The following is a 65012-nucleotide window of genomic DNA, read 5'->3' as shown; positions in this document are numbered from 1 at the left end:
ATCTATCTATCTATCTATCTATCTATCTATCTATCTATCTATCTATCTATCATCTATCTAGCTATCTCATATCTATCTATCTATCTATCTATCTATCTATCTATCTATCTATCTATCTATCTATCTATCTATCTATCTATCTATCTATCTATCTATCTATCTATCTATCTCTCTCATATCTATCTATCTATCTATCTATCTATCTATCTATCTATCTATCTATCTATCTATCTATCTATCTATCTATCTATCTATCTATCTATCTATCTATCTATCTATCTATCTATCATCTATCTAGCTATCTCATATCTATCTAAAAGCTATCTATCATCTCTCTCTAATAACTACATGTTTTATAAAGAGATCAGATGTGAAACTTATTACTCTGAAGAGCCCTTTATCTGCTTCATCATACATGTTATAATGTGACCAAAATAGTATTTTGATTCCGTCTCATTAGAAGACGCAATAGTAGTTTATTTTGATCCATCATAATTTAGTTATAAATCTATCTATCATCTATCTATCTATCTATCTATCTATCTATCTATCTATCTATCTATCTATCTATCTATCTATCTATCTATCTATCTATCTATCTATCTATCTAATCTATCATCTCATTATCTATCTATCTATCTATCTATCTATCTATCTATCTATCTATCTATCTATCTATCTATCTATCTATCTATCTATCTATCTATCTATCTATCTATCTATCTATCTATCTATCTATCTATCTAATCTATCATCTCATTATCTATCTATCTATCTATCTATCTATCTATCTATCTATCTATCTATCTATCTATCTATCTATCTATCTATCTATCTATCTATCTATCTATCTATCTATCTATCTAATCTATCATCTCATTATCTATCTATCTATCTATCTATCTATCTATCTATCTATCTATCTATCTATCTATCTATCTATCCATCCACCCTTTTGATAAAAAAACAAAAACAACCTGTCTCTACCAAACCAGCAGCAGTATGCCTGGGCTTTTCTTGGAATTCACTGGTGTGGGCCTTTGAAGTTCTTTTGTTTACCAATTGTTCCAGCAAAATTGTTGCTGAGAGTCTGGTAGAGGTTTCCTAAAAGTATCCTGAAATAAAACTTGTAAACGACCAGCACTGAATCAGACTATTGGACTTCTGCTGATCTTACCAAAGACATTTCACCTTCTAGGATCATTAAATCTTGAAATTCTCACTTTGGGAAGTTTCAATATTTATTATCAATAAATGCACTTTGTGAAAAGCAAATAAATGTAAATATGTACATACAACAATCCTGAGTGTTAACAAACTCAATAGCTTTACATGCTTGCTGTTACATTGAACTGCTTCCCATGCTTGCTATCATAGTGACCTGCAGCCACCACTAGGGGAGCTCACTGCATATAGATTTATACAACTCCAATAGCGTTTAATGCAGGACTGTATAAATCCATATGGAGTGAGCTCCCCCTAGTGGGAGGCAGAATTTGTTTTTATTTATCAAGTTAGAAAAGCTTATTAAAAATAATCAGAACAGATTTTTGGACCTAAAATCAATAATGAACAAGGCATTGGCCTTGGATTTCTCTGTATGCCCCTGTAAGTTTTATTTTACCACACTTTGCCCTGTTAATGCTAAATTGGCAGAAAATTAATTTAATACACATCAGCAGATGTATAAAGAAACTGTTATGGTGTTGTTATCATTATTATTATTTTTATCATGTTTTCCAATAATTTCACATATTGCTAGTAATAATAATAATAATAATAATAATAATAATACTTCAAAATGACATTAACCCTAGTACTACTGTGTTGCTCATGACACATAATAAAATAATCAACATTTACTGTGAACATTTCATTGAACAAATGTATGAACTCATGCATGCCCACCATAAGAATCCGTTCATCTATATACCATATGCGTTATACATATAGACATCAGAAAAATGTGACTTGTGTCAGCTAAAGCATTAGAATAGAGACTGTGTCATTTTCGTGTCCTCATGGTTCAGTGCAGTCTGGACGGACAGCATGCAAAGGTCATACCAGGGATCAACAATCTTGTGGGGTTGTCATGCAGAAGATCCATAGTAACCAATCTATCTCAGGTTACTCTGGTCTGAAGCTCAAGGCAGATTTGCCACTGAACATAGAGTAAGCTTTGTAGGACCTTAACCTTCTTGAAGCCAAAAATACACCCATAGCAATGTGTTTCAGGCACATATGTCCCCATAACACTATGGGGGAGGTTTATCAAAACTGGTGCAAAATAAGTAGAGTAGTTGCCCATAGCAACAAATCAGATTCTAGCTCTCAGATTCTAAAAATGAAAGAAGCAATCTGATTGGCAACTGCTCCACTTTTCATTTGCACTAGTTTTATTAAATCTCCTTGAAGGGGTATTCCAGCCTCTAGCATTTTTCACCTATGTGCTGGATAGGTAAAAAATGCTAGATTGGTGGGGGTTCGACTGCCCTCACCAATTGCAAGAACAAGGGACCTCGGTCTCCGCAGCCAAAAAAGGGTGACTTCGCTGAGTTTCAATGGAGTGAGAATCGGGCATGCGCCATGCCACCCCATTCAAAGTCTATGAGGCTGATGGAAACAGCAGACCACAGCGGTCAGTTGTTTCTGTCTGACTCATAGACTTTGAGTGGAACAGTATGGCGCATGCCCAGCCTCTGCTCCATTCAAACTCCTCCTAGCCGCCGTCCTGTGGCTGGGGGAAGCGGAGGAACAGGGTCACCCATTCTTGTGATTGGTGGGGGTCCCAGTGGTCTAACCCCAGCATTTTTCACCTATCCATTGGATAGGGGAAAAATGCTGGAGGCTGGAATACCCTTTAAGTGCTTCCTACAAATACCCCTGTACTAGGGCAATAAACCACTAGCATGTGGTTATACAGTACTACTCGGGTTTAACATCCTAAACATTCTCCTCTCAAAATTGTCCGTTTGAGCATTTAGTGTAAAAAGAAGTTATAATACAGCGTGTCACAGAGAAGTGTCCTGATGTACTGGCCTCGGCTTCATCCGAGAACTGAGCATGTGCAGGAGGCCATTGGACTCATTCAGACCAAATGCTAAAACTGACAGTTTTGAGAGGGGCATGTTTAGGACGCTATTCCCCAGCAGTAGAACAACAAACATCATGGTGGTTTAGTGCCCTAAAATCTGGTGGGTGACAGGTTCTGTTTAATTGCTTGCCATTGGTGGCTCCATAGTCACTGACTAAATGGAGGCCGAGCGATAGTCTTGCAGCAGCAGGAGTCGTCACAAGCAGCATATAATAGACGAGAAACGACTTGTGTCTAATGTGCGTATGACATCCACACGTCAGGTCAGGTTAAGTGAGGGCCATCTCCCGCCATGTTATATTACAAAGCCATGCGCTGCCTGAGTTGAGAGATTAAGCTCAACAATGACATCTTCACAGGGGTTGTCATCCAGCTTTCACCGATTACTGAATAGCAAATCTTTGTCATTCAGTGATACACAATTGGGAATGTATAGGTGAATTACCAAGCGTAATTAATTTGGGTGACAGTGAACGAAAGGACTGTAATGGTGGCCATATTGTTTTTTTCCCCCAACTTTCTCAATTTTTAACAACCTGACAGAACAGATTACAAAAAAACTCATATTTACTTGTAATTATTTTAAATTTAGGGGGAAATTCTCTACTGCAGTCAGCACCCTATGAGGGAGATTTATCAAAACTGGTGCAAAAGGAAAAATGAAGTAGTTACCCATAGCAACCAATCAGAATGTTTCTTTTAGTTTCAAAAGGACCTCTAAAAAATGAGAGCTGGAATCTGATTGGCTGCTATGTGCAACTGTTCCACTTCCCACTTTTCCTTTGCACTAGTTTTGATAAATCTCCCTCTATAGTGCGAAATTTTGATGTAAATCAGTTAATAATCAGATCCATTGGAAACATGGACTGATGTGAGAGATGACGGTGTCTGTGCAGCGCTGCGGAATATGTAGGCAATATATAAGCAACCGGTTAATCATTAAACGAAAAACATCCTGTCATTTACATGTGTTAATTACAGATCATACATTGTTATATCTGTTAAATATCTGCCCTGTTCTAAAGACCCTCTGTTTATCACACTGGGGGGTGGCCATGCAGGTAACCATGCTGGGTCATTCCTGTTGTGTGACTTGTGAGTGACACTTGTAAATGAATTACGCCTTGAGGAGAAGTGATAGAGGGAGGTGTGGAGGATAGGAGTAGTCTGGGAGGATGGGAGAAGTGAGAGAGGCTGCTGGTGGACAGCGTGCGAGGACACATGAAGGGCAGGACATCCCAAATGTGAGAGGAAAGAAAAAGAGAGTGTGACACAAGGAGGAGAAAGGGAGGAGTGGAGGAGGGCCGGCACTTTTCTTATTGGATCTGCCGGATTCTTTCTTGGCTAACACTTACTGCTCTCTTGTTCTCCAATATGAAACTGTTCAGATCCAGCAAGAAGCTCCAGCTACCCTGCAGACCTTTGTACTGCGCCACCGCACAGTGAGCACCATTTACTTCCACAAGGAGCTGTGACTGAATACTCCTATTGTTGGGATTCTTCAAAAACTTTTAGAAACTTTTCCTATTATTTTTTTTTCTAAGCAAAAAAGGATTAGGAAACAATGTCACCAAAGGGTGGCGTTTGGCCCTTGTTACTGCTGTGGGTCGCACCTGGGCTTCTCTCCAGAGAACCCCAACCAAGTGAATATGACTATGTAGGCTTCCAACCAGAAATGGTTCGGCACTACCAAAGTGGAAGGTTTTATTCCCGAACGCCACAGTGTGTGGACATTCCCCAGGATTTAGCACTGTGCCATGGAGTGGGATACAACAAGATGGTACTGCCCAACCTACTCGACCATGAGACCATGGTGGAGGTGAAGTACCAAGCCAGCAGTTGGGTGCCTCTGCTGAGCAAGAACTGCCATCCGGGTACACAGGTGTTCCTGTGCTCCCTTTTCGCCCCAGTGTGCCTGGAACAGCCTCTCTACCCATGCCGCTGGTTATGTGAAGAGGTCCGAGATGCTTGTGAGCCAGTAATGCAGTACTTTGGCTTTCCCTGGCCAGATATGCTTCGTTGTGATCAGTACCCACGGGAGGACGTTTGCATTGCCTCACCAAATGCCACCCAAGCCCCACGTCCACGGAGTAAGTATCGAAAAACATGTCCAGGTCGTTGCCTTTACTTTCATACTTGTCATTCATTATACTCCCCTGTAAAATGTTAATGACCTACAAATGTAGCAGAGCTGAATGTGTCATTTTACACTTGTACCTTTATCACGTAGATTTACTGGCAGTTCTGTGTCAAACCGCAGATAACATATCTTGATCTCATAATGAGTCAAGCCACAAAACAGAAATTACATGATATCACAGAGTGCCAAATGACAAATTCTATCCTACTACATCTGTATATGTCTCATTCTTTTACACCACATATATAGGAGATTGTACTCTATTCTTGCATGGTTGCTCTGGTTATTTCTTCAGTAAACTTTACTTTAGTTCTGCTTCATGAACTAGAGATAAGACTTAGAACTGATAAAACTCTCCACTAAATAATGCACCACACAAAGTTGCACTAGAATGCATAGTTGCCAACGGTCCCTAATATCCAAGGACAGTTCCAGTTTTTAATGATTTGTACTTGCGTTTTATTGTCTTTGAAATGCCCATGACTTCTTAGCAACTGCACTAGTTTTTATACAACTTTTAACATGTCATAGTGATATGTCAGACGTTTTGATCAGTGGGGGTCCGTGCACTGGGTTCCCCACCGATCGCTAAAATGAAGCAGCAGAAGTGCTCGGGTGATGTGCCGCTGCGTTTCTGATCGCCAAACCAGAGGTTTGTGCTCACCTGAGTGCTTCTAATGCTTCGTTTTAGTATTTAGTGGGGGTCTCAGTGCTCCAACCCCCACTGATCAAAGCTACTGACATGTCACTATGAAATGTCAAACGTTTTATAAAAGTTTAGTTAAACTTTAAGTCTAAAGTTGGCCATACACATTAGATAAAAGTTGTCCAAACCCAATGATTTCGGCTCTGGGGGGAAAAAATTATCCTTTGTTCCCGCAAATGATATGAGGGATCTGGCCATGGCTTACTCCCTCTCTCCCCATATACGAGCACGTTTATAGTAGAGTCGGAAGAAATAGCTGTTTGGCTGGGAGATATCTCAAGTGTATAGCTAGCGTACAGCAGGCCATTCACATGCATGCTGACCCTAACCCTATGTGTATGGGCAGCCTAACATTATGTGCACAATATTTCAATATGAGGAATATAGGGCTACATGTTGACAGGTGATGGACAGTTCCTCTACATTTTATATGATGCTCTATATAACTAGTCTATAGCACCAGCTCTGTATACACTTGTTATAAATGATAAAATACATCTGATGTAAAACTGTCATTCATTTATTTATTTGCTTATGTAGCGCAAGCTATACATGGCTGTACACATTAGGGGAAATTTCCCAAACTAGTCGGGCCAAACAAATTGAGTTCATAGGGAGCACCAAATTTATGTCTTAGATGCTTTTATTCTTACCTTAACAGTTTTAAAAGTGTCAAGAAAAGAAGTGTCACCAAGTCGTAAAAAGCACCAAATTTATTAACCCCTTCCTGTCATTTGTCGTACATGTACTTCATAGTCGGGTAGGCTATGTATAGAGCGAGCTCAGGAACTGTGCCTACTCTGTACACAGAAGCATATTACAGCTGACACCTCGCTCTAATACCCCGCTATAACTCCGATCCCAACCACTTAACCACTTAGATACCACAGTTAATAGCGACTGCGGCGTCTTAGCCGTTAGACAAAGGGGCCCCCCTCTGTCATTCCACCAGCCGCGTCGTGATTGCGGGGTGTTGACTCTTTTCTTATGGTACCAGCCTAATGAAAATGGCTTAATAGGGTATTAAACAGGTATTCCCAACATTTATGGCTCTCTCTATTCTATTCTATGGGAGATATGGAAACAGCCGAGCAGTGTTTGCTCGGCTGTTTCTGGAACTCTTATAGAGTAGAACGGATAGAGCCGCGCGCATGCTCTCCTCTCCACTAGTCCCCGTCTGGAATCTGTGGTCATCTGGCTCCTCAACAGGCGAAAAAACAGGCGAAAAAAGCAGGGACCTGCATCTATTAGACATTTATGGCATATCCTGTAGATATGCCATATATCTCTTAGTTAGTAATACCCCTTTAATACGAGGATGCAAAATACGTAATACATAAGTATTGCAGTGTATTGTACTAGCAATCGAACGATCACATGTTTAAGTCCCCTAGTGGGGCTAAATAAAAAGTGTAAAAAAAAGTTTAAAGTTATAACGTTTTTAAGAATATATAGAGTAGATATATATATATATTGGGTTAAATAAATACACCTTTTGCTTTATTCACTAGCTGGAGTGCTGCCTCAATTCTCTTTGTCTTGTATCCAGTGGCTCTTAGCCGGAGCCTGGAAGGATTATTTTTGCACCCAACCACTGTTGCTGTGCCACTTTCATTGTTTATTATATATATATATATATGTATGTATGTATATAAACATTAAAAGTAAAAAAAAAAACCTCCTCCAATTTTGTTGTTGTTGTATAATGTAAACAATTCTAAAAATTAACATCATTGTAATCACCACATTTGTTTTTGTTCACATTGCTTGCCAAAAGATTTGGAGTAAAGATTAATCAAAAAGTTGCATTTACCCAAAAATGGTACCAATAAAAACTACAGCTTTTCTTGCAAAAGAAATGCTACCACACAGCTCCATCGACTGAAAAATATAACCTTATGGGTCTCAGAATATGGTGATACAAAGCTATTTTTTTTCTTTTACAAATAGTTTTTTTTACAAGTAGTAAAACATAGAAAAATATATGAAATTTGGTTTTGCCATATTCGTATTAACCTGCAGAATAAAGTTAACATGCCATTTTTACTGCTCAGTAAACCCTGTAAAGTCAAAACCCAAAAAACAATGGAGGAATTACTTTTTTTTTTCACTCCGCCCCACAAAATAATTTTTAAAAGTTTCTTAGTACACTATATAGTACAATAAATGGTGCCATTACAAAATAAATCTCATCCTGTAAAAAGAAAGCCCTTGAACGGCTATGTCGATGGAAAAAAAAAAAGTTATGGAAGGCCGGGAGGAAAAAACTAAAATGAAAAAATAAAAAACTGTCTGCGGCCGGAAAGGGTTAAAGATGTGCACTGTGTGCCAATTCAATTACAACGCAGAAAGTCCTAGGTGTGACTTTATTTCCCGGCTATTGCTTTCTATAGGAAAAACAAAGACCAAAAAAAGGCACAAGACAGATGCAGTTATATATAGAAATTTAGAATATATAGAATATTTCATAATACTGTTGCTTTCAATAAAAATGTCCCAGCAATAACAACAGGTACCACATGTTCTCAACAGTGTCCCTATTGCCCTTAGCTCCCTTAGTATAAACAGGGTGTAAGGAGCCTTAAAGAGGCTCTGTCACCAGATTTTGCAACCCCTATCTCCTATTGCAGCAGATCGGCGCTGCAATGTAGATTACAGTAACGTTTTTTGTTTTTTTTAAACGAGCATTTTTGGCCAAGTTATGACCATTTTTATATTTATGTAAATGAGGCTTTCTAAAGTACAACTGGCCGTGTATTATGTGCGTACATCGGGGCGTTTTTACTTCTTTTACTAGCTGGGCGTTGTGAATAGAAGTATCATCCACTTCTCTTCAGAACGCCCAGCTTCTGGCAGTGCACAGACACACAGCGTGTTCTCGAGAAATCACGCTGTGACGTCAATCACTTCCTGCCCCAGGTCCTGCATCGTGTCGGACGAGCGACTACACATGGGCACCAGAGGCTACAGATGATTCTGCAACAGCATCAGCGTTTGCAGGTAAGTCGATGTAGCTACTTACCTGCAAACGCTGATGCTGCTGCAGAATCAACTGGTGCCGATGTGTCCTCGCTCGTCCGACACGATGCAGGACCTGGGGCAGGAAGTGAGTGATGTCACAGCGTGATCTCTCGAGAACACGCTGTGTGTCTGTGCACTGCCAGAAGCTGGGCGTTCTGAAGAGAAGTGGATGATACTTCTATTCACAACGCCCAGCTAGTAAAAGAAGTAAAAACGCCCCGATGTACATACACAATACACGCCCAGTTGTACATAACTTTAAACACACCCAGTTGTACTTTAGAAAGCCTCATTTACATAAATATAAAAATGGTCATAACTTGGCCAAAAATGCTCATTTTAAAAAAAACAAAAAACGTTACTGTTATCTACATTGCAGCGCCTATCTCTGCAATAGGAGATAGGGGTTGCAAAATCTGGTGACAGAGCCTCTTTAAAGCGGTTGTCCACTACTGGACAACTTATGACCTATCCACCGGATAGGCCATCAGTATATTATCAGGGCGGGTCCGACACCCGGACCCCGCACCGATAAGCCGCTCTGTCTGCCTCTGGGCACAGGATGATGTTGCCCATTATGCGGTGTACGGAGCCAGAATCAGTTGGCTCCGTACATAGCATAGCAGCCACACTGCAGAGCTGCAGCTCTGCCCCTATTCACTTGAATAGGAGCAGAGCTACAGTACTGCAGCTCAGCCACTATTCCGTGGCCAGAGCCAACTGCTTCCGGCATGTACGTCCGGTGCCCGGAGGCAGCCGGAGCGGCTTAACAGTGCGGGATTCGGGTGTCGGACCCTCACAGATCATGTACTGATGACCTATCCAGTGGATAGGTCATCAGTTGTCCAATAGTGGAAAACCCCTTTAAGGGTGTAAAGACCCTTAAAGGCATTGTGTTGCCAGAAAAACATGTTTTTTTTTTTTAAATTAAACATTTAGTGTGTGGGTGATTAAACATTGTTCAAATTTTTTTTATTTTTTTCACGAGTCAGGAAATATTATAAATTAATTCTAAATTTATAATATTTCCCATTGCTGGTCACTAGATGGAGCTATTCCCAAAATTGCAGCATTGCAACATTGGGTTAAAAGCCCTCGCTCTAGTGAGCTCTCAGCATCCCCACCTCCTTTATCCTGGCTAGTGCCGGGATAAACGAGGGGTTTGAACGGTGTAACCTCCTACACTGTGTGTCGCCATTTTTTGAGCTAACACACAGTGTAGTAGGTTTACATACAGTAGTAAACACACACAAACACGAACATACATTGAAATCTCTTACCTGCTCCTGCCGCCGCGGCTCCCTCCGGCCCGTCCGCTCCGTTTGCTGCCGCTGGTCCAAGTGCACAAATCCGGAAGCCGCGACCGGAAGTAGTAATATTACTGTCCGGCCGCGACTTCCGGTCCACAGGAAAATGGCGCCGGACGGCGCCAATTTCGAATTGGACTGTGTGGGAGCGGCGCATGCGCAGTTCCCACACAGACGCCGTACACGGAAGTCAATGGGACGGGAGCCGTTCGCAGTCCCTATGGGACTGTGGCTGCCGTATCCCATGTCTGTATGTGTCGTTAATCGACACTGACAGAAATGGAACAAAAAATGGCAGCCCCCATAGGGAAGAAAAAGTGTAAAAATAAGAAAAAGTAAAACACAAACACACAAATGAATATAAACGTTTTTAATAAAGCACTAACATCTTTAACATATAAAAAAATAATTTGTGATGACACTGTTCCTTTAAAGGGGTTTTCCCACGAGGGACATTTATGACATATCCACAGGATATGTCATAAATGTCAGATAGATGCGGGTCCCACCTCAGGGACCCGCACCTATCTATGGAATGAGGTTCCCTAAACCACGTTCTAGCTTTTTGTGCTTACGCTAACTCCAGGCCACTTCCTGATTACATGGTCGGGACATGGTCAGGAGTTACGGAAACAGCATAACTCGTTGAGCTACCCTGTCTCCGTAACTCCAATATTAGTGAATGGCAGTTACAAAAGCAACGTAGGAAGCATGCGAGACCCGCATCTATCTGAGCCCCATCTATCTGACCCGCATCTATCTGAACCACATCTATCTGACCCGCATCTATCTGACCCGCATCTATCTGAACCACATCTATCTGACATTTATGACATATCCTGTGGATATGTCATAAATGTCTGTAATGGGAAAACCCCTTTAAAGGGGTTATATGGGGACCGAAAAGTATTAGCAGTGTACTCACTGCAGTATGTGAGTATACTCACTAATATACATTCAGGTCCCTGCTGTACTACTGCTACAACGATTACATAGAGTACAGTGGGACCGGTCACATGACGAAGAGTCGTGTCATCATGACGGAAGACTGTGCCACTAGACTTCCGGTTCCCCGCTAGCGCTATAAAAATCTATTAAAATCTCATAATGAGCGCGACGGGGGACCGGAATATAGATTAGCAGTGTACCCACATACTGCAGTGAGTACAAGGCTAATACTTTCGGTCAACACATAACCCCTTTAAGGGCCTTTAGAGACAAAGCACTGTACAGCAGTTCTTAGTATGTTATAAAGTCTCCACAATAACCAGGCACTAGATACAAAATGATAACATATATGATAAGATGGTGGAGCTATGAGATGTACAGTCCTATATTTATATAGTAGTCACACTCTTCACTCATTGTCAGGGTACTGCACCGTCTAAGGGCAAAGCCACACGTGGCGGAATTGCGCTTGAATTCCGCTGCGGACACTCCGCAGCGTTAATCCGCAGCGGAGCCGTTTCTCCATTGACTTCCACTTCTATTTAGTAGGGTTCATTTAGACGAAGCGGAAAATTCCGCTGCGGAGCATAGGCTGCGGAGCGGAATTTGGTGTCCGCAGCATGCACTGGCTGTTGCGGAGTTGTGGCGGACTGGCTGCGGACTCATGGCGGAATTTCTCCATTGACTTCAATGGAGATTCTAATTTCCGCAATGAAGTCCGCAGCTGTCATGCACATGTTATGTGTGCTGCGGATGCGTCTTGCTTTTTTGACATGACATTTCTTCATTCTGGCTGGACCTATGTATTTCTAGGTCTACAGCCAGACTGAGGAAGTCAATGGGGCTCCCGTAATTACGGGAGCGTTGCTAGGAGACGTCAGTAAATAGTCACTGTCCAGGGTGCTGAAAGAGTTAAGCGATCGGCAGTAACTGTTTCTGCACCCTGGACAGTGACTACCGATCCCAATATACAGCAACCTGTAAAAAAAATAGAAGTTCATACTTACCGAGAACTCCCTGCTTCTGTCTCCAGTCCGGATTCCCAGGATGACGTTTCAGTCTAAGTGACGGCTGCAGCCAATCACAGGCTGCAGCGGTCACATGGACTGCCGCGTCATCCAGGGAGGTAGGGCTGGATGCCGAAAGAGGGACGCGTCACCAAGACAACGGCCGGGTAAGTATGAAATTAGTTTACTTTCACTAGGGAAAGTGCTGGCCCTTCTCTCTATCCTGCACTGATAGAGAGAAGGGAAGCACTTTTACCGCAGTCCGCAGCAGCTAGTCCGCATCAATTTACTGCACATTTTGGGCAGATCCGCCGCAGAATCTGCAACGCAGATTCTGTGCGGCATTGATGCGGACAGTTGCGGAGGAAATCTGCCACGTGTGGGCATGCCCTAAGAGTTGTCACCCACATGGTATTCACCAATATGCTGTATAATAAAATTGCTTTAATTACAATCCTGTTAATAGAATTAACTCTTTTCAAAAAAGTGCACCAAATGTGAAAAAAAATTCCTGCACTTCAGACCTGTCAGCAGACACAGACTGTTTTATGACCCTCAGTCTGCACTCATATAGGCTGTCAAGACAGCAACTAAAACATTAGGGGAATACTATTCCTGTAATATATATGGTTAGGACCTCCTAAGATGAACATACACTTTAATGATTCCCTAATTTTCTAATATGACAAAACTTAGGCTTCCGTCGTTTTGACGGAATGAGTAGCGCAGTAGACTATGGTGGTGCTTCCGTCAAAACGACAGAACCCTTGCACAACGCAGACAAACCGAAACCATTTGCATCAGATCCGTCACCATTGAAACCTATGATTTCCGTTTGTTTCAGTCAGGGTTCCGTTCTGACGGAAAGCTCAGACAGAACGCCTGAACGGAGCCCTGACGCAGATGTGACCGAAGCCGAACAGGTGACATTTACCCTCCCCCTTACGAGGTATAGGTTTTACTAACAATCAGAATTTTTTACACGTAGTCTGTGAAAAGAGAATGTGCCATGAATATTACTTGCAGTGGCATATACATGAGGGATCCCTCTGTGCTTGAGATTTTTCTTCTTCGCTTTCATCTCATTGGGGGTGATTTACAAACAAAGTGCAAATGTGCACAGTAACCAATCAGACATTTATTTCATTGTCATACCTGCATTAGTGAACGCCAATTTTTTCAACTGTTCTTTGTCATTTATTTCCCTATGTCCCATTGAAAATGTCTTTCTTTAAGTTTAAGGTACTTGTGATTCTCTTTGCTGTCCATAGACACAGCGGGGTGGGGGGGGGGGGGGGTCATATATAAAAAGCAATTCTTCAACATTAAAGGACATGTCTACTTTTGCAACCTATTTTTCTTGTATTGTTTCAATGCATCTAAAATGAAAAATCAAGCATCTCTAAAAATAGTCTTCAGAAAAAATAAATATTCTGTGTATACAACTACTATGTAGACCTATGTGTGTCCATAGTTTCAGACTACAAACAGTCACTGGTTCAAGTCCCCTAGGGGGACAATGGAATGTGTAAAAAAAAAAGTTAAATCAAGTTGTTTAGTAGTGTAAAAAAAAAAAAAACCTTTTCCCATTTGTCTTCTGAAGTAATATATTAAAATAAATATACAAAATTGGTATTGCTGCATCCGTAAAAGTCAAAACTATTACAATATAGCATTATTTGGTCTGCAGGTGAACGTCGTAAAAAGAAAAAAATGTGAAACGCCAGAATCGCTGTTTTTTGGTCACTTCATATCCCACAAAAAGAATAAAAAGTGATCAAAAAGTCTCATGTAGCCCAAGATGGTACCAATAGGAACTAAAGCTCGCCTCTCAAAAAATAAGCCCTCATAAATCGCTAAATCGATGGAAAAATAAAAAAGTTATGGGTCTCCGGATGTGGCGACAAAATACATATTTTATTTTTAACAATTAGTTTCTTCCTGGTAAAAGTAGTAAACATAAAAAAATATATAAATTTGGTATCGCCGTAATCGTATTGACTGGTAGAATAAAATTAACATTAGCCGTAAAAATGAAACCCCTATAAAAGAGTGAATAATCGCTGCTTTTTTCCTATGCCCACCACATAGAATTTTTTTTACAGTTTCCCAATACATTATATGGTCCAATAAATTGTGCTGTGAAAAGCTACAACTTGTCCCGTAATAACAAGCCCTCATATGGCTATATCGACGAAAAAATAAAAAAGTTATGGCTTTTGGAATGTGGGGATGAAAAAATAAAAACGAAAATCCAAACATGTCTGTGTCATGAAAGGGTTAATTCAGACGGTACTGTATTTAAAAATGGGTTTTCTAAACCAGGCAAGATCTTTAACAATAGGAATAATTTTTATTATGGAAATATCATTTCCATCTTCACAAAATATTGTAACACTCATTTGAACATCATTACATTTGTATCCATCTTAGATGTTTCTTCTTATTATTTTTGAATTTCATGTATCAGTCCTCCCACCTCACTTCTAAATGTGACAACTACAATCATTTTCTTTTCATTTGTAAAAAAAACCTCACAAAATGCTAAATATTTTTGGGTTTCTAAAAAACATGTGCACATGGTGTATGTGTACATTTTTATGGATGATTTGATGTGCAGGCTGTGGTAAGTATAGCATTTCCTTAATGTTAGGCAACATAATAAAAATGGGCTGCATATACTGTACAAGGCTGGTTATATAGAAAATGAAGCCTTAGGCCTAATTCACATCTCTTTTTTGAGGCTCAGTTAGAGGCCTCCGTTGCAGATTTCGCTGAAAATACTAGAAACAATAGCGTAGCATGTTTCCGGTAAGTCCACGGGCCCCCGACAGAACCCATTAAAGTTAATGGGTTCCGTTGGGAGTCGGTTGTCTCCGTTCAACGGAGCCTGCGCTTCCGACATTTTCGTTGTTTTGCTCCTCTGACGGAGCAGAACAATGCAATGACGAACACATATGTGAACAGGGCCTTAGGCAACAAAAGAAGTAGGGCCCCCTGTTGCAGGTTTTTTTGTAATTTCAGCCCACATAATAACGCCATATGGTGCCCAAATAATAGTCCTTTAAAGAGCCAACATAACACTGCCATATAATTCCTGCGTAATACTACAATACAATACCCAAATAATACCAACACCATACACCACTAAATAATATTCGGTGGTTTCAGTTTGGTCATGGAGTTTCCATATTTAATTTCCCCCCTAGGAAATGGGGAACCTGGGCAACTGCCACCCCCTAAAACTGGTGTATACCAGCAACTTACAACAACGACCACTTTTGATCCATGAGACACATAAGCCCTATTGTAAAAAGGTTTGCCCTTATCTGGGTAGCATGAAAACACAGATACAGAGGGAGAAACTCATATATCCAACAGCTGGGTGTGGAATATTTGCTAATGAAGGAGGGGCCTACTAAAGCCTATAAGGCCCAGAAGTATGCAGCACTTAGAAGAAGGCCAAGGGTCTGTCTGCGGAGCTCCCCCCTCTCCCTGGGCAAACACATCTTATCTCTATAAGCCGAGCAGGATAAACATTTACATTTAAATGGGCAGGGGAGGGAAGTGTTAGTGCAGAGGTGAGAAGAAGTCTTTACCACATCACAGGTTATATCCTTACTGGCTATACTAACTACTGAGTGGGGTCATTAAGGAGGGGGTTATCTTATCACTACCCTACCCATTTTAGATGACCTTTTCTACTTTGAAACACCACATTTTATAAAGATAAAAGCCAAGCGGCCATCCTGTCTGGTTTCTTTCCCTAGCACTCCTCGAGTGACCCTTGGCCATTTAATATTCTGGGAAATATGTCTTGTGTCTGATTTTCAGTAGTTCTACTAATTCATTTGGTCTGATGTAACATTTGTCAATTGCAACGCACTCATCCTAGTGTAACGTCCGCCCAAGCGTATCATCCAATGTAGGTAAAGGTGGAATCAGACATCATGGTAACTCAGCCAATTTATGATGATAATATAATGGTGCCAAAAAGTAATAATACGCCTTCAGTTGTGAAACAAAAATATCTTTGGAACATATTGGGGGAAATTTATATAGCTGGGGAATATAAAGGACGCTAAGGAAGAATGCCAGGTCCAAATATTATTTTCGTAACATAAAAGTATTACCCCTTATTACAATGTATACACCTTTTCACAGCGGATCGGAATAAGCCCAATAGGGTTGTTTCGTGCCGGAAGGAGCGGGTGTTTGGCTCTCTGATGACAACTGAGATCCTGCTGTAATAGCCGGGATCTGCCGTTTACCTCCTTAGATGCAAGTTCAATAGCGACCGTGGCACCTGAGTGGTATACAGAGAGAGGGGGCATCCAGGCTTGCCATGACTACATGCCTATCAGGTGTGCCAGAGGCGCTGCCTAACAGACTGTCAGTTTTAGGGCTCATTTACACAAGCGTGAATCTTGTCCGTGTGTTGTATGTTAAAACAACGCACAGCACACGGGCCCATTGATTTCAATGGGGCTATTCACACAGGCGTTAGTTTTCATGCAGCGAGTGTCTGTTGCGTGAAACTCACTGCATGTCCTATATTGTTGTGTTTTAATGCACCTAGCTGCCCATTCAAGTCAATGGGTGAGTGAAAACCACAGACAGCACTTGGATGCACATCCGTGTGATGTCCGTGTTTTACGCATCAATTACATTGAAAAAAAAAGTGCTTGCGTGAGCGTGAAAAAGACAGGCCACTCGCAAAGCACACTGATGCAAAACGCAACGCACACCGACAGATGTTACACACAGTTTTTACGCACGTAAATCTGTCATGCTTGTGTGCATGTAGCCGAATGGTATGTTCACATGCTTAACAAAAAACGTCTGAAAATACGTAGCTGTTTTCAAGGGAAAACAACTTATGATTTTCAGACTTTTTTAAGCAACTTGCATTTTTCGCAAACAATACATACAATAAGTTATTCAAAGCATACGGAGAATGGCGTAAAAAAAAACCTCAAATAACAAACAATGGAATTGTATATGTTTTAAAAAAATGTGTTAATGAAAGTTAATCAATAAGGCCCAATGTACCCCAAAATGGTACTAATAAAATCTGGTTCCACAAAAACAAGCCCATGTACGGCTACATAAATGGAAAGATAAAAAAGTTACAGCTCTTGGAATGTGGTAAAGCAAAATCAAATAATTTTTGTTTAACTCCTTCACAACTGCCATATGGCTATATACGTTCCAACTGCCAATGCCCCGTGCAGTTGACACCTATATAGACGTTTGCAGCGTGCATCGGGGTTTAATGAGTGCAGAGCTGCTTCAGCGTGAGCAGCTCTGCACTAATCTATGTGTCAGCTCTGTCTACAAGTGCCGACACCTCTTTGTCTTAGTTTCATAAAACAAACGCCTACAAGGGCAGCGCTGCTCACACTAAAGCAGCCTGCACTTCTCTCTCTCCCTGCTCTCTCCCCGTCTTCTCCCTCCGTCCACGGCTTCTGCCCAGAGATAGCGGAACCAGTGTGCTCGTTATCTGGGCAGATAAGGAGCTGATGAACACAACTACTGTCGCATGGTGGTCATAGAAAAGTTTGTTTTAACTCAGCCTTCTTCACTCTCCAAGAGAGAAAAGAATACTAATTGTTACAGAGCTGCAACAGTATATATAAAACAAATGTTTTTTTTTTAATTTTTAGTGATTTGTCTGCTCATAATAAAAATTAAAAACATGGAATTAATTAAACTAATCTAGAAAATTAAAGCCTCATAAGTCTTGTACAAAACAAAGTAAAAATAGTTGTGATATTCATAGCGGTTGCAAAGATATTATCATTTAACCCCTCCGCGCACCCAGACGTGCTATTACGTCCGGGTGTGGGGGATAATGTTTGGAGCGCGCTCATGCGCTGAGTGTGCACCATATGCTGCGGCTGTCGGCTGTATTTTACAGCGGACACCCGGGACTAACATCCGGGAGCAGCGATCGCGCTGTTCCTGGCTGTTTAACCCCTCAAATGCTGTGGTTAATCGCGACCACAGCATCTGAGGTGTTGAAAAGCTCAATGATGAGAAAAAGTGAAAAAAAATATCTTCGTCATTAAGGGTTGAATAGGGAATGGTTGCCCATAGCAAGCAATCAGGTTCCATTTTTTATTTTCCAACTTGACTTGCATTCGGCAGGCTCTGTTATATACGGAGCTTGGGCTGCTATGGTCCATTAAGGTCTCTACTGTACATCTGTATTCCTCTGTTTCGATACGGAGACATACAGAGTCTTTTCTGTCAGATTCCATAGCATTCTAGGGGTGAATATCTTCGTACACACAGAGTTCGACTGAGCCTGTACAGTAACTTAGGGAGGAGATGCAGCTCTGTACTAAGGAGCCATATGACCTCCATGCACTGATGTACAGGCAGTGATCCAATTGGTTGAGATGAGCAACTTTTTGTCTGCCCCTGTTTTAATGCAAGGCCCTTTATTTTCAATCAATCAATCTTGCTTGATGAATACCAATAAATAATAAAAGGAAGACACACGCTTTAGATTCTGGAGTCTTCACCTTATATTTAGCTGGATTCTCTCCCTCAATAGATATTCTTCTCCCGACACTGCTAATAGACTCCTGCTTTGAGTGTTTAAACCCAACAATGTGAGAAGAGAAGTCAATGTCGGTGTTGACACAAGGAAGGGCTTCCGGAATTAAGCCATTCTTCAATGTCAAATTTGAGACTAGAAGTGGTTCACAAGGCGGCAACACTGATTTCAAAAGTAAGGATGTAAATCCTAATATATCTGAATAGGCAATTACAATGGAAGTAGCCATGTTATGTTTCATCAGAGGAACTTACGGATATTTTTATTATTGTTCTTAAAGGATATACCAATGTTATCCATGGAAAAGTGTTTACATCATTACATAAATAATTACCTCGCATCAGGGTCAGACGAGCCCACCTAGCGATACTCCGACGGGCCCTGGCTATGACACAATAATTGGCGTTCCAGCGACTGTATGCATATAGCAAAAATATAACCCCTGGTAGTCTACTTAAATACCCTCAAATAAATTAACCACCGACACTTAAAGAGGCTCTGTCACCAGATTTTCAAACCCCTATCTCCTATTGCAGCAGATCGGCGCTGCAATGTAGATTACAGTAACGTTTTTGTTTTTTTTTTAAAACGAGCATTTTTGGCCAAGTTATGCCCATTTTTATATTTATGCAAATGAGTCTTTCTTATGTACAACTGGGCGTGTTTAAAGTTATGTCCAACTGGGCGTGTATTGTGTGTGTACATCTGGGCGTTTTTACTTGTTTTACTAGCTGGGCGTTGTGAATAGAAGTGTATGATGCTGATGAATCAGCATCATCCACTTCTCTTCATTACCACCCAGCTTCTGGCAGTGCACAGACACACAGCGTGTCCTCGCAAGATCACGCTGTGACGTCACTCACTTCCTCCCACAGGAACTTCATCGCGTCGGATGAGCGAGGACACGCTGTGTGTCTGTGAACTGCCAGAAGCTGGGTGGTAACGAAGAGAAGTGGATGATGCTGATTCGTCAGCATCATACACTTCCATTCACAACGCCCAGCTAGTAAAAGAAGTAAAAACGCCCCGATGTAACGAACAAAATACACGCCCAGTTGGACATAACTTTAAACACGCCCAGTTGTACATAAGAAAGGCTAATTTGCATAAATATAAAAATGCTCATAACTTGGCCAAAAATGCTTGTTTTTGAAAAAAAAAACACGTTACTGTTATCTACATTGCAGCGCCGATCTGCTGCAATAGGAGATAGGTGTTGCAAAATCTGGTGAAAGAGCCTCTTTAAACTTCTTTGAATGTGGGGTTGACCCGGGGGTCGCCCACAGATTTATTAATAGATATTTAAAATAACATTTGACAAAATATAAACTCTAAATGACCTTAACAAAGGTCAAAGAACAACCTGTATGCCTGCCTATACCAAGGACATGTAGGTAAATCCCCTTCTACTACCGCCAGCTGTGACAGAAAACAACAATAATACAAAATACACAAGCAAGCAAGACACCACCGTGTCATAGGAAAAGCAATATAGTATGTTTTTTTTATTTTTTAAGACTTTCCTTTGACATGGTTTATTCGTTTTGTTTTTTTTTGGAAATTTTTTATTTTTTTTAAAAACAGCAAAGAAACCAGCAAACAAAATGATACACAAGTAAACAAAAATTACTACCGCGAAACCCCAACACCAGGATGACACAAGGGAGGGAGGGAGGGAAATTCAGCCAAAAGAGACCGACCACCGAGGTAAGTGACCTTATATACCCTACCCCATTAACCTTAACACACCCCCTTCCCTACACTAACGCCCCTACCTAAAACCGAACTCACTCAAAAGGGGACAAGGGGGGGGGGGGGAGACTACCCACAACTTTGACCCCTTACCCGCAACAGTCCCTGGCTCAGCAGTTAGACACCTGTGAGCCTCCATGACTGTATGCATATAGCAAAAATATATCCCCTGGTAGTCTACTTAAATACCCTCAAATAAATTAACCATCGACACTTAAACTCTTTGAATGTGGGGTTGACCCGGGGGTCGGCCACAGCTTTATTAAACTCAATAGATATTTAAAATAACATTTGACAAAATATAAACTCTAAATGACCTTAACAAAAGGTCAACGAACAACCCGTATGCTTGCCTATACCAAGGACATGTAGGTAAATCCCCTTCTACTACCGCCATAAGGTGACCATGTACTCCTTACCTACACGGCTCACCGACCCCCAATAAAAACAGTGCCTGCTCAACCCCATCCTGCAACCCCGACAAGAAAATGTTCAACCCAATATCCGTCAAGTGTACACCGTCCGGCAACAACAACCCTCTGTTGTCACCTTCCAACTCCCGATGACGAACCACCACACCACCTCTAGCTTGGACGAAGTGAGACACCCTCGTATTTAAGAGGCGCCTCCCCCGTTCAATGGCATTCACATCCCGAGCCCCATGCCACACCAACCGAGGAACAATCTCTGACCACACTAGCACTAAACGGGGGAAAAAAGAAGCAAACCTCTCCAAATCCGAATGGATCAGCGAAATCAACTCACCCAACCTAACCGAACACAGATCATTCCCACCCAAATGTACAGCCAAAACCGTTGGCACCATCCTATGCCGGCTGATGTCGACCACTTCGGGCAGAGCCTGCAACCAGCGCAGGCCCTGGAGGCCTCTCCAGTAGACTTCGGCATTTCCAAAGCCCAGCCACCATCCACCAGGGCGGATAGCAACCCGACGCTCCGCCCAGAACACATATGAGTGCCCGACAATCCACACCGAGGGTCTTGGACCTAAAACGAAAACTGAATTAATGCAAAAGAAGATCAGGGCGAACATAACCAGCAAAACATATATATAAAAGAGTATCCGGCACACCAATATAGAAAAAAATGTATTTTTTGTTTCTAATGCCAGCCGCTATCAGCACCACTAGCGCTCGTCAATTCAGTTGCCCAGCACGGCTCAGTGCCTGATGAAGGTCACCTAGACCGAAACGTCGCACTCTGCCACTGGCATTAGAAACAAAATAAAAAATACCTTTTTTTCTATATTGGTGTGCCGGATACTCTTTTATATTTATGTTTGGGTTGGGCCCCTATCCGTGCAAAACCTCACCCTTCCACGTATCTGGTGCTATCTGAACCTTTACACATAACCAGCAAAACAATCCGACTTCCACCTACCGATTCGCCTCACTGCCGCATCAGATAACCCAAATTCACTGGCCATAGTGCTCACCACCAATATGGGAAGAATGAGTCCCGTACTCCCCCGGAGGCTTACCCACCTGAACAAGAGCCTTACGAAAAATAGAGGAAAACTGGAACCTAGTAAGCGGCCTACAATCCAAATGTGAAAAAAATTGAACCCCCAACCTACGCACCCCCAGGAAAGCCAACACCGCCGCAACCGGACAGGCCGCGCCCTGGACTGGCCGAAGCAAAACACAACAACCCCGCCCAAACACATCCGTCTTAGAGCGACGTATACGCAACCGAACCCCTACCGAAGAAACCACTACATCCTCGAAAAGAAGATCCCCCGGACGAGCAGCCCCCATCGGAACTAGCTCAAAAATACGCAGAGCCCCGAAAAAACACAGCGAAAAAGCCACTGAAAATAAAACAGATTCATAAGGGGAAGAACAAATCAGCAAAACCCCAGCCAGACGCCGCTGAGCTACCACCCCTGAAACGCAGGGGTGAACCTAGCCCCTTTGCTGCCTGAGGCGAACTATAGAAAGGCGCCCCCCCAATCTATTCAAATAACCACTGCCGGACGCTCTGACTTTCTGCTGAGTTCAGCGGCCCAGCGCGGATGGCATGATGCCGTGACGTAATCGCGCTAGGCCGCTGACGTCAATAGCGTGCTCTTGGACTGTTGTAGACCACAGGCCTAAACCAGGCTGTGGTCTACGAGAGAAAACGGTGGGGCAGGGAGTCAACGGCCCAGGGCTGGCTGGCACGTTTTAGCCTGGAGGCAAGCACACAGCACTTTCCCAAGAGTAGCGGCCCATATTGGGGGCATTGTGCAATTGCTGAGTTTGTCCTCCCTAACACCACCGCTATAGAACTGCTACATGTCAATGGAAAAATCTTCCACCGGAGGAAAAAATGTTTCCCAATGGTGGAGTAAAAGAAAGCTTCACCTGAGCCTGGGACCTGGTACTCTGCCATGTGGAAAAAATGTTCCCTCTGGCGAAAGACTTTTCAGTTGACAGGTAGCAGAGTCTGAAGGGGAATTATTATTTTTTTTACCTCTAGGTTCTAGTGCATTGCAGGGGAGAAGGAAAGTGTATATTTTTTTATTTTTCATACTTTTCCCGGTTGGTTCCAATGGACCGTTTGGACTACGCCGTAGATTTATTTGACTACTTTGATGATCTATGTTTTTTTTAAATAAAATGGTGAAAGTGAGTTGTGTGAGGGAGTTTTTATTTAAATTAAAAAATGTTTCTTATGTCCATGTGTTTTTTTAATACATTATTACCGCCAGTGTAATGGCCGCTATCTGATTGACAGCATCCATTACGAAGGCTGGGGCTTACTTTTAACCAGTAAAAAGGCTAGCACCAACCTCCCATTATGACCCCAGTACCCAACACCACCAGGGGTACCGGGAAGAGCCGGGTACAATCCAATACCTGAACATATGAAGCGACGGCCGGGCACCGTCATCCCTTCAGATGGTCGGGTCTTGGATCGTACCTGGCTCCTCCTGGTACCCCTGGCGGCGTTGGGTACTGGGGTCATAATGGGAGGTTGGTGCTAGCCTTTTTACTGGTTAATAGTAAGCCCCAGCCTTAGTAATGGATGCTGTCAGACAGCGGCTATTACGAAGATGGTAATAAAGTATAAAAAAAAAGACATATTTTTTTAATTGAAATAAAAACTCCCTCACATAATCCTCTGACCATTTTATTTAAAAAAATGTAGATCATCAAAGTAATCCAACGAATCCACGACATTGTCCAAATGGTCCAGCGGAACCTGCAAAACAAAACAACCAGTATGAAAAAAAAAATACTTCTACTCACCCACTGCAGTCTTCTGTCTCCTCCCCTGCGCTGCAATAGAAACTAGAGGTCAATGAACTGTACTTCCTATTGTGGCGCCCGGGACCTAGAGATCCGGCAGAAATATTAATCGTTATTAATTATTCTGACACATTTGACACATCTGACACGTTTTTTAAACTTTAATGTACTGGCATATATCTATATGCCAGTACATTAGCCTGTGTACGGATAGTACACAGGCAGTTGTTAGGACATACCTAAGTATGCCCTAACAACAGGAAATATGGTAGGACAGCCCTGGGGTGCTTCAATGGACCCTGGGCTGTCTGCCCATATATGGTATGTCCCTCAATCGCGTCACAGGAATTCCCTGTGACGCATCCAAGGGATATCCCCCCTTCTCATTTTTCCCTGAATGCTGCAGTCCTCTGTGATCGCAGCATTCACGGGAATAACAGCGGAGATGAGAGGCTTCACTGATCTCCGCCAGCGGGGCTGCGGCTGTGTAATACAGCCATTGCCCGGCTCCTGACAGGAAGTGCGCGCGCGGTCAGCATGAGGTGATGCGGCCGGCGCTGCACTAATAAGCGGCGGCGCAGGCACTGAACACAGAACATGGGTGTGTTTTGCAGCGCGCCCGCCATGTTCTGTCTTCCGTGCCGCTGCTCATTAGTGCAGTGCCGGCCGCATCGCATCATCCTGACCCCGCGCACTTGTTATCAGGACTCAGGAGCGCGGCAATGACTATCACACGGCCGCAGCTCCGCTATCATACATTCATGTGTTACAATACTGAGCTGTGCAGCCGCACAGCTCAGTATCGAAATACATGAAATAACAGTATCGAACCGTTTGGGGATGCAGAGTATCGAAGCAGTAACAAAGTTTCGATGCATCGTGCATCCCTAGCCCTGAGTGCACCATATATCACCTCTCTATGTGTCATGCAGAAACACATATACAGATGCTAATAAAGATGGCTGCCCCCATCTTTATTAGTACAAATATATAAATAAATACAGTTATATTAGGGAACATTAAAGAGGCTCTGTCACCAGATTCTCAAACCCCTATCTCCTATTGCATGTGATCGGCGCTGCAATGTGGATAACAGTAACGTTTTTTTTAAAACGTTAATTTTTGGCCAAGTTATGAGCTATTTTATATTTATGCAAATGAGCTTTGAAATGGACAACTGGGCGTTTTTTTTTCGTTATGTCCAACTGGGCGTGTTGTGTTTTGTAACTGGGCGTGTTTATGTGTATGACGCTGACCAATCAGTGACCAGTCAGCGTCATACACTCCTCAACATCTGTACGCTCCTCTCCTGAAATATTCTGTGCTGCTGTGAACTCTGCTCTTACCATTACGTATCTCTCAGTCTGTTACCTCTCCTCCACTCCTGTCCTCAATAACACCTTCACATGATTGGCAAGTCACCACCCCACACAAGATCCGAACACTCATCTCCTGAAATACTCTGTGCTGCCTTAAACTCTGTGGACAGGTCAGGATCCTGTTTTTTTTTTAAAATGCTGCTGGGGAACCCGCTAGATCCACTATATAAGGCTGCGCCTCCATCCTCTTCTGCCCCAGTCACTTATTCCCAAGCACTGTAAACTTTCAGATTGGTTGCGCTGTGAATATTTGGAGAACGTGATTGGTTTATTGCAGGGTAATGAACATACAGACAAGCAGTAGAAGACTGACTAAGGGCTGAGCATTTCATTGAATTCAGTCTTCTACTGCTTGTCTGTATGTTCATTACCCTGCACATAAACCAATCACGTTCTCCGAATATTCACAGCGCAACCAATCTGAAAGTTTACAGTGCTTGGGAATAAGTGACTGGGGCAGAAGAGAATGAGGGCGCAGCCTTATATAGTGGATCGAGCGGGTTCCCCAGCAGCATTTAAAAGAAACAGGATCCTGACCTGTTCACAGAGTTTAAGGCAGCACAGAGTATTTCAGGAGAGGAGCGTGCGGATCTTGTGCGGGGTGGTGACTTGCCAATCATGTGAAGGTGTTATTGAGGACAGGAGTGGAGGAGAGGTAACAAACGGAGTGGAGGAGAGGTAACAAACTGAGAGCTACGTAATGGTAAGAGCAGAGTTCACAGCAGCACAGAATATTTCAGGAGAGGAGCGTGCAGATGTTGAGGAGTGTATGACGCTGACTGGTCACTGATTGGTCAGCGTCATACACATAAACACGCCCAGTTAAAAACACAATACACGCCCAGTTGTCCATTTCAAAGCTCATTTGCTTATATATAAAATAGCTCATAACTTGGCCAAAAATGAACGTTTTAAAAACAAAAAAAAAACATTGCTGTTCTCTACATTGCAGCGCCGATCACATGCAATAGGAGATAGGGGTGTGAGAATCTGGTGACAGAGCCTCTTTAAAATAGTTAGAAAAAATAGGCTCATAACGTGTATGTTTTTTGCAGGCAGAAAATTCTGCCTCAAAATTCCGTTTGGAATTTTGAGGCAGATTTTGATCTTCCTGCACGCCGTTTGCCGCGCTTTTCGCTCGTGCCCATTGAACGCAACGGGCAAAAACGCCGCGAAATACACTTTCTCTGCCCCCATTGTCAATGGGAGGAAAGAGACGTAAACGCCCAAAGATAGGGCATGCCGCTGCTTTTTCCCGCGAGATGTTTTTTCCGCTCGCGGGTAAAAAACGCCTCTGCCTCCCATTGAAATCAATGGGAGGCATTTTCGACCATTTTTTGGCACGCTTTCCGACGCGGTTTCCGCGTCAAGAAACTCTTTGTGAACTGACCCTTAAAGTGTAATTAAACTTTTAAAAAAACATTTGACATGTCATAGTAAAATTTCAGAAGTTTTGATCATTGGGGGTCTGAGCACTTAGCACTCCCGATTGCTAAAACGAAACAGCAAAAGTGCTCAGGTGAGCGTTGTGCCGCTTCGTTTCTTATTGCCGTGTGTGTGTGTGTGTGTGTGTGTGTGTGTATGTATATATATATATATATTGCGCACACACACACATATACGTACATACGTTAACACACACACTATGGCCTCATGCACACGACCGCACTGGTTAGTTGTGCATTGGTGTATCATTAGAATTCACAACAATTCACCATTACTGGCAAATCCGGACCGTAAAATTACTTGTCTTGAGTTTTTGCGGTCCGGATTTGCAGCCCCCATATGGATCAGTGTAAACCACGGTCGTGTGCATAGGGCCATAGAAATGAATGGATCCGCAATTTATCCGCAAATATGCGGATAAATTACAGCTGAGAAAAACCGGTCATGTGCATTAGGCCATACTGTACGTCCGTACATACATACAGTCTGATACATACACAAATATATATACACACACACACACACACACACATACACATACAGTACGTACATTACATACTCGTGTGTGTATATATATGTATATATATATATATATATATATATATATACACACACACACACACACACATAACACATACAGTACACACACACATTAAATACATACAGTACACACTACACATACCTTTTGTAGACTTCAGAGAACATCAGGAAGAGGTGGAGAGTCCATGGCAGGATTTCCCCTGAGCGTCCTCATGCCGTGATGAGTGTAGTGCAGACACACTGCCCTGCCCCTGCTCTCTCTCGTCCAGACACTCAGCAGGATCATATTACAACAGGAGAGTGGAGAGCAGCGGGGGAAGTCAGGGGGGGGGGGGGTTATTAAGGTGGCACAGGAGCGATATTCAATTAAGGAGGCAGCACATCTTGCAGCTGCTAATAAGTGCTGTAAACGTCGGCCAGCAGCTCTGTAATGCCGCCCCCTCTAAGACCCTGCAGTGTGCCGCCTGAAGCCAACTTGCCTCATGGTAAGTGCGGCCCTGCTGAAACGCCACGCTCGCGCAAAGCAGTCAAATATTCAAGTGTTACAGTTGTGCGCAGCACCGGATCCTCTCCAACAAGTCTATCCCCCGCAGCGCTCAACCATTCCTTCCATGCATTACCGTAAGTAGCCCAGGTGGAGGGCGCAAGGGACGACCTCACCAACGGAACTAACTCTGATCCAGCGGCCTCCACAAGAACTCCAGGCAGCTGGCCCCCTCTAGATCCGCCTGCAGGCAAAGGGAGCGAAAAACCTGCCAATGAAAACGAGATAAAGCATCAGCAACAACATTATGAACACCTGGAATATGGCGAGGAGGAAAACGTATGTTACATTGCAAGCAACGCAACACCAAATGACGGAGCAAAGCCAAAACCGGACCCGAGTAAGAAGTAAGTTGGTTAACAGCAAAAACAACACTCATATTATCAGACCAAAACACCACAGACCTATTGGAAAGCCGCGCCCCCCACAACTCAACAGCGACAACTATAGGAAAGCGTTCCAACAACGTCAAATTCGCACACCAACCCTTGTCCCGCAAGGAATCAGGCCAAGATTCAGCACACCACGCCGAACCGAGCAATGCACCAAATCCCACTGCACCAGTCGCATCCGTAAAAAACTCCAGATCAACGCTGGAAATCGGAGGCGCCCTCCAACACGTACGCCCATTATAATCCTCTAAGAAGGTGCGCCAGACGCGCAAATCTGCCTTAACAGAACTAGGCACCGAAACGCCCACTGTAGCTAAGGAGAACATCCTGGAAAACACCCGTCCCATGGGCATAATACGACACGCAAAGACCAACAAACCCAACAAAGATTGGATCTGCCGCAACTCCAACTTACGCGCAGGCAAGGCCACGTCCAATGCAGAACGCAACTTCAAAACCTTCTCGACCGGGAGGCGAAAAACCATAGCAACCGAATCAATTTCAATGCCCAGAAAACACAACACCGTCACAGGCCTTTCCGTCTTCTCCTCAGAAAGAGGGACCCCAAAACGCTGAGAAATAAATTGAAAAGACCTCAACAGAAACTGACACTGTTCCGAGGAAGCGGGCGCCACAAACAAAAAATCATCCAGGTAATGAGTCACTGACCCAGAACCAGTGAGATCAATGAGCTAAACACCTCAAAATAATAACAAGAAATCGAACAGCCCACAGGCAAACACATGTCATAATAGAAAACGCCCTCCAAGGCACAGCCCAACAAATGAAAACAATCCGCATGAACAGGCAACAAACGAAACGCGGACCCAATATCGGACTTGGCCATAAGGGCACCTGCCCCCGCCCGACACACTAAGTCGACCGCAAGATCAAACGAAACATAGGAGACTGTCGCCAACTCACTGTCAATGCCGTCATTCACCAACCGCCCATTAGGATAGGACAGATGATGAATAAGACGGAACTTACCAGGCTCCTTCGTAGGAACCACCCCCAGGGACGAAACACCCTAAGATTAGGAAAGGGCAAAGCAGAAATCGGGCCGGCCATCCGGCCAAGCTCAACTTCTTTTACCACCTTCTCCCTAATGGCATCTGGAAACTCCACAGCCCACTTCAAATTCCGTGACAAAACCGGGTCGGCCTGCGCCGTAAACGGAATTAAGAAACCAAAACAAAAACCAACTCTAAGCAGGGCGGCCTCCGCCATCTTGGGATACCAGTTTAACCACGGGAGCATCGCGAACACGCGCACTGGCGTCCTCCCCTCAACCAACACCTGCGCGGTGGGCGACCGCCGCAACCCGACGGGAGGACCTAACCGCTGAATGGGAGCCTCCACAAGAGGAGCACTCATGCCTGAAATTACAGGAGGCATAAAATCTACAGTGTCCCTCATTAAATAGTCAACAGGCCCCCGCTCTACGGACACCCCCAACCTTCCGCTAGCCCTGCCCCCAACAGAAGGGGAAGAGGTGGGGGCGGCGGCCTGAAAGGGCCGCTGCGCCATCATCAAGGGCAACCAAACATCAGTAGCCTTGGTATCCCAACCAACCTCTGGCCTCTGAGCCAGCCGCCTACGGAACTCCTCATCGTACCGCCACCAAGCCGTGCCCCCATGCGATTTATATGCACTAAAAATAGTATCCAGATAAACAAACAACTGCCGAGCCTTACTAAACACCCCCCCCCCCCCAAAATAGCAAAGGCCTGCACCCAATTGTTAAAAGATCGCACGACCTTAGGCTTACCCAACACGCCCCGCACAATTCGGCGCTCCTTATTAACCGTCGACGAATCGACCGACAATAGGGACCAAATGTCAATGTACTCGTTCTTACCGATTTTCTCACGAACCTCATCAGACACATGAGCACCCAAGGGAGAGAGAATCTAAAAATAGGAATCACTGAAAGCAGGGACCTAAGGAGTGGACATAGAAGTAGACGCCTCCACCGTGGACCTCGCAACGACGACCTGCGACGACGGTACCACGGGCAATGAAACGGCCCCCGCCACCAGAGATTGCACAGCAGACAATAAATCAGTAGCGGACATGTTATCAGCATTTCAAGTCCAAAGGCAGGCATACTCGCCGTGTGCAGAAGAAGGCACTACTCCCGATGCAGACGGAACCACCTCGGCAGGCGAGGCCACGGAAACCACCGAAACCATGGCTGGCATAGGGGGCGCCACCCCTTGCGCTCAGACCGAGGAACGGCGACTCCGAGTACTCCGGTCGGACCCAGCATGAAAGCTTCTGCTACTGCTACTCACGGCCCGCCAACTTCCCCGGGAGACATTCGATGAAGAGGTGTCAGAAGGAGACCGCCCATACCTCTGAGAGTGACGACGGCGATACCGCCGTGACCGACTGCGACCAGACCCCTGGCGCGACGAGATCCAGACCTACTAACCCCATGGCGGCTATAGGAACGCTGCGCCCGAGGTGAGCCAGCCCGCAAAGAAGAGCCCGGGACCACCGCCGGAGGCCCGAGCAGGATGGGCACCACATCAGCGGGAGGGGCTGCCGCCTGACGGGCCAGCCTCCTGAGAATCCCCCCCCCCCCCGAGAAAAAGAGCTCCGACCCATCCTGTGAGCCCTCATCCTCCGTCGGGGAGAGGTCCTGCCAAGCATCGCTACCTCGTCCAGCCCCCCCAACTCGCCCCCCAGCTCCGCAGCTCTGCCCTCTAAGGCAAAAACTAGGGGAACGCTCCCAGCACGGAGCCCCGACCGTCCAGTGGGCGAGGCCTAAAACCCACCACACCCATGTAACCCTGGACCCCCGGCGTCGGAGGAACCATGTCCCCCACTACGGCCCCCGGCACCCCCGATAACGGAAGCGCCGGCGCCGGAGGAAGAAGCAGTGACAGCGGGGGATGGGCAGCATCGCGTGCGGCGCCGGAAGTCATCGCCGGCAGCCGCACCCTACCTGAAACAGAGGGAGACAGACGAGCCGGCGGACGAGAAGTTCTCGCGGAGCGCCGCCGACCATCCACAGGAGAGGGAGCTGGAACAGCCGACTCCCGAAGGAGCGACTGCAGCCAGTCACTACCCTCTGCAGCAATCGTGGCGCGCATGCCTGAAGAAGCTCTTGCCGGTCCATGACGGAAATTCAGCCAAAAGAGGCCGGCCACCGAAGTAAGTGACCTTATATACCCTACCCCATTAACCTAAACACACCACCTTCCCTACACTAACGGCCCTACCTAAAACTTGACTCACTCAAAAGGGGAGGGGGGGGGGGGGAGACTACCCACACCTTTAACCCCTTACCCGCAACAGTCCCTGGCTCAGCGGTAAGACACCTGTGAGCCTCCATGGAAGACAACCACATTTTGAGCCGACTTTGCAGCCAATCACTTGCCACTAGGGTCTATTTTTTATGTGTTGATTCACAAATAACCTTTTAGACCTTATTTATTATATGTCCTGTGTATGTAATGATAACAACTATGATTATGACGCAAATAACCCCTTACCAACATTTGATGTAAACGTACGTCATAATGGGGAGTATGGAAATGGCTCACAGGCTAAGTCTGCTACATATGCTGCAGGTGTCAGCTGTATATTACTGTAGCTGTAGATATCTCTGATCCCGGCTGTAAAAACCGCTCAGATGCCACGGTCACGATGCTATTGCGGTTTGCCAATGTATTGTCATGGTAGTCGAGGGACTAATGAAGGCTGTGTTAATGATTCCCCACAAAATGCACAGACACTGCACTACAGTAGTATTGCAGTGTATAACAAGATTAAAAAAAATGTGTTTTTTTTTTTTAAAAGTTCATAAAAGCCCACTTTTCCCCTAAAGTAATGTACACAATAAAAAAAACAACAACACATAATTGGTATTGCCGCGTCCGTAAAAGTCCACATTATTACAATATAACCTTATTTGTCTAAACAACAGAATTGCTGTTATTTGGTCACCTTGCCTTGAAAAAAGCTGAATAAAAAGTGATCAAAAAGTCGTAGGTTCCCCTAAGGGTATGTTCACACGACAGCGTCCGTAACGGCTGAAATTACGGGGATGTTTCCGCCTGAAAACATCCCCGTAATTTCAGCCGTAACGGCATGTGCAGGCGCTTGAACGCCGCGTCAATTACGGACGTAATTGGCAATGCTATTTATTGGAGTCAATGAATAACGGCTCCAATTACGGCCAAAGAAGTGACAGGTCACTTATTTGACGTGGGCGTCTATTTACGCGCCGTCATTTGACAGCAGCGCGTAAATATACGCCTCGTGTGAACAGACAAACGTCTGCCCATTGCTTTCAATGGGCAGATGTTTGTCAGCGCTATTGAGGCGCTATTTTCGGACGTAATTCGGGGCAAAAACGCCCCAATTACGTCCGTAATTAGTTCGTGTGAACATACCCTAAATGGTATTAGTAAAAAAAACAGCTCCATCGAATAAAAAATTAAAAAGTTATGGATCTCAGAATATGGCGACACAAATTTTGCGTTTAACAAATTGTTTTTGTAAAAATACATTGAAAAGAACTGTATAAATTTGGTATCGCTGTAATCTTATTGACCTGTAAATTAAAGTTAAAGAGGCTCTGTCACCAGTTTAAGGGCCAGTTCACATGTGGTTTTTTGACGCGGAAACCGCATCGAAAAACGCTCCAAAAAACGGCCGAAAATGCCTCCAATTGATTTCAATGGGAGGCGGAGCCGTTTTTTCCCGCTAGCGGGAATACCGTCTCACGGGAAAGAGAAGTGACAAGCCCTATCTTCGGGCGTTTACGTCTCTGACCTCTGACAATGGGAGGCAGAGAAAGCATATTTTGCAGCGTTTTTTGCCCGTGGCGCTCAATGGCCGCAGGCGAAAAACGCCGCAAAAAAACACGGCAAACGGAGTGCAGGCAGATGAAAATCTTCCTCAAAATTCCAGATGGAATTTTGAGTCAGAATTTCTGCCTGCAAAAAACTCTGTGTGAACCCAGCCTAATACTTCTCTATCTCCTACCTAATCTAATAAACGCTTTGATGCTGATAACTACTGTTTTGTTGTTTTTTAAAACGTTTATTATTAACAAAGTTTTGATCATTTTCAGATTTATGCCAATTTTTTCTAAATGCCCAATTGGGCGTTTTTTTTTGTTTAACCAAGTGGGCGTTGTAAAGAAAAGTGTATGACGCTGACCAGTCAGCATCATACACTTCTCATTCATGCCAAGATTTATTCACAGCACAGCGTGATCTCGCGAGATCACCCTGTAACGTCACTTACTCCCGCAGTTCCTTCACCGGAGCGACGGGAGAATGACTAGACATCGCCTCCAGCCGTGCCAGGACTGCTGCTGAGGAGGATTATCGTCCTGGCACTGCTGGAGGCAATGTCTGGTCATTCTCCTGTCACTCCGGTGAAGGAACTGCGGGAGTAAGTGATGTCACAACGTAATCTCACGAGATCATGCTGTGCTGTGAGTAAAGCTGGGCATAAATGAAGAGAAGTGCGTGACGCTGATTGGTCAGCTTTGTGTGTGGGTTCAGATAGCACCACATACAGGATGGAAGTGGTTTTGCACGGATAGGGGCCCAACCCAACTGATGAGTATGAAAGAGAGTATCCGGCACACCAATTTGAGTCAATGGACTCTGTGTTAAAACACATAGAGTCACATTGGACCAGGTATCATTGGTATAATGGAAAAACAGACATGCATAGGTGTATATTGAAAGAATCATAGTGGTTGGAAATAAAGGAATATAAAAAGCATAGTCAAAATAGAACTATCAAGACAGAGTAGCGTGCGTGTATCTTAACTGTCACTATACCTGAGCCGTGCTGGGTATTCTGCATAGACGAGCGCTTGTTGTAGTAATAGCGGCTTGCCTCTTTGTCATGTCTTTTCCCACTTCCCTTTATGTCTTGTAATGTACAATATACATACCTATTTTTGACTATTGTCCTTTAACCATTCTAGTGCCTGAAGAAGGTCGTATTGACCGAAACGTTGCACTCTGCCACTGGCATTAAAAACAAAATAAAAATTACCTTTTTTTCAAATTGGTGTGCCGGATACTCTCATACTGATTGGTCAGCGTCATACACTTTGCTTTACAACGCCCACTTGGTTAAACGAAAAAAAAAACGCCCAGTTGGGCATTTAGAAAAAATTAGGATAAATCTAAAAATAATCAGAACTTTGTCCCTAATAAACGTTTTTTAAAAAAACAACAACACAGTAGTTATCAGCATCAAAGCATTTATTAGATTAGGTAGGAGATCGAGAAGTATTAAACTGGTGACAGAGCCTCTTTAACGCGTCATTTTTACCGCAGTGTGAACGCTATAAAAACAAAACCCAAAACACAATGAAGAAATTGCTGGGGTTTTTTTTTCCATTCTATCCCCAAAAAATAATTTGTAAATGTTTCCCTGGACATTATATGGTACAAAATGTGCCATTAAAAACTATAACTCACCCCACAGACAAAAAGCTTTCACACAGTTATGTCAACAGGAAAATAAAAACGTTATGGCTCTAGGAATGCGTGGAGGAAAAATCCAAAAATGACTGCGGCAGCAAGGGGTTAATTGGGGACTTACACATGTTTTGTAGATATGGAGGGTGGACCCTTAGAATAATTTCATCCGTTGGGCCCAGTAAACTTCAGTCTAACACTGCCTTGTATTGTCTTACATTGAAATTCTTGGCCGACTTTGTAAAAAAAAAAAAAAATATGATATTACATTTTACAATCACTAATGGGAATTTTTTTTGAAGCATTTTTGATACATTTTGCAGCCACAGTACCTAGATGCAGAGATAGATGCAGAGTACAAAAAGATTATTTAAAAAAAATATATAACTATTAGGGTATGTTCACACGCAGTGTTTTCAGGCTTATTTCGGGGTGTTTACGCTTCGAAAAACACCTGAAAAAAACGGAAGCTGAACGCCTACAAACATCTGGCCATTGAAATCAATGAGAAAAACAGCATTTAGTTCATACGTCTTTTTACGCTGCTGTTTTAAAAAAACGGAGCGTAAAAAGAAGCTCCGTGAGGGTATGTTCACATGGGCTATTTTCGGACGTTTTCCGGAAGAATCGGAAGCAGAACGCCTCCTAACATCTGCCCATTGATTGCAATGGGAAAAACTGCGTTCTGTTCCGATGGGCAGTTTTTTTTTACGCGGCCGTTTTGAAAAACGGCCGAGTAGAAAAAACGGCCGCGAAAAAGAAGTGCAAAACAGCTCCAAAAACGTCAAATAAAAAACGCTGCGAAAATCGCGAGTGGCTTAAAAAAACTTATTTTCAGACGTTTTTAGTCTAGTGTGTGAACATACCCTGAAAAGAAGTAGCATGTCACTTATTGGGACGTTTTTTGGAGCTAATTTTCTATTGAACACTATAAAAAACGCCTCAAAAGAAGCCCCAAAAGAAACCCCAAATTAAAAGAAGCTTCATTTTCAGCTTCATATTTTCAGAAGTTTTTGAGTTTGTGTGTGTGCACATACCCTTAGGTTATGTTCATACGCAAACTCAATAACGTCTGAAAATACGGAGCAGTATTCAAGGGAAAACAGCTCCTGATTTTCAGACGTTTTTTAAGGGTATGTTCACACGCCTCGAATCACGCCTGAAAAAACGGCTCCATTACACCTACAACATCTGCCCATTGCTTTCAATGGGTTTTACGGTGTTCTGTTCCCACGAGGTGTTATTTTACGCGTCGCTGTAAAAATACAGCGCGTAAAAAGACGCCTGCGAAAAAGAAGTGCATGTCACTTATTGGGACGTTTTTTGGAGCTGTTTTTCATTGACTCCATTGAGAAACAGCTCCAATAACGTCCGTAAAATACGCCGTGAAAAACGTGAGTTGCTACAAAAACGTCTGAAAATCAGGAGCTGTTTTCGCCTGAAAACAGCTCTGTATTTTCAGACGTTTTTGGTCACTGCATGTGAACATACCCTAAGCCACTCGCGATTTTTGCTGCGTTTTTCGCAGCATTTCTTATGGCCGTTTTTGGAGTTGTTTTGAGTCAATGAAAAATGGCTCCAAAAACGTCCCAAGAAGTGACCTGCACTTCTTTTTCGCTGACTTTTTTTTACGCTGCCGTCTTTCAAAACGGCCGCGTAAAAAAAAAAACGGCCCATCGGAACAGAATGTCGTTTTTCCCATTGAAATCAATAGGCAGAAGTTTGAAAGCGTTCTGCTTCCGATTTTTCGGTAGTTTTTCGGGCGTTTACCGAAAATAGGCCGTGTGAACATACCCTTAGGGCGAATTTACACGAACATGTAATACGTCCGTGCAACGCGCGTGCTTTTCACGCGCGTCGCACGGACCTAGGCTAGTCTATGGGGCAGTGCAGACTGTCAGTGATTTTTCTGCAGCGTGAGTCCGCTGCGTAAAACTCACGACATGTCCTATATTTCTGCGTTTTTCGCGCATCACGCACCCATTGAAGTCAATGGGTGCGTGAAAATCACGTGCACCACACGGAAGCACTTCCGTGGGAAGCGCGTGATTCGCGCAACAGCAGTACAACTATGAATGTAAACAAAAAAGCACCACGTGCTTTTCTGTTTACAAACATACAAAGAGAGTGTCATAATGATGGCGGCTGCGCGAAAATCACGCAGCCACGCATCATATGATCATGACACACTAAGCTGTCAAGTACCTTTTGCGCACGCAAAACGCCGCATTTTTTGCGCGCGCAAAACGCACACGCTCGTGTGAATCCGGCCTTAGGTTGTTAGGTTAAAAACAAGAAAAATTACAGAATGTGATTGGCTTCTGAGGTATAAGGTGGCTGGATTGTGAAACTAAAGGGTATACAAGAATCTGTTTTTGGCTTTGATTTCCAGGCATGCAGTACGTACTAATACAAGTTTACAAGGGTGCCTTTTGAAATACTACTTAGTAACATATTGCATTTTTTATAACCCAATGGATCATGGGAAAATGTAGTCACATGGTCCTCGACACTTCTACATTGGAAGCATTCAGTCCATTGAGCGATCATGTATTCAAAAATTTATACAATTATGACTATGTCAAAGGGGAGTTAGGCTGGGTTCACACGAGCACATTACGTCCATAAAGGACGGAACGTATTTCGGCCGCAAGTCCCGGACCAAACACACTGCAGGGAGCCGGGCTCCTAGCATCATAGTTATGTACGACGCTAGGAGTCCCTGCCTCGCTGCCGGACAACGGTCCCGTACTGTAATCATGTTTTCAGTACGTGACAGTAGTTCCACGGAGAGGCAGGGACTCCTAGCATCATACATAACTATGATGCTAGGAGCCCGGCTCCCTGCAGTGTGTTCAGTCCGGGACTTGCGGCCGAAATACGTTCTGTCCTTTACGGACGTAACATGCTCGTGTGAACCCAGCCTTAGGCTATGTTCACACGCAGTAGCAAAATACGTCTGAAATTATGGAGCTGTTTTCGCCTGAAAACAGCTCATGATTTTCAGAAGTTTTTGTAACTACTCGCGTTTTTCGCAGCGTATTTTACAGACGTTATTGGAGCTGTTTTTCAATGGAATCAATTAAAAATGGCTCCAAAAACGTCCCAAGAAGTGACATGCACTTCTTTGACACGGGCGTCTTTTTAACGCGCCGTCTTTTGACAGCGACGCGTAAAATTACACCTCGTGGGAACAGAACATCGTAAACCCCATTGAAAGCAATGGGCAGATATTTGTAGGCGTAATGGAGCAGTTTTTTCAGGCGTAATTCGAGGAGTAAAACGCCCGAATTACGTCTGAAAACAGTGCGCGTGAACATACCCTTACTTCTAAAAAGTACCATTCCCTCGAACCCTTAAAGTCGTACTCACCACTTTTGAGATTAAAAATCTCTTTGGCACACATATTGGCCATTTTAAAATTATATGGAGTGGTATTGTCATGCCTAAGCACCACTGTCCGTTGTGGAGGGACAAGGTACTTCAACCTATCTTCACACTAGGATAAAGTGGGGAAAGTAGGAGGTATAAACTCTAATAAAAGCTTGGTGGAGTTTCCTTTAAAAATGACAAATCCTGAACACAAAAAACAGACAAAGCGAAAAAAAAAAAAAAGTGTCGCCTCCTTGTTGTAGGCCTAAAACCCCCATTGTTTTGGGGTTTTGACAACAGTACTCCCAGTTCTAGAAAACGTCTGGTAAATACTTGTATAAGCGAATTTGTTGAACCATTCTCTTCAGGATTTTTGATTTGCATTCCATTGTTAAATGGAAGCCAAGATGAACCCTGCACAGAAGAGGAATAGGAGGTGACTATTACAAAGGTCATTGCGGTCACTTATTATAACTAAACAAAGGTCTACCCCACGCCCCACACCTGGTGATGTGGCCGCACTGCTCTGGTCCTGCAGTAGGTATATAAGTGTTCTAAATTTAAATGTGGACTAGCAATAAGGCTATTGATCAGCAGGGGGTAACTGACCAAAATAGCAGGGGGCCAATTGTACCCCCAACAGCTGAGGTTTTAATGATTAGACCCACCAGGGCAGGGCAGTTGTCAGTCACAAAGGCCAACGCAGTAAAGCTGCAGCTGCCGCAGGATTACGCTGGAAACTGGATTGTACGTTAATTGGTGTCTTTCATTATGACTTGTGATTGACATATATTCTTTGCATGAGACAAGAGGCTTTGTTGAATATTTTTGTCTTCAAGTTTTTCCCACCTAGAATTGACCATTAAAGTAAAGATGGCAAGTTAAGATGTCCGTAGCCACAAAATAACTATTGGCAGAGCCATTGTACAGCCAACAGTCATCAGCATCATTTCTCCAATAACATGCATACACGTAGGATCAATCCTGTTGAATCCATGATACCCCCTCATCAGACGTTTTGACAGGCCCCCCTAGACATTACATGGACCACTGTACAGAGATAAAAGCCAATTTGTCCTATGTTGGGTGGCCCAATGGTTAGAACTGCTTCCTTTGCAGTGTTGGTTGTTGTGGGTTCAAATCTAACCACGGCACCACCTAGGAGTTGGCATGTTCTGCCAATGTTTGCGTTGTGTGTTCCTCTGGGTACTCCAGTTCCATGAAGAGTGTGATAGAAAAAGGTAAATTTGGGATATTTTGCTCTTATCCCATCAATGTCATCATTTTTGGTTCTCTAACACACCGGTGAAAGAAAATAAGGTGTCGTAAACGTTATATAGTGTTTTACCACGGGTTCATGGGGTCTCCTGCTTCGGCTAATGGCTGCCATGTTTATGTTTTGACATTTATATATAATAGAAGGGCAGGCTGGGTGGGCTGATGTTTCCTATATCTGATCAAATTTGCAGTTCCCACTTGAAAGACAGCTGTGCTCTATGTGTTAGGGATTGCAACATGAAACAGGAAGCATGAATGAAATCCATTTACACATCAGAGTCTGACGGAGAAGTCAAAGTGAATAAGTCAACTTAATGTGCCACTTGGAGTGTGAGTGTGACTCCTTACAACAGAACATCGAGGGAGTTAGTTAAAATCGTGTCACATAAAGCTAGGAGAGCTATGGGGGCTAATTTAATCTGCTTATAGGTAAAATTCCATAGCATAATAGGAGTAGTCATTATAAACAGTAATGAAAGTAGTTATTGGGGTGTTATATGTATTTGTACAGTATGTTGATAGTAGATTTTTACAGTTATGGCACCCAGAGGTATAATGATGCAAAACCAATACCAGAACCCAGGGCCGCCATCAGGAATTTCAGGGCCCCCTACAGCTAAATTTTCGGGGCCCCCCTACCGTGGCACCGCCTGTTAACGGTACTCCGTCCAGTACTATATCATGGTACCCAGGGCCGCCATCAGGGGGGGTATTAGGGGTACTGATGTGAGAGGCCCGGCCAAACCTAATTGAAAGGGGGGCCCGGCAAACTGCCGCGACTTGCCTTTGGTAGAAAAAAAACAGGCCCCTGCAATGGGGCCCGTTTTTTTCACCAAAAGAATGTCATGAGCTGCGGGCCCCCCTTTCAATTAGGTTTGGCCGGGCCTCTCACATCAGTACCACTAATACCCCCCCTGATGGCGGCCCTGGGTAGCATGGGGGCCGTCAAACACCGCCGCCCGTGCGACCGATCACGCGCACCCGCAAACTCCCGCGCATGCGCACCGGCGACCGCCTGGAACCGCGCACCAAATTTTGAGGCAGATTTTGACCTGCCCACACTATCTTGCCGCGTTTTTTGCTGCGTTTTTTGCTCGCGGCGATTGAGGACAGCAGACAGAAAACGCAGCGAAAAATGCATTTTCTGCCTCCCATTGATTTCGATGGCAGGTCAGAGGCAGAACCGCGGCAAGAAAGGACGTGCTGCTTTTTCTTTTTTCCGCGACTGGCGGTTTTGGAAGTTGTTTGGTGCTGATTCTGACGCAGTGTCCGAGTCAATATCAAGGGCCAAAAACTCTGTGAACTGGGCCTTATTGTTAGGGCTTATTCAGACGAACGTGTAATACATCCGTGCAACGTGCGTGATTTTCACGCGCCTCGCACGGACCTATGTTACTCTATGGGGCCGTGCAGACTGTCAGTGATTTTCACGCGCCTCGCACGGACCTATGTTACTCTATGGGGCCGTGCAGACTGTCAGTGATTTTCACGCGCCTCGCATGGACCTATGTTACTCTATGGGGCCATGCAGACTGTCAGTGATTTTCACGCAGCGTGAGTCCGTGTGTCCGCTGCGTAAAACTCACGACATGTCCGATATTTGTGCATTGTTCGCGCATCACGCACCCATTGAAGTCAATGGGTGCGTGAAAATCACGGCCAGCACTTCCGCAGCCGTATAAACTATGAATGAAAACAGAAAAGCACCACGTGCTACAAACAGAGTGTCGTAATAATGGCGGCTGCGAGAAAATCACGCAGCCGCGCATCATACGCTGCTGACACACGGAGCGGTTATGGACCTTTTGCAAGCGCAAAACGCCACGTTTTTGCGCGCACAAAAAGCACACGCTCGTGTAAATCCGGCCTTAGGGTAGGAACACACTCGGCATGAACGCTGCGGATTTTATGCAGCACATTTTATTGTGGATAATCCGCAGCGTATTACAGTCGCAGCAGAGTGGGTGGGATTTGAACAAATCTCATCCACACGCTGCAAAAATAATGGACCTGCCGTGTGGCTTTTGGCTTTTTAAGTCGCAGCGTGTCAATGTATTCTGTGGAATCGCTGCTCCTCTGTTGCGGAAATGCTGCGGTTCTGCCACAAAAATCACACATGAGAAAAAAAAAAAAGGCACTTTTTAAAATTTATAAAAAAGTTTAGACTTGCCCCGGCCGTAGTCCTGGTGACGCGATCCTCTATTCTTAGCGCAGCCCCGCCTCCTGTCATGACGTTTCATCCCATGTGACTGCTGCAGGTCACATGGTCTACAGCGTCATCCCAGGAGGCGGGGCTACGTTCAGAAGAGAGAGACGCGTCACCAGGACTACGGCCGGGGTAAGTCTAAACTTTTTTTTCCCTGCAGGATTCCCGCAGCGGACACGCCTCACGAAACCTGCTCCACTATTTGGTGCGGTTTTGCTGGCAGAATTCCCTGCGGCTCCCGGGATAAGCTGTGGAGTTTTACTCAGCATATCCGCCTAGTGTGTCCCTTATGATGTCGCTCCTGGAGCTGATGCCGGTCTCTAAATAGGCAGTTGGTCCAGTAGAATTTGGAATTATTTTTTTTTGTGAACCAGCTTAAAAAAATACAAAACTTTTGTGTTAGGGCCTGTTCACATCACCGTTCGCTTCCGTTCCTGGTTCCGTCTGAGGTTTCTGTCGGGTGAACCCCGCAACTGAAAGTGAAAGTGAAACCACAGCTTCCGTTTCAGTCACTATTGATCTCAATGGTGACGGAAACATCGCTAATGGTTTCCGTTCGTCACCATTCCGGCTGGTTTTCGGACGGAATCAATAGCGCAGTCGACTGCGCTAATGGTGATGGAAACGGAAGCTGTGCTGTCACTTTCACTTTCCGTTGCGGGGTTCACCCGACAGAAACCTCAGACGGAACCCCGGAGCGGAAGCGAACGGTGATGTGAACAGGCCCGAACACAAAAGTTTTGTATTTTTTTAAGCTGGTTCACAAAAAAAAATAATTCCAAATTCTACTGAACCAACTGCCTATTTAGAGACCGGCAGCAGCTCCAGGAGCGACATCATAAGGGACACACTAGGCGGATATGCTGAGTAAAACTCCACAGCTTATCCGCCCCGGTAGCCGCAGGGAATTCTGCCAGCAAAACCGCACCAAATAGTGGCGCAGGTTTCGTGAGGCATGTCCGCTGCGGGAATCCTGCAGGGAAAAAAACGTTTAGACTTGCCCCGGCCGTAGTTTAGGCGACGCGTCTCTCTCTTCTGAACGTAGCCCCGCCTCCTGGGATGACGCTGTAGACCATGTGACCGCTGCAGCAGTCACATGGGATGAAACGTCATGACAGGAGGCGGGGCTGCGCTAAGAATAGAGGATCGCGTCACCAGGACTACGGCCGGGGCAAGTCTAAACTTTTTATCAATTTAAAAAAGTACCTTTTTTTTTTCTCTTTTGTGATTTTTGCGGCAGAAACGCAGCATTTCCGCAACAGAGGAGCGGCGATTCCACAGAATACATTGACACGCTGCGGCTTAAAAAGCCAAAAGCCACACGGCAGGTCCATTATTTTTGCAGCGTGTGGATGAGATTTGTTCATATCTGACCCCCTCGGCTGTGACTGTGATACGCTGCGGATTTTCCACAATAAAATGTGTTGCATAAAATCCGCAGTGTTCATGCCTAGTGTGTTCCTACCCTAAGGCCGGATTCACACGAGCATGTGCTTTTTGCAGGCGCAAAAAACGTGGCGTTTTGCGCATGCAAAAGGTCCATAACAGCTCCGTGTGTCAGCAGCGTATGATGCGCGGCTGCGTGATTTTCGCGCAGCCGCCATCATTATGACACTCTGTTTGTATGTTTGTAGCACGCGGTGCTTTTCTGTTTTCATTCATAGTTCATACGGCTGTGGAAGTGCTGGGCGTGATTTTCACGCACCCATTGACTTCAATGGGTGCGTGATGCGCCAACAATGCACAAATATCGGACATGTCGTGAGTTTTACGCAGCGGACACACGGACACACGCTGCATGAAACTCACTGACAGTCCGCACGGCCCCATAGAGTAACATAGGTCCGTGCGAGGCGCGTGAAAATCATGCACGTTGCACGGATGTATTACACGTTCGTCTGAATAAGCCCTAACAATAAGGCCCAGTTCACAGAGTTTTTGGGCCTTGATATTGACTCGGACGCTGCGTCAGAATCAGCACCAAAAAACTTCCAAAACCGCCTCCCATTGATTTAATCTGAAATCAATGGGAGCCAGTCGCGGAAAAAAGAAAAAGCAGCACGTCCTTTCTTGCCGCGGTTCCGCCTCTGACCTCCCATCTAAATCAATGGGAGGCAGAAAATGCATTTTTCGCTGCGTTTTTTGTCTGCTGTCCTCAATCGCCGCGGGCAAAAAACGCAGCAAAAAAACGCGGCAAGATAGTGTGGGCAGGTCAAAATCTGCCTCAAAATTCTTTAAGGAATTTTGAGGCAGATTTTTTTTTGCCTGCAAAATACTGTGTGAACAGGGCCATACATAAACAGCACTTTGAGATAATTTACTCACCGTGTCAGAAGAGCTGCTCTCACTCCAGTCCTCTTCCGGCGATGTCTTCCAGGCGAGGTCTTCGGTCCAGACGTCCAGTCCTTCACCTCCAGCCAGGCTCCAGGTAAGTTTTGTCCATGTGTGTCCGCGGCTGCGCGCGCTTCGTTCGCGGGTGCGCGCGCGGCCGATCGCTGGTGCGCGCGGCCGTTCGCGGGTGCGCGCGCGGCCGTTCGCGGGTGCGCGCGGGCGGTCTCCAGTGCGGGCGTTCGTGGTTGCGCGCTCGCGAGTGCGCACGCGCGGGAGTTTCCTTGTGCGCGCGATCGGGTGCGCGCGCGCGGGCGGACTGTTTGACGGCCCCCCATGACGAGGGGAGGGGGCCCGCAGCAGCAGCAGCAGCTCACGACATTCTTTTGGTGAAAAAAACGGGCCCCATTACAGGGGCCCGTTTTTTCCTACCAAAAGAATGTTGCAGCAGTTGCCGGGCCCCCCTTTCAGTTAGGTTGGGCCGGGCCCCTCACACCACTACCCCTAATACCCCCCTGATGGCGGCCCTGCCAGAACCCTCCAACCACCATGTGTCATTTATAATACTGGTGACCTTCTATATGGTACAGTGTGCCGTCAGCTCCAATCTCCCCCTGACAGCCGCAGCCACGAGTCGGCGAGCGCTTGCCCCAGCCTCCTCCTCAGGAGACGCCAGCGCTCGCGTCCACTCACCTCAGCCGAATCAAGTAGGGTGCTCGTGCCTGCTCTTAAAGGGGCAACGCGCGCACAGGACTTCTGATGAACTTGAACCCGTGAGTACCCTGGACTATAAAAGGGCTCCAGTCCCCTGCTTCTATGCCGGAGCGTTGTTGATGTTTCCTAAGTTTGTCTATGTGATGGCCTCCTAGTGTTTTACTATTCCTGTTCCTGCTACCTGCATTCCATACTATCCTGGTCGAGCACTGTGCTGTGCCAAAGTCATGTCGTGCTGTATCCCACGTCTGACCTGCTTCACCTCGCCTGACGTCTGCCTGCTGCCTAGTCCCAACCGAGCCTGCCCTGCTGCTGTCCGAGCCGACACAGGTACCTATACGAACTATAGACATTGACCTGTGCCCTTTTGGCCAGCTGCTTTACCGCTAAGGTGGTACGGCCCAGTGGGTTCACAGACCCTTCGTGACAGTACGCTCAGGCCATGGACCCCGCTGGTTGATTCAAGACTATGACGATGTCTCAAGAAATGCGGGCGGATATGCTAGACCTCCGGTCTCTACAGGACCAACTCCTCCAGGCGTTGAACATTCTTGCACGTCGGCAGGAGGCACAAGCTGCCGTTCCTCCTACTACACCTCTTGGCAGTGTTGACCCGCGTGTTTCTTTGCCACTTCCTGACCGCTATGATGGAGAGGCAAGTACCTTTTGTGGATTTCTAAATCAGTGCCAGATCCACTTCAGCCTGTATAATAGGACATGTTCGTCTAATGGCTCAAGGGTCGCTTTCATCATCTCTCTCCTCACTGGCAAGGCTCTTGCATGGGCGAACCCTATCTGGGAGAGACAGGGACCAGAGACCCGTGACTTCCAAGCCTTCCTCTGGACTTTTTGTATGGTGTTTGAGGAGCCTGGTCGTGTCTCATCTGCAGCGGCTTCTTTAACCTACGCCAAGGAGACACCTCCGTGAGTGAGTACGCCATCCACTTCCGCACCATGGCGGGAGAGCTGTTATGGAACAATGAGGCCCTGCTGGCTGCATTCTGTCATGGACTGGCTCCTAAAATTAAGGACAAACTTTCCGCTTGGGATCTGCCATCTGCCCTGGATGACCTCATCCTTCTGTCCGTCCGGATTGATATACGGATCCGAGAACGCCTCCAAGAGGTTCGACGGGAGGGAGTCCTTCCCAGTCTGGCTTCTACTTTGCAGCTGTCCTCAGATGTCAATCCTCCTAAGGAGTCTGTGATAATGGACCAGTGTAAGTTATCCACCCAGGAGAGACAACGCAGACGCACTTCTGGACTCTGTCTTTATTGCAGCCTCGGTGGCCATCTTGTGCACCTGTGTCCCCAAAGATCCCAAAGCCTAGGGTTGCTAGGAGTGCCAACCTTGGGTAAGAATGGACTTCCATCTAAATTGTCCATACCTGTGACCATAGTGTCCGGTGAGAGAACGCATCAGGTCTCTGCGTATCTGGACTCTGGATCCGCTGCTAATTTCATCTGTAGAGACCTGGTGGACCTTCTGCAATTACCCACCACCCCTCTGGAGTGCACTTGACAGTTGCTTCAGTAAATGGACTACCTCTGCCAGACCCAGTTATAGCTGTGACCAAGCCGCTGAGGCTCCAAGTAGGAGCTCTTCACTCTGAACTTCTGTCGTTCTATGTCCTATCCAAAGCTGTTAACCTTGTGTTGCTGGGCCTGCCTTGGCTCCGACTGCATGCCTCAGTCGTGGACTGGAATTCTGGAGAGGTTCAGCAGTGGGGCCCTGAGTGTCAAAGCCGTTGCCTGGTGCAGATTCGTTCGGTTCAGCCTTCTCTGCCTCGGTCATTGGCAGGATTGCCGAGTCATTAAGCTGCATTTTCGGACGTCTTCAGCAAGAGGGAGGAGGAGACATTGCCTCCACATCAGGCGTATGACAGCCCTATTGAACTGATTCCTGGTGCATCCCTTCCCCGTGGTAGTGTATATCCTCTCTCCTTGCCAGAGACTCTGTCCATATCCGCCTATGTGAAAGAGAACTTGGAGAGGGGCTTCATACGAAAGTCTTCCTCCCCGGCAGGAGCCGGGTTCTTCTTTGTCAAAAAGAAAGATGGCTTTCTTTGTCCTTGTATCGACTACCGAGGTCTCAACCAGATCACGGTGAAGAATAAATATCCGTTGCCACTGATCTCTGAACTGTTTGATCGTATACGTGGTGCCAAGATTTCTTCTCAACTAGACCTGCGTGGGGCTTACAACCTAGTCCGGGTTCGCCAGGGTGATGAATGGAAGACTGCATTTAACACCCGTGATGGACACTATGAGTATCTAGTAATGCCCTTTGGCCTGTGTAATGCTCCCGCGGTCTTCCAGGAGTTTATTAATGACATTTTCCGTGACCTCCTCTACGTTTGTGTAGTAGTCTACCTTGATGATATCTTGATTTTTTCTCCAGACCCTATGACGCATTAGGGACATGTCCATCAAGTTCTGCTATGGTTAAGGGAGAATCGTCTGTACGCCAAGTTGGAGAAGTGCGTGTTTGACAGAGATGCTCTACCCTTCCTGGGCTACATCGTCTCGAATCGAGGTCTCGAGATGGATCCTGAGAAGGTAAAGTCTGTCCGGGAATGGCCATTCCCTCAAGGCTTGAGGGCCATACAGCGATTTTTGGGATTCACCAATTTTTACAGGCAATTTATTCCAAACTGCTCCTCACTGACTTCTCCCATCTCTTACCTCACTAAGTAGGGTATGAACGCCAAGGTGTGGACTCCCGAGGCAGAGTCCGCATTCAATAGCCTGAAGCGTGCCTTCACATCAGCCTCTAGCCTCCATCATCCGGATTTCTCTCTGCAGTTCTCGTTGGAGGTGGACGCATCCTCTGTCGGTGCTGGTGCACTCCTGTTCCAAAGAGGTCCCAAAGGCAAGTCAAGAGTATGTGGATATTTCTCTACGTTCTTCTCTTCCGCAGAACGCAACTACTCAATTGGGGATCGTGAGTTACTGGCCATCAAATTGGTTTTGGAAGAGTGGAGACATCTACTAGAGGGGGCATCTCATCTAAATTTTTACAGACCACAAGAATCTGACCTACCGCCAGACGGCCCAATGGTTGAACCCTCCTCAGGCCAGGTGGTCGCTGTTCTTTGCCAGGTTCCAGTTTGAGCTCCATTATCGCCAGGCCAACAAGAATGTGAGGGCCGATGCCTTGTCTAGGTCTTTCGAGACGGAAGTCACCATGGAGATTCCACAGAACATTTTTGATCCGTCTTGCATTCTCTCTGTCTATCCCCTGCAAGTTGGGGACATCCAGGGAGGACTTTTGTGCGCCTGGCTGATTGTGGAAGAATCCTCCGCTGGGGACACTCCTCTAGACTGGCAGGTCACGCGGAGGTCCGTAAGACCCGGGATCTGATTGCTCGTCATTTCTGGTGGCTCACGCTGCTCAAGGACATTATGGACTTCATTTTTTCCTGTTCTGTATGTGCAGCCAACTAGGCCGCTCACTCCAGACCTGCTGATCTGCTCCAGCCATTGCCTGTGCCCAATGCTCCCTGGCCGCATATAGCTATGGACCTGCCTCTCTCTGCTAGACGCAGTGCTGTCTGGGTGGTGGTGGACCAATTTTCGAAGATGGCCCACTTCGTTCCTCTAACCGGTCTTCCTTCTGCTCCTCAGCTGGCCAAGCTGTTCATCCAACACATCTTCCGCCTGCACGGCTTACCACAGCATATTGTGTCTGATCGGGGGGTTCAGTTTACCTCGAAGTTCTGGAGAGCCCTCTACAGATTCCTCGTGTGAAGTTGGACTTTTCCTTAGCCTACCATCCTCAGTCCAATGGTCAGGTCGAGAGGATCAATCAGATCTTGGAGAACTACCTACGCCACTTCATCTCCAAGCAGCATAATGACTGGATGCAGTTGCTCCCATGGGCTGAATTCTCCTACAATAATCACACCAGTGAGTCTACAAGGAATACACCGTTCTTCATAGCCTACGGCCATCACCCACGAATTCCTCTCCCGGGGCCCGATACTTCCGAAGTACCAGCGGCTGACTCCGCTTTTAGAGACCTCCTGCAGATCTGGCAGAAGACTCGATCCTCCATCCTAATGGCAGTCGACCACATGCAACGGAAGGCTGACACAAGGAGAAGAGAACCTCCTCAGTTTCTTCCTGGCACAAAGGTCTGGCTGTCTTCTAGGAATATCCGACTATGGGTGCCATCGTGAAAATTTGCTCCCAGGTTCCTCGGACCATTCGAGATCCTGCAGCAGATGAACCCTGTTGCCTACAAGCTTCAGCTGCCTCCTACCCTCAAGGTCCCCAACTCCTTCCATGTCTCCCTCCTGAAACCGGTGGTTCTGAACCGCTATACCAAGTCTCCTAGCCCTGCGGTTGCCTCCAGTGGTCCTTCGGACACCTTTGAGGTTAAGGAGATCTTGGACACCAAGAAAGTTGGAGGAAAAACGTTTTATTTGGTGGATTGGAGGGGGTTTGGTCCTGAAGAGAGGTCCTGGGAGCCAGAGGAGAACCTCAATGCCCCTACTATTCTGAAAAATATTCTCTCTCGCTCTGGTCCCAAGAAGTGGGGGCGTAAGAGGGGGGATACTGTAATGTTCATGGATGCAGGCTGTCAGCTCCAATCTCCCCCTGACAGCCGCAGCCACGAGTCAGCGAGCGCTGGCCCCAGCCTCCTCCTAAGGAGACGCCAGTGCTCGCGTCCACTCACCTCAGCCGGATCCCGTAGGGACTTCTGATGAACTTGAACCCGTGAGTACCCTGAACTATAAGAGGGCTCTAGTCCCCTGCTTCTATGCCTGAGCGTTGTTGGTGTTTCCTAAGTTTGTCTATGTGATGGCCTCCTAGTGTTTTCCTTTTACTGTTCCCTGCATTCCATACTATCCTGGTCGAGCACTGTGCTGTGCCAAAGTAATGTCATGCTGTATCCCACGTCTGACCTGCTTCACCTCGCCTGACGTCTACCTGCTGCCTAGTCCCAGCCGAGCCTGCCCTGCTCCTGTCCGAGCTGCCACAGGTACCTATACGAACTACAGACATTGAGCTGCGCCCTGTTCGCCAGCTGCCTTTCCGCCAAGGCGGTACGGCCCAGTGGGTCCACAGACCCTTCGTGACATACAGGGGTCAATGGTCCCCATCAGGCACAAGGGCCTGAGTGCGACTGAAACCTCTGCACCCACTGTAGTTACATCCCTGATGACACCTAGGCATCAACAGTGTCCATTGGGAATTAGACTATATATCCGAGATTTTAAGGAATGGAAACCTCCCACAAGTACCAAAAGGTTACCAGCATATTACTGAGATTTCCCCCGGTTCCTTCATATCACTAGAGGTATTATGTTCTTAAATGTCTCAATTTATTTATTACTTTTAGAGCACCAACATATTCCACAGCACTGTATATAAGGTGTCCTCATTAACTGTCCCCAGTGGGGCTCATAATCTAAATTCCATATCTGTATGTTTGTGGAGGGAAACCCACACAAACTTGGGTAGAGCATCTATGCAGATGTTGTACTTGGTGGGACTTGAACCCAGAATCCCAGTGCTGCAAGGCAACAGTGCTAACCACCACACCTGCCCCTGGGGATGTCTTGTAACAAACAAAAAAACAGGATTCACCGTAAAATCCTTTTCTCTAAGTTAATTTGCGGGACACAGCATGGTTGGATGACTTAGGGTATGTTCACATGTTTACTAAAAAACGTCTGTAAATACGGAGCTGTTTTCAAGGGAAAACAGCTCCTGATTTTCATGCGTTTTTTAATCATACTCGCATTTTTCGCAGCGTTTTTTACGGCTGTTTTTGAAGCTGTTTTTCCATAGCGTCAATGAAAAACGGCTCTAAAAACGACTCAAGAAGGGACCTGCACTTCTTTTTCGCAGCCGTTTTTTTAAGCTCCACTTAATTCCTAGGCTCTGTTCACACGCCGCTAAAAAAAACCTGACGTGTAAAAGCGCTTTTTAAACTAAAGGTGTTTTTGCCACTTCTTTTTTTTAGCGTTTTTGACGCGTTTTGTGTGCGCTTTCGGCACATTGTTTTGGAGCGTAATTAGGACAACCATTGACTATGTGAATTGGGTGCTTTTTTGGCACGTTTTACGCACCAAAGAATTTACCTGACGCTTCTTTTTTTACGCTACATGGTTTTAAACATGTGCGCGTAAAAAAACCGCGTTGTATGCACTAATTGATGTCAATGGGAAGCTTAACTCAACACGCTGAAAAACGCGTCAAACACACGACGTGTGAACAGGGCCTCCTTTTGACATATCTCAATGACAGATGAGAAGTTTGTTTAAAATGCAAAACCCATAAAGGCCCAAATTGAGGAAAACTTGGTTGGCATTGTCTTGCAGCATAATTGTAAATATTGGGCATCTTATAATATTACTCACTCTAACCTCCAAACCCCAATTCTACTCTGTCCTACACTTCTTCTCTAATTCACATATACCACCCTAAATGCAACCACCTCTATACTACTTCTCTCGTGCTCCCCTCTCTTCTTGGAATTCTCTCTCTCATTCCATCCAACATTCTCGAACCCTCCAAATCTTAAAATGCTCACGGAAAACGTACCTCTTCCGACACGCATTTAACCTGCCCTAAAGAGTTTCCCAACCGGTATTCCAGCACGGCCTCCATTGACATGACTACAACTGCTTACTCTGTTTCCTGACCTGTAATAGATTCCTTGTATCTATTCCCTATAGATTATAAACTCATATAGGCAGGGCTCTTACTTAATGTATCTTGTAGGCACTGTTCACATGTCTGTACCACACTGGGACAGATTTACTACTGAGATTGAGCCAGAATTCTGGTGCACATGTCATGCGCCACATTTATTAACTGTTTTAGAAACTTTTTGCGCCTTGCTGAACAAAGGGGTGTGATTTAGAGGAAAATGGGGTGGAGTCTAGCAGAAAAGGCTTGGATGCCCTTTCAAATATCATAAACTGTCATAAGGGAGAGAAAAGTGTCTAGCATGTCTAACAAAATGTGCCGAATTTATCATACAGTTTCGACCACTGTGATAAATTTAGCGCATCTTCTGACTGCCTGGTCTAAGTTTACGCTGTCTAAATCTTAGACAGCATTAGTAAATCTGCCCCTTTGTCTTTTCTTACCGGCGGCTGTATTTGTGAGTTATCCACTCCCTTCTGGTCCTCAGCTGTGTCATGTGACCAGCAATGGGACTCTACAACGGACGCAGCGTCTCATGTGTGGACAGGAAGTCAGTTTCTCCATTCATTCCTATAGGACTCACATCGAGACTGTGATAGTAATGAATAGAGAAACTGACTTCCTGTCCACACATGAGACGCTGTGTCCGTTGTAGAGTCCCATTGCTGGTCACATGACACAGCTGAGGACCAGAAGGGAGTGGATAACTCACAAATACAGCCACCGGTTAGAAGATTATCTTCACCACAATTTACATAATGTGCCTCTCTAATGGGCCAGAGAATACACATTTTTGTGGGAATGCTCCTTTAAATAAATAATATTATATTAAGGCTACATTCACACGAGCGTATCAGATTCACACGCGTGAAAAACGTGTGTTGCGTTATGCCTCAGTGTGCTTTGCGATTTGCATGCGATTTTCACTCACTCGCAAAGCACATCTTTCTTTTTTCAAACAAATTGATTAATTGATGTGCATCATTGTGCGGTGCGTGGTTTTCACTGCCTTCAATGGGCGCGTAGGTGCGTGAAAAGTAGGACATGCAGTGAGTTTCATGCAGCGGACTCTCGCTGCGTGAAAACTCACGCATGTGTGAACTGCCCCATTGAAATCAATGGCTCTCTGTGCTGTGAGTGATATCCATGCGCAGCACTGGGATGTTATTCACGCTCGTGTGAATGGGCTCTAAGGGTGCCAACAGCAATCTAATGTTTGTGGATTGGCTTTCTTCTCATCCACATTATATGGAAAGCCAATATTAAGTTATTCTTGGAAGGGCATAAGCACTGGCAACACCCAATACTAAATATATGTTCCTTTATATTAAACTCAAAATCTCAATTAAGAAAATGACACACCACATTCACCCTGCCTAGACTAATTGCAATATAATAGGCCTAACCCATTTCACTATCTTCAACCATACAGTTATACTAACAAGATCCTTATATCTCTTAATGATAAATATGTGACATAAGAATTTTACGGTGCTCTAATATCTTTGATTTATCTGTACCTAAGACTTCACCCATAAACAGGCCTAATTGTTTTAGCATTAAATTAAAATCTTTAGGACTGGCAGCCTGGCATTTTTCTTCAGCACAATACCCGGGAAATAGCATAAAGATAGTACATAGAGCTTATTTTTGACCTATATGGCAAATATATGTGGGCTCCTCCAGCAGTAACTTATATGAAGTCCATAAAGTTGGACTCTACCACTGCATACCAATTCTGAGAAAATAGAGTGTCCGTTTAGGATCCCCATTTATCATCCAGAGTAGAAAGCAACTACATAGAATGTTTCTTGCTCTGTAGGACCCACAACACTATGTATCACATGGACAGCCCATGTGCTACAATTCTGCTGCGGTGGCATTGCATATAATTACAGATAATCGCTGGGGGTCACTGCAGCGAACAACCTGTGATCAGCTCCCAGTCGAGGGATTGTCCAAAACAGACAACCCCTAAGAATTTTAAGCCAAAACAGAAAGGCAGCTAGGGGAGTGGGCTGGGGATTCATATGTCCTGAGTGCTGGGTGCCAAAAGGAGCGTCAACAAGCCACTCTGCTTTGGCCAGAGTTTAGATAACTGTCAGCTTGTCTTCCGCCTCTCCTTAACGCTTTCAACTAAGTGATCTAAACTATATTCTGATCAAGTGATAGTGAAGTGATAGTGAACGGCAGTCAGCAGCTTGTAATGTATTGGAAAACATGCAAGCTGCAGAAACCAAACCGTGCACAATTTTTTCCCCTTAAAACATGCAATGCGATGAAAAACATTGCCAATGGTATCCATAGCCTTTAAATATTTTTTGACATTTCTTTAAAAAATGTTAAGCGTTAACACAACTAGTGTTAAGCAGTAGATCCACAAAAGGTTTCCGGAAACAAACAGAGGTCTCTATGGATGCATGGGCTCTAGATGAAAGTAGATAATCCAATCCTTAATATCGTGATGTCTTAATGTATGTTTTTGTGTCTTGCACAGAGACGGAAGTGTGTCCACAGTGTGACAGCGAGATAAAAGCCGACTCTCTCTACGAACACATGTGCGCCAGTGAATTCGGTAAGAGAACCTGGGGTCTCCTAAAGTGAAGCTTACTACTGTATGCACACATGGTACACACAGCGGCATATAGCAACATCACATCAATGTCCATAGCCTTTACAATACATCCCACCTGTCTATAATCTGACAGTTTAAAGCAAATTGCCCACCAAATCATATCGAAGTCATTCAAACTCTTTGGGACCCTATGGTAACCCTATTACAAAATTTGTAATTGAGACCAGTTAAGAGTAGGGAACATAAATACTACCCATTGACTCCCCAAGCTTGGAGGTCATATGGATACAACTGCATAAGAACTAAGTCCTCATACACACAGCAAAGCTGTGTATGGTGCCCCCCCCCCCCAGAGTCTGTATTACGGACCTTTGAGCATTCTATGTGCCGTCGTATGGTGCCCCTGTAAAGAATCGTATTGTCCACTGTTATACAGGAAGCAATGGAACATGCCACAATTTTTTTCACATTGAATCCATGAGAAAAAACCCTCCATGTACCTCCGTATGAAATCGGAACCAAATGGCGGTACAGTATGGGCCCATTGCACCCTATGGGCGATATATTATGATCCATACAAACAGATCTGTAAAATGTGCATGATGCCTTAATATGAATATTCAATAAAAATCATAGTACTGGTTATGGTACTTGTTTCTAGTGGATGGACTGTAATGTCACGTTAATTCCCAGCAGTTTTGGACACTTGCTTTTTTTTCACTTTGCGCATGAATTACGGAAGTGAATCACGGTGTGAGAAGCACTGGGACATCTCACACCTGGCTCTTTGCTGTTCCAGCTGTTTACAGGCCGGATTGATACTGCTGAGAAATACTGTGTGATCTGCCTTCCAAAAAATTATTAGACCCCCATTGCAAGTGTATACACAAACCTCAGATGTAGTATCATGGGCCTTTCAATGTAACCCTCGGCAGTCGCAGCCCAGCTAGACGACTGGCGGGGACAGCTGAAGCAAGTCACAGTCATTCCTTTCCATATCTATGTATTTCCTGGAATACGGTCACTCTACACAGCTTTATATATATATATATATATATATATATATAATGTCTTATGATGTGATAGTTCATTGAATAGTACCCACATATTAAATACACATATTGCATATAAATATACTTGCACTGCAGCTTGCAGCGCTGGCTGTGCGCCACAAATATAAGGGTATGTTCACACGGCCTATGTTCAGACGTAATTCAGGCGTTTTACGCCTCGTATTACGCCTGAAAAGACGGCTCCATTACACCTGCAAACATCTGCCTATTGCTTGCAATGGGTCTTACGATGTTCTGTTCAGACGAGGTGTCATTTTACGCGTCGGTGTCAAAAGACGGCGCGTAAAAATACGCCCGCGTCAAAGAAGTGCAGGACACTTCTTGGGACGTTTTTGGAGCCGTGTTTTATTGACTCCGATGAAAAACAGCTTAAATTACGTCCGTAAAAGACGCCGCGAAAAAACGCGAGTACATGCAAAAACTTCTGAAATTCAGGAGCTGTTTTCACCTGAAAACAGCTCCGTAATTTCAGACGTATTTTGCGTTTGCGTGTGAACATACCCTAACTACTAAATATTCATAAACTACAGCACTAATCTAATAAGTGATATTGCCCTCTAAAATAAAAAAAGTTCTCCTTTAATTGTAAGGGGTAACTAAAGTTTCAGAAAACTTCTGACATGTCATAGTGAGATGTCAGAAGTTTTGATCAGTGGTGGTCTGTGCCCTGAAACCCCCACCAATCGCCAAAACAAATTGAGAGAATCGTTCGGGTCAGCGCTACTTGGTTTCTGAACGGCTTTTCTCGGAAAGCCGAGGTAACGGTGTACGTACTCAATAGAAAGACTATGAGCCCGTACAACTGCTTGGCTCTCCGAAAAAAGCCAATCAGAAACGAAGCGGCTCAGTGCTCACCCGAGCACTTCTGCCGCTTCGTTTTAGCGAGATGTTCTGATTAATAGCAGTTCAAACAACACACGGGCCATGAGGACAATAGTAAATAGCCAAATAAAAAATATTATAAATTGAACTCATTTTGATGTTTTTTCTTGATGTAGCTTTGAAAGTTTCTATCCGGGAAGTCAAGAAAGACAGTGGAGACCGCAAACTGATCCTACGTAAGAAGAAAGCGCTGAAGAAAGGTCCTATCCAGAGGAAGGACTGGGGAGATCTTGTCCTCTTCTTGAAAAATGGAGCAAATTGTCCATGTCCTCAGTTGGAGCAGTTGAGTGGTCAATTCTTAGTCCTTGGGCGGAAGGTGAAGAACCAGCACATTCTCACTGCTCTCCACAAGTGGGACAAAGGCAACCGAGAGTTTAACCGATTCATGCGCAAAGTGAAAAAAAGCAAGTGTCCAAAACCTCACTCTGTATTCATGTGAGAATGTTCCCCGTTTAAAGACTGCCCCATCACGTTACCGTCTCTACTGAGGGGGCTGGGACTCTGGAGCAGATCAGAGTAATGAGATGGTGTCAAATGAGAAAAATAATTTTACCCTCTCTCTCTAAATCCAACAGACACTGTGGAGGGGGTATCCAATTATAGACTTTGGGACTGCACAAACATTGAAACAATAGCAATAATTAATGAGATTTACCAGGACTTTGATATTGATGGCTAATCTTTAGGATAGGTCTGACTCCTGGCACCCCACCGATCAGCTGAGTGAGGGGGCACTCTGGTCAGCGCTGCATACCCTTCATAGTTTACCAAACACAGCGCCGTACATTTTTTAGGGGTTGTGCTATTACTGCAACTCTATGCAGCTTAGTCCTATTCAAGTGAAGCTGAGTTGCAATACCTGATACAGCCACTACTAAATGTATGGCACTGTGCCTGGTAACAATGAAGGGGACTCAGCGCTTGTTAGAACGCCATGGCCCCTATAGTCAGTATGTATGGCCTATCCTAAGTCATCAATATCAAAGTCACAGAAAAAAAACCTTTATCCATAACATTCATCAGAAGGAAAAGGAAATATGAATTTCCGAGTTATCCAGCTAAAAACCAGTGCATTCATTTACATTTTTAGTTCAGCCTTTTAGTCATGTGACATCAACACTATTGAGCATATTCATTATAGGGATTGCCTGGTTTAGAAAACCCATTTTGAAGTACCCTATTAGGGAATGCTGACATTAAATGGGGGATTCAGAACCTTCATCCAATTGCCGGAGCAGAGAAACAGCTACAAAGAGCATCATTTAATTTCTAGAGGACTCAACATGTCTTGGCACTACATGGACAGCTCATTGATTTCAATGGAAAATGTGTAATGCTTCATTTCTCCTGCAGTGGTGCTGCAGGGAAAATGAACATTTACCACTGGATTCTACCACAGATTACAGCTGATTGCTGGGAGTCTCAGCAATGAGACACCATTAGATCAGTTTATCGTCAGGTACCCTTGTAGCGAAACAGGATTGTCGAAAACGGAGATCCCCATTATTTTTTTAAAACTAATTTTGTCCTAACTATGCTGCTTGCTTTTATTCCTTCATTCATATATTAATTCATCCCGTCAATGAAAACGTTTCTTTCCCTTTTTCTATTAAAGATTTTACTTTCGGTTACTAATACCATCATTACTCAATGTGCCATATTAATTCACTTACATAATAGATAATACTTCATCTACTTGCACAACTACAGACCTAAAAGATTCAACGTTGTCCAGTCTTATGTAAATTAGGCTTTGTTTACATCTGCGTCTGGGTTCCGTTCATGGGTTCCATCAGACCTTTCCGTCAGGGGAACCCATGAACGGAAACCAAATGGAAACCATAGCTTTCCGTTTGCATTACCATTGATTTCAATGGTAACGCTTCCATAGATAATGGTTTCCATTTGTCTCCGTTCCGTAAAGGTTTCCGTTTTTTGGCACAATCAATAGCGTAGTCAAAGTCGTGGTCCATAATTTGCAACCCCTTCCTGAACTAGTCTTGCTTAAATAGGTGCCTATTTGGTTAAAAGGAAAGTGCACAGAAAAAAATATCTAAGCAATTTCTCTCCTCATCTCCTGCTTTCCTTTGATCCTATTTGGTCTCAAATCGCAATTACTACTGAGAAATATATAAATAATTCTTCTGTATGTGTCCCATTTAGGAAATCAGCCCCCCCCCCCTTCTCCTCACAGTCCTGTGTCTGGCTGCAAGACTACTGGCTGTAGCATGAGCGTCCTCCCTCTGCCCTGTCTGCAGTAGGACACACATCATTAAGCCCTGCCCCTTCACTAAGCCCTACACCATCAGCTGAAAAAATGGACCCTTGTGTTCTCTGCAGGATTTCTACAAGACTGTTTGTTTCAGAAACATGCAGAAAATCCTGCATACTGACAAACACTGGAGGGCAACTTTATCTCCTGTTTACTTTTATTATTCATTTCTAGGATTAGTGTTCCTTTAAAATAATCACAACTCTCTCTTGTAACGAGCCATGCACTTGAAACACAAAGTAAATTAGAAAGTTGCACACTTTTTGTACACTTTATTAGCTTTATTTACTGGGCAACCCCCATTCATATAGACGTTATTGATGCACAACTACAGTTATTTACTTTATAACAATTAAATGGAACTAAGCTGCAATACCAGACACCACCCATGGACAAGAGTGCCACTGTTTCTGGAAGAAAGCAGCCATGTTTTTCTAATCCCCCTTTGAAGGGAGTCTGTTACAAGATTTCCTTCCCAAGCTGCTTACACCACTTGACAGTTATAGAATAACACAGTGGCCACGTATCTTTATTACATATGTTGGACATTTCAAAAATGGAAAAAAGTTGGTCAATTCCTCTGGGCGGCATATGCTAATTCAGGACAAGATGTCTGCTGAATTGGGAAATGCCCTACAATTTCATCCCTATCGCCTCCCTGTCCCCTCCCCTCTGGACTTGACTGATATTTCTGCTTGTCGGTTTAGCTGGGGAGACGTATGACGCAGCAGATGAGCAGAGGCGTCTGTCACGTCCAGAGTGGAGGGAACACGGAGGCCTTAGGGATGAAAATGCAGAACACTTCCTGGTTCGGCAGACACCTTGTCCCTAATTTTGGTGCCTGAATTACCAATTGTTGAACACTATATTTTTTGGGTGAAATTCAATGATGAACTGGTATTACAACCTTGAAATGTACATTTGATCAAGTTTAGATCTTTGCCTCTACAACCATTGGTATATGGTCATTGGAATATATACAGTATATTCTACCAATTTATCTGCCATTTACAACTATTTAAAAGGGTGTTTCAAGGATTTAAAAAGAGGGTCTACTTTTATTTTTCGAGAAACAGCACCACTATTGTCAATGGACTTGCAGCGCAGGTTGAAGACCTAAAAGCTGTTGATATCAGTCACAAACAAGGTTGTACATACCATAAAGCCAAACCTCGTAGGTGCTATGGGCCCCCTGGACAGAGGGGGTCTTGCCCTGGTTAGCCCTATCCCCTTTGCGTATAAGTGGTGAGAACCAGTCCGGGATTTCCCTTTCCAAAGAAACTACATTGTTAGCAAACAAGAAAGAGGGGAATTAGTCAAGGGTCATGGCAAGGGGGGTTGGGGAGGGAAATACCAGGTCCTTCTAGTGGCTCGTTTTGGGGGGGTTATTTTTAGCTTTGCTATGGCGCGGCTTCTCTTCTTTGTATTCTACTTCACACATACAGTAGATATGTAAATGTTTCTGGAGGTTCTTAAAACTGGAGATAAAAAGTAGTCATGTATGCAGAGATTATGTTTTTAAGGAATACTCAGCCTCTGCTCAGCCGGGAATATTTGCTTAGGAATTAATAGCAAATGTGTGTACGATATATTTTACGTTTAGTGTCCCTTTAAGAGCACTTTAAATGAGCTAACGTTAGACTTTTAAATTGTCGTTTCTGCTCCATTAAATTGTAAGTGTATTTGTAATTCATGAGGACAGATTACGGAGCGGTATTGCAAAACTTTTTTTTATTTCGTTAGTAATATCCTGGCTGTGACCGCTCTATAATAAATAGACTACTGTATTCAGTAATCTCAGACCTTGCAACATGACCCATTTTCCCCAGGACAAAATGTTCTGTTTCCTGTTTTCCTACTGATTTTCCAAATGATTTACCCCGTCCTGGTATAAATAATTGATGTCGAAGAAGGAAGCCGTAAGACATTTCAACATCATGTCACTTTTATAGAAAAAGAGCCATGTCATTAGGCGGTTCTTATTGAAAGTTCCTAGCATTTCTGGGTGACGTATCTCCATCATTGGATATTAGTTAAAGGGGTGTGTGGTTTAGACCAAGCCCATTTAGTGTAACGCTCCAGGTGAGGGGTGACACTGCCGGCACCCTGCTTCCTGCTATCAGTTCAATGGGCATTCATTGTTTTTAATAGACACTGGCATTACCCTAGAGCATATGGCATTTGCCTGTGATTAAAGGGAATTATCACCTATATTTTTCTTAATTAAAACCAGATAGTAAAAGATAATCTTTTTTTCTTTTCTAATCTATTTTCTTTTTATTGTAATTTTTTTTACTCTATTTTCTGCACATGACTATGGGGGCAGCCATCTTACCTGAACTGTTTTTAACAGCATTTAGAGATGCTTTACAGCAGCCAGAATATAATGTATCAACTTAAAAAAGACCTCCCCTGTACAGATCGATGAGAAAATTAATCAGCACTGAATGTTGGATCTAAAAACAGAATGATGGAGATTAACGTTAATAAAAGGTGTTGAACACTTTGCGGAGCTCTCAGTGGGGGAGCGGGGTTTTGTTATAGAACCCTATGACTTCTGTGTACACCCCGTATATTACCACTATAGATGTTTGTTTAGGTTTTTTTTTTAAAAACCCATGTCCATGCAACCAGTCTATGGACCCACGCCTTTCATTTTCCAGTCTATGTAATAATCACGATGTCCATTCGCAGTGCAATATGAATTTGCACGCGTCATTAAACATGTACACATCCATACAGTGGTCACTCTAAAACTTTTTTAAAATAATTTCTTGGGATTTTGCATTCCTGGACTACTGCTATATGTGACATTTAATGGAATGACTTTTCTTTAGTCCAGTCTACATAATGAAAATATCTGCTACCAAAGCGATTGGATTGTTACACATTGTGTACCTGCGGTCAGTAACTCAGTCTGATGTATATCCCCGTAACAGATTTTCAATTAAGTGATACTTTTTATTTGCATTGGTCAAAAAACGAACTGGATTGTTTTGTTACATCTATGGCTGTCTTTACAGAACTAGATGGTAGTAGGAAAAATATCATTAGAATAAAATCATATCATACAGAATAGTTAGTGTGCTGGAGGCGGCATTTAGCACATCGGATGCCAGTTTTAGGGTCGTGCCAGACCAATCTATGGCATAGACACAACTACAACAGTGACATCTACAGGCTGGAAGTAGGTGCTGTACTACATTAGGTGTATATACTGAAAGTAAATGGAAAAAAATTAATCAGATTTTTAAAATGTTTCGTTGTTTAATTATGAAATAAATACCACCTTTCAATAATGGTTCAGTATTCACTATTTTGTAAGTATAACTTGCAATGTTAAATACCTTTGTGTCAAAAAAGACTAAAGTATACAAGGTATGATACCTTTATTGGCTAACTATAAAAGTTCTATATGCGGCTTTCAGAGCACACAGGCTGCTTCTTCAGGCAAGTTTACAAATGAATGACTTTGAAAAAGGCACAACATTTAGATGTTACACAAAGACAATTAGTACATGAGGTGATACATCATTAAGATAAGCCGGGGCAATAACGTATAATACGTATAACTTGATATTGTCTCTGTATACATTTCTTTTCTCTGCAACACCTAGTAAATATGGCTGCCCTATTTGGTTGGACGTTTTTCCAGCTTATCATATTTTAACAAGGGTGTACATAACATAGTTAGTCATTTGGGGCCTTTGGCAAAAAGGGACACAACCCTGGTTGGTCCCAACTCCTTTGCTATTGAACAAGAACCTATGCAAGTCTCCCCCAAACTAAGGAACTATATTGATAGCCAGGGCCGCCATCAGGGGGGTATTACTGGTACTCCCGTCAGGGGCCCGGCCACATGGATGAAGTAAAAGGGGCCCGCCGAGCTGCCGTCGCCCCCCCCCCCCTCAGACTGTTGCCCCCCCCCTCGCAACGCTCACGGGCCCCCCCTCGCAACGCTCACGGGCCCCCCCTCGCAACGCTCAAGGGCCCCCCTCGCAACGCCCGTGGCACCCCCCTAGCGACACCCCCCTAGCGACACTCCCCTAGCAACACTCGCGGCAGCCCCTGCATACCTGTTGTAGCTTCACTGGAGGGGAAGATGCAGCATGTGCTGAAGCTGCGTGTGGAGATCCCGCCCCCCAGCTCCTCTACACTGCCGACCGGACCTGCAGGCTGGTGAGTATGTTCCCCTATCCATTCTGATTCCCATCCCCCTGACCCCATTTGTAGATTGTATAAAGTTGGTTAAAAAGTTTTTTGGTATTTTTTCGTTTTCCTAGCGCTTTTTTGCCGCGATTTTCGTAATCGCGGCAAAATGGCGCAGTTTTGCCGCGATTATATAAAAATTGCGGCAAAACCGCGTGATTTGTGCCGCAATTACGAAAATTGCATAAAAAAAAGATACAAAACATGAAAAGTGCTGTTAGGCTATATTCTCACAGTGCGGTCAAGTCACGTTTTTTTGCAAAAATTGTGGCAAAAAAATGGGATTTCACCGCACTGTGTAACTAGACTAAGGCCTTATTCAGACGGCCGCATTCGGTCCGTGACATACGGAGCGTGTATCGGCTGTATCTCACAGGCTGACCACAATTCATGGAGCCGGACTCCTAGCATCATAGTTATCAGTGTTGCTGGGAGTCCCTGCCTCTCTGCGGGAATACTGTCCCATACGGTAATGATGCTTTCAGTACGGGACCGGGGACAGTATTCCCACGGGAAGGGAGGGACTATGATCATAGATAACTGTGATGCTAGAAACCCGGCTCCCTGAACTGTGGTCGGTCCGGGAAATATAGCCGATACACGGTCCTTATATCACAGACCGAACATGGACATCTGAATAAGCCACTTACTTGCCTCCTATTTTTGGTGCGGATTGTGCACTGAAAATTCACTACAAATGACAATATAAGGCCTTATTCACACGAACGGGTTATACGTCCGTGATACTTATTACGTCGCACTGACTTATGTTAGTGAATGGGGCCGTTCAGACTGCCAGTGAATTTCACGCAGCGTGTGTGCGCTGTGTAAAACTCACGACATGTCCTATACTTGCCCGTGTTTCACGCAGCACACACCCATTGAAGTCATTGGGTGCGTGCAAATCGTGCACGGCACACGGAAGCACTTCCGGGTGACGCGCGTGATTCCCGCTACACAGGGCCGTCATCAGGGGGGTATTAGGGGTACTAGTGTAGGGGGCACGGCCAAACTTAATTGAAAGGGGGGCCCGGCAACTGCCGCGACTTGCCTTTGGTAGAAAAAAACAGGCCCCTGCAATGGGGCCTGTTCTTTTCACCAAAACAATGTCGTGAGCTGCGGGCCCCCCTCTCGTCAAACACCGCCGTGAGCTGCGGGCCCCCCTCTCATCACCGCCGCGAAACACCGCTTGCGCGCGCGAACGACCGCAAGCTCGCGCACGCGCTCGCATGACCGCGCCCACGCGCGAACGACCAGGCGCGCCGCCGAGAGGGAGGCGGTGCGCCCGCAACACAAGTCCGATCTACGGGGAAGGACAGCCACACAGGGACAGCGGCGCACAGTTTACTTACCTGCTGGCCCGACTCCGCCTCCTCGTCCGACTCCGCCTCGTCCTCCTTCTCCAGAGCGTAGCTGCGTAAGGAGAGGGGGAGGAGTCTAGTTGTTGCGCGGCGGCAGGAGTTCTACGATCCCCGCCATTTTCTGGAGCCTGGAGGTGAAGGTGAAGGATGACATCTGGACCGAAGACATCGCCTGAAGAGGACTGGAGTGGGAGCAGCTCTTCTGACACGGTGAGTAAAGTGTCTCAAAGTGCTGTTTATGTATGGCCCTGTTCACACAGAGTATTTTGCAGGCCGAAAAAATCTGCCTCAAAATTCCTTAAAGAATTTTGAGGCAGATTTTGACCTGCCCACACTATCTTGCCGCGTTTTTTGCTGCGTTTTTTGCCCGCTGCGATTGAGGACAGCAGACAAAAAACGCAGCGAAAAATGCATTTTCTGCCTCCCATTGATTTCGATGGGAGGTCAGAGGCGGAACCGCGGCAAGAAAGGACGTGCTGCTTTTCCTTTTTTCCGCGACTGGCTCCCATTGATTTCAGATTAAATCAATGGGAGGCGGTTTTGGAAGTTTTTTGGTGCTGATTCTGACGCAGTGTCCGAGTCAATATCAAGGCCCAAAAACTCTGTGAACTGGGCCTTATTGTTAGGGCTTATTCAGACGAACGTGTAATACATCCGTGCAACGTGCGAGATTTTCACGCGCCTCGCACGGACCTGTGTTACTCTATGGGGCCGTGCAGACTGTCAGTGATTTTCACTCTGCTGCGACTGTGATACGCTGCGGATTTTCCACAATAAAATGTGTTGCATAAAATCCGCAGCGTTCATGCCTAGTGTGTTCCTACCCTAAGGCCGGATTTACACGAGCGTGTGCTTTTTGCGTGCGCAAAAACGTGGCGTTTTGCGCATGCAAAAGGTCCATAACAGCTCCGTGTGTCAGCAGCGTATGATGCGCGGCTGAGTGATTTTCGCGCAGCCGCCATCATTATGACACTCTGTTTGTATGTTTGTAGCACGTGGTGCTTTTCTGTTTTCATTCATAGTTTATACGGCTGCGGAAGTGCTGGGCGTGATTTTCACCCACCCATTGACTTCAATGGGTGCGTGATTCGTGAACAATGCACAAATATAGGACATGTCGTGAGTTTTACGCAGCGGACACACGGACACACGCTGCGTGAAAATCACTGACAGTCGGCACGGCCCCATAGAGTAACATAGGTCCGTGCGAGGCGCGTGAAAATCACTGACAGTCTGCACGGCCCCATAGAGTAACATAGGTCCGTGCGAGGCGCGTGAAAATCACGCGCGTTGCACGGCTGTATTACACGTTCGTCTGAATAAGCCCTAATAATAAGGCCCAGTTCACAGAGTTTTTGGGCCTTGATATTGACTCGGACACTGCGTCAGAATCAGCACCAAACAACTTCCAAAACCGCCTCCCATTGATTTAATCTGAAATCAATGGGAGCCAGTCGCGGAAAAAAGAAAAAGCAGCACGTCCTTTCTTGCCGCGGTTCCGCCTCTGACCTCCCATCGAAA

The 65012-nt window shown here is 44.9% G+C and overlaps 1 protein-coding gene across 1 annotated transcript; it reads left to right on the top strand.

The window, feature by feature from the left end:
• The first annotated feature begins 4483 nt into the window (after positions 1-4483).
• SFRP1 (secreted frizzled related protein 1) lies at positions 4484-61220 on the top strand. The gene is made up of 3 exons (XM_075858680.1): positions 4484-5184; positions 53617-53694; positions 55766-61220. Exons 1-3 carry the CDS (start codon positions 4659-4661, stop codon positions 56086-56088), a joined length of 927 nt encoding a protein of 308 aa, XP_075714795.1. The 5' UTR covers positions 4484-4658; the 3' UTR covers positions 56089-61220.
• The last annotated feature ends 3792 nt before the right edge of the window (positions 61221-65012 follow it).

This window comes from Rhinoderma darwinii, chromosome 3 (genome assembly GCF_050947455.1).
Source record: "Rhinoderma darwinii isolate aRhiDar2 chromosome 3, aRhiDar2.hap1, whole genome shotgun sequence".
Lineage (NCBI taxonomy): Eukaryota > Metazoa > Chordata > Amphibia > Anura > Rhinodermatidae > Rhinoderma > Rhinoderma darwinii.
Note: the sequence above shows the minus strand (reverse complement) of the source record. Positions and strands in the feature narration are given on the sequence as shown.

Bases quoted from the DNA above. Each gene is read 5' to 3' on its own strand.
- SFRP1 (XM_075858680.1), top strand. From the start codon at position 4,659: ATGTCACCAAAGGGTGGCGTTTGGCCCTTGTTACTGCTGTGGGTCGCA. The intron at 5,185-53,616 runs GTAAGTATCGAA...TGTCTTGCACAG, and splicing joins CCAAGCCCCACGTCCACGGA to AGACGGAAGTGTGTCCACAG. The intron at 53,695-55,765 runs GTAAGAGAACCT...TTCTTGATGTAG, and splicing joins CATGTGCGCCAGTGAATTCG to CTTTGAAAGTTTCTATCCGG.